The 70,990-nt window shown below is 39.9% G+C and overlaps 4 protein-coding genes across 7 annotated transcripts in view; 3 read left to right on the plus strand and 1 right to left on the minus strand.

The window, feature by feature from the left end:
• Window positions 1-1,832: 1,832 nt before the first annotated feature.
• DGCR8 (DGCR8 microprocessor complex subunit) lies at window positions 1,833-21,849 on the plus strand. Its single transcript, XM_057369069.1, has 14 exons — window positions 1,833-1,972; window positions 7,783-8,781; window positions 9,198-9,360; window positions 10,522-10,664; window positions 11,357-11,639; window positions 13,221-13,418; window positions 13,940-14,041; window positions 14,610-14,708; window positions 15,111-15,193; window positions 16,255-16,355; window positions 16,799-16,905; window positions 17,108-17,235; window positions 17,561-17,674; window positions 18,016-21,849. The coding sequence occupies exons 2-14, from the start codon at window positions 8,059-8,061 to the stop codon at window positions 18,097-18,099; spliced, it is 2,328 nt and encodes a 775-aa protein (XP_057225052.1). The 5' UTR covers window positions 1,833-1,972; window positions 7,783-8,058; the 3' UTR covers window positions 18,100-21,849.
• Window positions 21,850-22,596: 747 nt separating this feature from the next.
• TRMT2A (tRNA methyltransferase 2 homolog A) lies at window positions 22,597-30,091 on the minus strand. Its single transcript, XM_057369071.1, has 11 exons — window positions 29,088-30,091; window positions 28,263-28,371; window positions 27,610-27,791; window positions 26,666-26,780; window positions 26,313-26,428; window positions 25,637-25,748; window positions 25,066-25,188; window positions 24,708-24,783; window positions 24,101-24,217; window positions 23,780-23,876; window positions 22,597-23,450 (listed from the first exon to the last, which is right to left on the minus strand). The coding sequence occupies exons 1-11, from the start codon at window positions 29,666-29,668 to the stop codon at window positions 23,162-23,164; spliced, it is 1,917 nt and encodes a 638-aa protein (XP_057225054.1). The 5' UTR covers window positions 29,669-30,091; the 3' UTR covers window positions 22,597-23,161.
• Window positions 30,092-30,181: 90 nt separating this feature from the next.
• On the plus strand, window positions 30,182-38,333 carry RANBP1 (RAN binding protein 1). The gene is made up of 6 exons (XM_057369070.1): window positions 30,182-30,265; window positions 32,064-32,200; window positions 33,153-33,310; window positions 35,114-35,242; window positions 37,183-37,248; window positions 38,178-38,333. The coding sequence occupies exons 1-6, from the start codon at window positions 30,251-30,253 to the stop codon at window positions 38,300-38,302; spliced, it is 630 nt and encodes a 209-aa protein (XP_057225053.1). The 5' UTR covers window positions 30,182-30,250; the 3' UTR covers window positions 38,303-38,333.
• Window positions 38,334-46,672: 8,339 nt separating this feature from the next.
• Window positions 46,673-70,990, plus strand: part of ZDHHC8 (zinc finger DHHC-type palmitoyltransferase 8) — a 108,995-nt gene continuing 84,677 nt past the window's right edge. For all 4 annotated transcript variants that reach the window (XR_008965535.1, XR_008965536.1, XR_008965539.1 and 1 more), the window contains exon 1: window positions 46,673-46,916. Coding sequence is in view for 1 of the 4 variants with exons in the window: in XM_057369072.1 (XP_057225055.1) it covers window positions 46,813-46,916 (104 nt within the window). In the remaining 3 variants the exon portion in view is untranslated. The remainder of the gene's footprint in view (window positions 46,917-70,990) is intronic.

Raw genomic sequence — 70,990 nt, forward strand, 5'->3', positions numbered from 1 at the left:
ATGCAGGTGGATCTGGACACTTCTAATTCAAAAGTGGAAGATTTTTCTGCATGTTTGACAAGTCTTTCATTGGAATTCCAGGTGATGCAAATTTTCAGGTGAATTTGCACCTCATTAAACACAGCGGATCAGATTTACTTCTCCACAGGTCATATCAACCATCTGGATTAAAAATTTAACCTCAATTTGAGCACTGTTTTGATGAAAACATTGTTTTGTTAATAGATTATTATTTTGTTTATAAAAAGTTAAAAGTCTACTTCCCTGTAGTGTCAGTTTCTCAAAGAATCAGCTGTTGCACCATTTTAGTCATAGTATTATGGTTCTCTGATATCAGATGCACAATGGAAAAGCTAAAAATGGTTATTCTTYTCATTTTTAAAGCTGTACAGGCATTTTAATTCCCCAACTCTGTGCAACAATCTGTGTGTGTGCGCCTCATCTGATCTAACTGAAGCATTACTGTTCACATACAAAAAACAAATGGAACTTATTTTCTGAAGTATGTGATCTTACTGCGATAGTTCAGTTACACAGTCTCATAAATGGGATGCCAATGAGTCACAATACTTGTATTTTCATAGGCCCTTTGAAAAGGACTATCTTCTGTCCCAGTGTTATTAGCAATTTGAGGTGACCTGACCCAGCAAATGCCAACATCARCGCAAGCTCTTTACTTAATTGTGAGGTTTTTTTTTCCCTCAGCTTTGACAGTTGAAGTGTGATGTGAGTGGTTGTTGTGCAAACCGTGGGTGTTTATTAAATGCGCGTTCTGAAGTGGTTTGTTTTAACATTAATAAAAGCAGTCATAATTTTAAAATCACTRAAATAATGGCTTGAATGCAGAAGCCTATTATGAGGAATTAAAAATTAGAAGCTGCTTTTAGTTGAAACTGCGTTAGGTTTTTGAAGGCAGCTTGCAAAGATTTAAAGCAGTTTCAGTAACCTGATTGTTGTGTGTTCACATTGTACTGTAACATTATGACCACATTATCACTCTGTCATTAGATGTGTTGGTCCATCGAGGAAGAGATGGAAAGGCCTAACGGGTCTTCTGTGTAAATTCTAAGTGTTTTATTAAAATATTACTTATTATCTTTCTAGCAGTATTTGGGGACCTCAAAGACATGAGATCAGTGAAATGTTAGAAAAAGATTTTTCTAATATTTCAYTGACATTACATATGAAACAAACATAAACATACTTTTGATGACAAACCCAGGATACATTATCACACTATTTTGTGTCTGATGTTAATTTCAAACCAGAGTAACAGTGAAGGGCAAAAGAAGCAGCCGTCTGTGTATCAATAAAAGCTCTATATTGCTCGCAAATTATAAAGTRAGAGAGCAAATTAAAGCGGCAAATGTTAACACTTTAGAAGTGATTTTCATAAAYTGTGTAAGGTGTTTTCAATAATTATTTAAGAATTGTGTCTAAACACTACGGTCAGATTCAGACTTGTTCTGTAAACTGCTTGGTGCAGAGCATGAAAAATGGCCCTACTTGGATATATCCTTTTCAGGTAAATCAAGTCTTGAAGCAGTAATGCTGTAGTTTTGTTGCTTAAAGGYACAAAACAGCGTTCGCAAGGAAAAGTGCCCGTTTTTTGTAGCGGGTCCGTACAGTGGGAAAAGCCCCCAGTGGCGCCCGGGCCACACAAAGGATCCGCCCGCCGCGCCATGCCCGGGCTGTGAGGGCGGGCGCCTCTCGCGTYYCTATTGGCGGAGCGGGGTGAYGGACACRGGAATCCACCAATGGCAGCCGGCATTTCGAATCGCTGAGCGCAGACGCCRTGAGCGCCATTGGCTGGGCGCGCGCGGGATCCCGCCCCCACGGAGCGGAGGGGCCCAGCGCAGGCGTTTAAAGATGGCGGCGGCGCSGAGTGCGGGACGGCGATCGTGAGGCGGCTGGACTCGCCCCCACCCGCAGCCCCGGCAAAGGAGCGGCGGGACCGCCGGGGATGGCCCAGGTGGGTGCGGACCCCGCGGGGCGACGGGCRGGGCGGGCCTGCGCGGGCACCAACCCCTCCGCCCCACAGGCCGCGGCGCCAGCGGGCCCGCCACGCTCGTGCCGCCTGACGGCGCGGCCCCCGGGCGCGGAGCCCAGAGGAGCCTCTCCCCGAGCATCGACATCCCAGCGCTGGAGCTGGAAGGGGCTGCCTGCCCGACCAGTGTTGCCATGCGGCGCTTCCCCTGCGCCCGGCCTGAGCGGCCTCTGCTCAGAGCTGCTGTTGTGTTTTGTTTTGTTCAGGGTTTTCCTTCGGTTGCTTTGGTTTTGTGGTTTTGGGTTCGATTTTTTTTTTTTTTTTTTTTTTCGCCCACCCCCAGCCCCGTCCCTATTCGCCTCGCCGTGGGGTTGTGTTCAGGATGGTGGAAGGGAAGGAAGCGCCATGTCTGTACCCTCTCCTCGTCGGGGGTGATGGGAAGTTACCGACTCCGGCGGTTCCTTCMCCGTGTCTCCTGTTCGTGTGTGTCTGGGTGAACGGAGGCACGGGAGGGTTTCGCCGGACGCAACCCTTTGTACGGGGGACAGGAGCGTGTCGCGGCTCCTGAGCAAAGTTAGGAAGGAAAGGCACCAGCGTGTGTGCGGGCGCACAGCGACTTTTTTAGTTCTGGTACTGTGTCTGTAACTCAGGATTCTTCCTCGTGTGTTGTTTCTGCTAGTAGCGAATGATGTCGTTCAACCTCTGAAAGATTGATTGTCCCAGCTTTCTTCACCTTTTTTTTTTTTTTTTTTTTTTTTTTTTTTTTTTTTTTTTTTTTTTTTTTTTTTTGGAAACAGTTGGTTCTTTTGCACCTCCTTTCCTTACGCTTTGGGTTTGTCTGCAAAGTTTGTTTGCCTGCTGAGACCTGAAAATCCAGGCGTTGCTCGCCCATAAACTGGATTTTGGTGAACACATTAAATTTCTTTATTCTGTTAGGTTGCGAGTTAGAGGTCTTGGAATTCGGTCTCTTATTTTTCTTCTGTGATTTGAGCAGTTGTTATCTCTGTTTAGGTAATTAAACCTAACAGTTCTTGATTTTAATTCGAGCGACGCAACTCCTCATCCAGTTTTTGGGCATCTCCTTTTGATTATCAGGATTGTTTTGCTTTTTTAGAGAAAGGGAAGGGAATTTGGTTCCTTATCTGTTTTGGTTTTCTTTACAAGTAAGAAGCTTGCCTGTGATGTGAAAGAATAGTTTTTCTCCTTCCGAGGCTTTGATTTTCACCTTTTTTTTTTTTTTTTGTAAATCACTTTCTTGTCTTGCAGAATTAATCAAACTGTCTAAACCCTGCCAGAAAACTGGTCAAGCTCTAAAAGCCTCTGTTGTTTTGCCATTTCTGAGGGTGCCTTTCCAAAATTATGTCCTCTGTTTGTTCTGAAATGGGATGAAGTGTTAGAAGTTATTGAGTCTTGTTAGAAGCAAGAAGTTATTGAGTCTTGTCTGTATTTGCCACTAACGTTATTGTTGAGCCCTGGCTGCATTTTCTTAAACTTCCTTGAAGACTGATTTACACAAAGTGGTTGTTTCATTCCRAATCAATTTTAACTCTAAAGCTGATAATGGGGAGAGAAACATGTTCTTACATGTAATAGTTATCTTAAAGAATATTTTCTTTTGTCACTTCCTGTTCTGGTTTAAAGAAAATAAATTCAGTCTCTTTAAGTTTTGTTTTGGGGTTTTTTTTTTGAGCAGTGGTAATAAATAGGATGAACTTATTTCTAGAGCAGTATGTATTGAAAAGACACACTAGGTATAATAAAAAGAAGGTAGATGACTCTGAGTGGGGAATCACTTTGACAGGGGTTAATGGCTCTTGAATCAAGATCAGTGCCTCATAAATTCAGATCTGAGTTGCCATTGGGGGTTGAAGGGTGAAGAGGAGGTCTTTGTATTTGGTGTAGTAAATGAGGAGAGTTTTGCTGTTCTTTTGGAGGTCCAGTGAATATGAAGTAAGCGTTTCTGACACAGTGACATTAAAAAGTCATAAAAGTGGCATTTTGAAGAGAGAGTGCATGGTATGCTGTTGCTAACTGCACCTACAGGTATTTGTAAAGAAAAAAAAGTTTTTTATTAAACTAATTTCTGCACTGCTGAAGCAAAGAGAATTTTTCCTTGAGTTTGGGCAACACTGGTTACAAATTTTAAGATTCTGTTTTTTTTCTGCCTTGAAAAATCATACCCTTTTCTCTATGAATGTCTCTCCTATCCTTTTCCTGTCTAATTGTGGGAATGGGCAGTGGTACTTACTAAACAGAGAAGGAGTTTTTTTTTCCTTTCTGCTTTCAAAGGACATCTGTAAGACAACTAGGCTAAGATTACTCTGCTTTTTTTAGGAGTTGTATAGTTTGCTATGTTATATTTGTATGGCACCCCTGTATCTGTATTGTTGAGTGTACTTTGTGACAGGAAACTTTTAAAAATGATCAGCTAAAATAGGAGTAAGGAGTTAAAAATGTGGAAGTCCCATGTATTGGTGATCTGCAGAACATGAGCTGTGCACTTATGTTTTCAGTGTTTTGTACTGCCTGGTGCAGCTGCCAATGGTGTTCTGTCTCTTTGGAAGGAATCCTTATGGAAAATGTTAATGGAGCTTGGTGGAGCCTTTGGAGACTAAAATCTGTTATTTCAGGACAATTTAATTAAGGATGACAATAAGCAAACTGACGTAACCTGGTTTGCTGAGCCTGCTTGTGTGTGGCAGTTATGTTCCCTTATCTAAGGCCTGTATGGCWGTTTGTACCCTGCAGGCTCATCTAACTCATCCTTTTGCATTTCCTCCCTTCTATCAGGCTTTTGAAATACCTGATAGCTCAGTGGTTTTGTTCATTCTGGTTTTTTTCCCAGCCCCTGATATAAAAGGCATATTGTAATTTCAGCTGGCAGAGRAGTAGCTGGGAATTGGACCCCTGTTCCTCTGCCTGGCTTTTTGTGGCTTATAGGCAGGTATTGTAGCCCAGTGTAATGGTAGAGCTGCTGTTGTCTACAATCAAAAGAGAAAAAAAACCCTTGCAACAGTGTTAGAATGGTAACAAACACACTTTATTTGAAAGCTTCAGAGTGTCATGGTGGTGATGGGCACACCTAGTACGATATGGTTAATTAATTAGGAAATCTAACAGGTACATCCAGTAGGAGATTCMGTTTCCCCAGTAACCCACCCTTGGAGTTGGTCCAAGGGTTCTAATCCCCACTTCTYACTATGTCTTATTGTAGGTCCCCTGCTTAAAATGAGATTAAACAATATTTCAGGAATGTGTTTAGAAGGTCTGCTTATTGTTCTGAAATCTAAGAGAAAGGGTAGGAAAAGTACTAGCATTAGTTAAGGAGCTGTATAACTATATTGTAATAGTCTACAGAGTTATGAATATATGAAACATGTATACAAAGAAAAAATCTTTTTGGCATCACTGCAGACTGTTATCTTACCCAAGGATGTGGCAAGTTCATGGCTAGAAATGGCTCCTTTCAACCCATCTTGGTCTAGTACTTTCCTGACCACAATGTGTGTCCTGAGGAGCAGACAATCACTGGCAGGGATTTGCTATTCATCGTTCAGCTATTCATTGCTTCATGGCCAGCAGGAAAGGGAGGACAACAAGAATTTAATTGTTAGCAGTGCTTGAATGGAAAAACAAGACATCTTTCCTGTAAAGAGCAGAGGTGTTGAATCAGTGAACTACCAAATCTGGGCAGGTAAAGGTTAAATTCCTATGTTTTGACATTGGTGGTGTCAAAATATGCTGTAGTATAGGATCAGGATGTGTATCAGGGATCTGAAAATGGCATTCACGATCGTGTCTTATGCCTTGTCAAAAGAAAGTGTCTAGTTGGACCAGGTAGCTCCTTGAACACAAGACAGTGTTTTGCTCTTTCRAATTCTAGAATGCAGATTTCAGTATTTCATTTCTGTGTGAATTACTTATGCTTGCTCTTTTCAGGAGTCTTTAGAAGACTCTTTAGGATGGAAAAATTAAATGAGTTAGGCATTTAGTTTCCAGGAGTTGCTGAATTCATGCTGTGACTTTTGATCCTTTTGTTCCGAATTAAGACRCTAATGATTCACTTCAAAGAACTTAATAATTTGTCATTCACTTTTTTTCTTTTTTCATCTGAAGATGAGAAAGTGTATTAGACAAATAYATTTCTAGGGGTGTTCTTTGCAAGATTTTGTGTTTCAGAATCYGTTGAAAGATGAAGGAATTGTTCATTGCTGAGATCAATGCATGGTCATCCTGTAGATGGAATGGAATGGAATGGATTTAAGTACATAGAAGTGCTTGTCTTAGTGGTGAATTAGCCATTTTTTAATCTGAAATTTAATGTGTTGGTATCAGAGAGGATGGGATTGTTTCAGAATTCTTATCAGTCTTTTTCCTTAGTGATTTGATAATGCATATCAAACTCTGCATGTTGGATATGTCGCAATTTTGAATATGTTTTAAAAARCCCTAGACATCAAAGAGCCATCACAAAACATGAACTCCTCTGCTGCCCCAGCAAAACTTGCTTTGTTGCCAAATTGGAGTTTGCTCTATTACTTATTATGCTTTCTTCCAGCTTCCAGGTAGGTAACTTCTGTATGTTGTTGAATTTTAATTGATCCCAATAWAACTTCTGATTCCCAGCTTCCTGCCTTGCCCCATTTGATGTTTGGATATAGCTGTTGGTTTGTTCTGCGTGGGCTGGTGTAGAGATGCGTGGAAGGATTAAACTTGGTTTCTCTAAGTCCCTCATGACAGCCCAGACTTTTTGCTCTGCTGCCTTCAAAGTTACACAGTAACAGAAAGATCTAGGAGTTTGCCTTTCCAGAATACTTGGGTGGACCTTTTCTGCCACCTAGGAGTGCTTTGAACAGTAGATTAAGCCGGCTCACTGTCTGGGGCAGAGCAGCAGTGCTTCATTTCTAGCTTGTAGGGAGCCTAGTTCAGGCTGGCGTGGAGGGACTTGGAGAAACCAAAATAAACAGGTAAGAAATTATGCTTCTTTTCCCTGGGTGCTTATGGTCCTGCCAGATGACAAAAGTATGATTGACAAAGCCATCATAGACAGGGCAGAAAGAACCCCCTAGTGTGAAAAATGAACCCTGAACAAACACTGCCCATCCCCTGTAAAATTCCCAGGCTAAATTCCTAAACCTTTGGCTTCTAAATACCTTCCAAAATTAATTTGGGCWTTAATGCTAAGCTTTGATGCTGTGTATGTGGACCTGTGTTCCTCGGACATAATGAATAAATAGTTCCATAACAGTGCAAAATGCAAGATCAAATGTCTAATATCAGGTTATCTAGAGAGTAGTTTCCTGTGAGATTGTAGTAAAATGTGAGATTTCAAAAATAGCTGATTACTTAAACTTTGAAAAGTTGTGACSATAGTCTTTAAAATCTTGTTGGTTTTACAGATTGTTTTAAACTGTAAGTTAATTATCCTTTCTGATGTATGGGTAAGTATGGCTTGAATACCAGGTTGTTTCAAATTTTGGGAGACCCTCCCCAGAATGCAGTTTTTAGTCTGTCATGCTCAATGCCTTGCCTGCTAACCAAGCAGAGATAGTCAACTAAACATAAGGGCAGCTGTGTTTGCAAATTCTTGTGCTGGTGTACAGTTCGAGCAGTGAAACCACTATAGKTTCAGCCTCATTCAAAATGGTATCTGGGTACTCTGCTTCTCTTTCTGTAAAAGTGTCACTTTTCTGCTTGAAATTTATGCTGGAAGGAGTGACATATTTTCTTTCTGCCTGGGATACTATTTCCATTTTTTTCCAGTGACAATTTTTTCGTTTTGTTTCCTCTTGTAGGTTGAAAGAAGAAAAGGAGACCAGCTTGCCCAGTGAAGATGCAGTCTTAGTCTTCAGCTATTTAAGCTGAATGCATTGTGATTTCCAATAATTGAGACAGTGATTCTGAAAGCTGTCTACATTAATGAAAAGAACAATGTAGTCAGCTTAACTGAATCATCAGTGTTGCATATTGAATAGAACATGATAAACCAATCCTGATGGACTTATGCATGTTAGGAATATAGASAAACATTTATTAAAGCATTGTTTTTTTTTAAAACAGTAGTTTTAAAAATGGAGAACTATGAAAATGTACCACCCCTCCCTAAAGAACCTGCAAGAGAAATGAATGTGGAGAATCACACTTGTCCCCCACCTCTGCCGCCCAACGAACAGCCTCCACCACCTCCCCTGCAAACGTCCAGTGACGCAGAGGTAATGGACGTTGGCTCTGGTGGTGATGGACAGTCAGATACCCCTGCTGGGGACACGCACAGTCTCTGCAGAACACAGCTGCTCACAAAGGGATCTGCCTGCTACAAAAGTCGTCTTATCATAGACCCCAACAGTAGTGACCAAAGCCCRAGAACTGCTCGTCATGCACCGTCAGTTCGAAAGTTCACCCCAGATCTTAAGTTACTGAAGGATGTGAAGATTAGTGTTAGCTTTACAGAAAGCTGCAAAAGCAAAGATAGGAAAGTTCTGTACACTGGAGTTGAGCAGGATTATAAGGCAGATACAGAGTTTGGTATTAATAATGTCAATGGGGATTTGCATGTTTGTCCTTTCGGTGGTAGTAATGGTAAAGCTGTAGGGATAGGGGGTGAAAGTGATGACAAGAAGGATGATGAAAATGATATTGATCAGGAAAAGAGAGTGGAATTTGCAGTTCTGGATGAGCTAGAAGACTTTACCGACAATTTGATGGAAATAGATGAAGAAGGAGGAGGGTTCACATCTAAAGCAATCGTTCAAAGAGATAAAGTGGATGAAGARACCTTGAATTTCTCATATGAGGTAAGTAAATCCATGGGTTTTTKCTGGGTCAGAGATTTCCAAGTGGCTAGAAAAAATATGCAAAGAATCTCTTCTAGAAGTTTGCAGTACATGGGCAGAATTTTCAGAGACCCAGCTTTGTCTGAGAACTTCGGTAAACTGTTTTGGTCAAACTTAGGAATTGTGTGGCAGCTTCTACAGTTTTCTGTAAAAATGGCATTTGAAGTCTTATCACACAATTGCAGTTCATTTTATTATGAAGATTCTAAGTTCTCACAAACTTATTTTCTTATTTTTCAGTCCTTTTTACTGGAATCATTGGAAGTTGCTAGTTTGTCTGTATGGAAGTGCATATTAAAAATGTCTGCTTTCTCTTTGCAAGGGAAAAGGGAGGTTGGTAGACCCACAAGGATAGTGTCTGATGAAGTCTCTTTCAGGATGACTTTGATAATGATGTGGATGCTCTGCTGGAAGAGGGTCTTCGAGCACCCAAAACAAGGAGACTAGATAATGAGAAATATGGTGGTGAAAGTGATCACCAGTCTGATGGAGAGACAAGTGTGCAGCCAATGATGACCAAAATTAAAACTGTACTGAAGAGTAAGTTCATGTGCATTTAATAACCGTAGATCTGTGTATGGCTTCTGTCTGTAGACCAAAAGTATATCAACAAGCAAGGTTGATAGCAGTGCAAGTGAAATCATTAATATGTTGSAGAATTTTATAGTTTGGTGGCTTCTTCCTGTGGAATATGATTTTTCACATTTCTAAACAGTAGCATTGATTTTTGGTTTTGATCAGTTGTATGTAAKAAGAATGTATTTTAGTGTGTGGATTTGTGAAAAATAATGAAGAAAGTTACCTCAGTGGTGGGGAGATGAACAAGGGTGATCTGGGGCTTTGTTTCTGGTCATTCTGGTCTTTTTCCTGCTTCAGTTACATAACTTCTGCTGTTGAAATTACCCCATGTGAGGACTCTATGCATGCAATCTAGGTTAAAAATAATAACTAAAAAAGTCAGTGGCTTACGTATATCCAGTTTCATTGTATAAATGTTAGAAACTACTAATAAAGAAGAGCTGAGAACACAAACCCATCCWGAAGAACGTAACTGAAAATATTCAGAATTAAAATTGAAACTCGTACTAGAGGAGTATTTTACAGCTTTACTATATTCTGAAATAGAAAACCAAATAACTTTTCACTCAAAAATTATATAGTAACAGAGGCTTTCTGAAAAGRTGCCAGGAGGCTTTCAGAAAAGATGAATGGTCTCTGATTTGTGATTTAGAGAGACATGAGACCTTGGCTTAGAGATGGGCTCTTTGCTGGCTGTTTGGGTCTGTGAGTCTGGTGATGTCTCGATGCAAATTTATTCCTCAGTGTCAAGTGAAAAAACTTTAATAGAAAAAGAAGCTGTTTCTGGAGCAAGTATGACTTTTCCACTAATTACAGTRGTGCTTGCGATAAGTACAAAAAGACTAAAGAGAGTTCAGTGATGAAACAAAAAATGAATCTATATAAAAATTATTGCTACTATTGTCTTTCGTTGAGAACATCATGGATTTTGTAATTTTGCAGGATTTAGTCTGGATAGAAGCAGGTACCTTGATATTAAAACAATATCTCTCTACAGAGGTTTTTAATCTTGTTGCAGTGCCTTTTTATTCTTTGGGACAGAAAAAGCAATAAATAAAAACCTGGCTTCTATTTCTCTTCTAAGCAGTCTATCCAAGTTTAAAGCCATTATTTGCTTTAAAGGTCGTGGCCGCCCTCCTACAGAGCCTTTGCCAGATGGATGGATCATGACATTCCATAACTCGGGCATTCCTGTATATCTGCACAGAGAATCTAGAGTTGTTACCTGGTCTAGACCTTATTTTTTGGGAACAGGAAGCATAAGGGTGAGAGCTGTCAATTACTTAAATACTTACTAAGATTAAAAAATTAGTTGTGTTCCTGCAAGCCGCTGAATATTTTCCTACTTTGGCAGGCTTGTTTCCAGTGTTTGAATTAAGATCCTTGAAAAATAAGCTTTTGTTTCTGAAAATCTGATATTTTTCTTAGGTGCTTTGTTTTTCTGTTTGGGCAGTTCAAGTGAATGAGATGGTCTTGTTTGGTGCCTTCAGTTTTCTAGTATGGCTGCAAAATCTGGGTTTTATTCCACCATGAAATATATGTAGGGACCATTTATTTGTGGCTATAAACCAGTCTGAGCTGTGGTTTATGGTCCACATTTGAAGAAGTAAGGATATTGCATTCGTGAACCCAAGAAATCTGTAGAAATTGGATTTAATGCCATGGGCTTATATCCCAAGAAAGCCCAATGGATGTTATGAAAGCATGTAGTATTTGCATATAGCTGAACAGATTGTAGTTTGGGTCTGAACCAGCAGGTTTGTGTCAGTGTTACAGTGTGAAGATCCCACAGGAGTGACCCTGCTCAGCTCTTGATAGAATGGGTTTGCTGACTGATGAGGAGCTTGAGCCTAGACTGAATAGAAGTAGCTTCCATCTTGGTTGCATTTTGGGGTTTGAATTTTGCTTTTGGTGACCTTGAGATACTGAAATGTTCTGTATTATTTTGTATTTACAGAAACATGATCCTCCCCTTAGTAGCATTCCCTGCTTTCATTACAAAAAAATGAAGGAAAATGAGGAAAGGGAACAAAACAATGACATAACCCCAAATGGGGAAGTATCACCTGTAAAGCACCTAGATAAATCCTCAGAACTGGACTGCCAAACAGAAGAACCAGATTCCACTGCTGCTGATTCTGGGCCTTTAGATGACAAGGACTCCTCGGGGGGAGATGCAGCACAAGGAGCTTTGGGACAAGTTAAGGCCAAAGTTGAAGTATGTAAAGATGAATCTGTAGGTATGTATGGAAAGTGGAATCTTTTCTTGAGTTGAGTAATGGCATTTGGGAAGTTTTATTTCAGACTTGGCCTACTGAATTGTAGTCTTGTGTGAGACCAAATGGTCAGTTATTAGATCCAGTATTAGAAATCAATTCTGATTTCAACAGGAAGAGAAACATAACAATGAATAATTTTGCTGAAGTCCTGAGACGCTACATGGAAAAATTTTACTCAAAAAAGTGAACATTTTGGTAATTTAGTCCTGTAGACTTTATCTCAGCATATGAATCTATTACATCAATTTGTAAGTTTGCTGTTGTCACATGTGTTTGTGTGTCTTCTTCAAATAGGCTTTTCAATGCAGTCTCTGTATTGGCTGAATTACATCTATTTTTCAGGATGATCTCTTAAGATAAATGATGTAGTTTAAACTATATTTCTGTATTTGCACAAGTCTGATAGACAAAGTCATGCAAATATAATTGTGCTCATACAAAGGGGTGTGATTTATGCAAATCTGATAGCTTTTACACAAAAAGTTGTCTGAAGATGTCATGCCAAAGTCACCACCTAACAGAGAGGAACTTGGAGAGAAAGCTCATTTGTTACTAATCACATCTGCATACCTGAGTCCCATCCATRTACATTTCTGCTGCTCAGAATATTGATATGGATCATCAGCTGCCATTTGTCTTTGTAGTGCTCAGACATAAAACTTGTCCTTGTCATTACATGTGTCACGTCCAGTCCAAAAACCCTGCCAAAAGTTGTTAAAAAAAMCCCAAATCATTAATATTTAGCAGCAAAATTAAATCCAGTAARCACTTATTTTTCTACATGCAGTTCACCTGTTTATCTCTCTCTTTAAATAGGATCTGTTCTATATTACTGAAAAAAAGATACTGAGTGATCAAGTATAAGCGTGGCTTGCATTTGGAATTCCTTGTGGAAGGAAACAGTTCCAGCAGCTTGCTTTTGTTTGTTTACATCTGTGGATGCTACTCTTAATTCTGCAGATATAATCAGCAAAAATATCCTATAAAGGAGAAGCAACTGTACTACAAGGGGGCAATCTTAGTGTATGTGAATGTAATGTGTTAAATTCTGCATAGAGGCAGCAGATACTCATGGAGTTCATGGAACATCACTGCACAGTGTTTCATGGTACACTGCATAATAAATAGGCCACAACAGTTGGGTTTGGCTTCAGGGAGCTGAGGCTGAAAGAATAACAACTGTACTCAGTATGTACCTTGCTTCAGGTAAAGGGAAGGTGCAGTGATGTTGAAGCAGAACAGTTACTGGTGTTTTGTTACAAATTGTGTTGGGCATTAATGCTGGCTAGGGATTAGTAAAATTGTCAAGTGACAGAGTAAAATGGTGTTTTGTTTTATTTTGTTTTCTGGTTCACACAGATGTTTTGCATTTGATCTTATAAAAGGAAAACTTAAAATTACTTCTGTTCGTCCAATACAAGATCTTAACCTTTTGCTCTTAGTCTAAGGAAATAATTATAGCACGTTTAAATCAGTGGAAATAGAGAACTTAATGCTTGTTTCGTGGTAGAGCAGGGAGAGTAACATGATTGTGTCTCTCAGATCTGGAAGATTTTAGACGCTATCTTGAAAAGCGTTTTGACTTCGAACAAGTGACSGTAAAAAAATTCCGGACCTGGGCCGAGCGACGCCAGTTCAACCGGGAGATGAAGCGCAAGCAGGCCGAGTCCGAGCGGCCCATCCTGCCTGCCAACCAGAAACTCATCACCCTGTCTGTGCAGGATGCACCTATAAAGAAAGGTTGGCTGATTACCTGTAGTTCAAATAGTCTCTGTCAAACTAATTGAAGTTCTAAGCTTGACTGAAATTTTTTTAAATCCTGGAATAAGTCCACTTTATTGCTGAGTGATTCTGATTTGCACGTTTAAGGTCTGCGTGCCCGTTGTTTTGTCTCTCCTAACATGTGTTTAGGAGTAAATTAGAGGATTTGTAATTGATGTTAGCTGCCAAAAATGCTGTGTGTGGAGGTCCAGAGGCTGTGAGACTGCAAACATTGAACACAGAATGTTTGATTTAGCTCATAATTGGTGCACTTACAGTTGTTGATASAAATTTTTCAGACTTGCATATCAATACCTTTTCAGTGAAGTTGGACTTGGAGGTCCTAATTACCTGTGCCTGATTCAACAGCAGTGCATTTAATTTGATCAAGCACTTATCCCTTGAAGTTGTCATTTATTTATTGGTTTRTTTGTAACAGAAATCATCTTTCAAAGACTGGAACTAATTAGCTTSTTCCCTTCCTCCTGTCTTTTTTGTAGAGTTTGTCATTAATCCCAATGGGAAGTCTGAAGTTTGCATCTTGCATGAATATATGCAACGAGTCCTWAAGGTTCGCCCTGTTTACAATTTCTTTGAATGTGGTAAGTCTGTTTTCTTWAACAACTTTATCCTGGTTTTGGTGCTTAATCAAGAATCCAGAAATGTTGCATAAATGATGCATATATGGAAAATATAACTGGAATCAAGTTGATATGGGGTTTTTATCCCAAAGTGGTATAATGTATGTTTCATTAATTCTTGCTTTTGCTGTTTGGTTTGGGKTTTTTTTGAGGGTATCTTATAATTATTCAGAATTATASTATTTCTGTATATGTGTTACATAATGCAACTGAATTTTCAGTATTAGAATSTGTAGCTCTTGTATTCACACCATGATGCAAAAACTTTGGAATTAATGTTTGAATTCTGGCAGATTACCAGTGATCTCTTGAAATCTGTAAGTTCTTTATTTGGAAGAATGAAGTATATGGTGYTAAGTCTGTTAATGGAAAACTCTGTTAGTTAAACAGTTTTTCCATCTGCATTAAGAATAAACAATTKTCATCCCTCTTAAGTTGAAATGAAGAAGAAAACAGATCTTCATAGTGGTGATATTTCATGTACATTGGGGAGTTCCGAAAAGCTTTCTTTTCTTTCCTCCATTTTCAGAGAACCCAAGTGAACCTTTTGGAGCCTCAGTGATTATTGATGGAGTAACTTATGGGGCAGGAACTGCCAGCAGTAAAAAACTTGCCAAGAATAAAGCTGGTAATGTTTTTTCTTTCTTACTACCAACTGCTGAATTGTTTATCTGTTTGCTTTTTGTACCATTCTGGGCTTCTGAGGGCCACASTGATACATTGCAAGGGTTTGGCTGTAAACTGCGGGGTGATGACAACTCTTCAGTTTTAGGTCTTAAAGGCTCTGTGTAATTTTTAAAATGAGACAGAAATATTTGGGTTTTTTCCTTTTGTAGTCACTTGTAAAAAGTAGTTTCTTCTTACTGTAGTAAGTTATGAGACTTAAATGATCAAGTTGAACAAGTAGAACTTTCTTTYCCTTGAAAAGTGTAAGTGAATAAATTTCTTACCAGAAGAAAATGCCTCTCAGTTTCTAGAGAAATTTTTGTTTGAAATAAACCTAATCAAGATGTTTAATCACTTTCTGCAGCTCGAGCTACACTGGAAATCCTTATTCCCGACTTTGTTAAACAGACCTCTGAGGAGAAGCCCAAAGACAGTCAAGAACTTGAGGTACTTTGCTCATCCTTCCTGGCTGTTGTTCATTTGAGTTTGTTTTTAAAATCTTGCACAATTAATACCTACTGAAAATAATGAAGATTGTTTCCTCAGTCAAATGGAAATGCAAAATTCTTCATTTAGAGCAGAATCCTATGGCATTTTCTCATTGGAATAGATCAGAAAATTTCCTCTGATGCAGAGAACTATTGTTCTTTATTGAACTTACTGGAGACCTGAGATGTTCCAAGGCACCAGACTGCACCATCCTGCCTTCCAGAGTCCCCTGGTTGATGGCAGGAAAAGTTCAGAGCTAAATGCTGTTGGGTTTTGTGTGATTATCTTAGGATGCTAAGTAAGAGGTGTTCAGRCTTCTGAGATGTTTTTATTACCATGTAGTGAAATCTCATTGTTTAGGCAGTGACATTTGAGAATATCTAAGGACAAATTTCTTTAAGAAAAGATTGGTTCTATATTCTCAGGTAGTGGGAGAAATAAATAGCTCGTTGATCAGTCCTGCCATTAGTAAGGATTAAAAGAAAACTCAGTGATCAGACTGAAAGGAATGTTTTCTAAAATTAATTGATATACAGAATGAGTTCTTTGCACCTTGCTTTAACTTAGAACTRTATTATACTGCCCTGCACTACTGAAATGGTCATTCAGAAAATGCAGAYGATTTTTTTCCATTCTTTTAAAATAAAATACAAAATGTACCTATAGCTGTGCTGTTTTCTTWTATTAAATTGCATCATTTTGGTAAATAGAATTTCATAATTAGTTAAATAAAATAACCTTGTCCTGAGGGAGAAATTATGATAAAGAATTTATAAGATTGTCATTTTTATGTACATATTGAATAATGTAAGATTGGTTAAAATTTGTTTGCAAATGTATGATTACGTGTGACAGTTTTAATGATGTTGCTTTTGATCCATTATGGATTTAAAAACATTTCTACTGTACTAAGTACAGAGCAACAGAAGTTGTTTAATGTAGCAGAGGTGAAATTAGGGCTTAAGGACAGCAAGTTTTACTTGTACAAAGCACAATAACCCTTTCCAATTCCTTTGTAGTATTTTAACCATATCAGTATTGAGGACTCACGGGTATATGAACTCACCAGTAAAGCTGGACTGTTGTCTCCATATCAGATTCTCCATGAGTGCCTTAAAAGGTGAGGCTGCAGCACGAGGCCCAGTGTGTGGTGTGCAGGTGTGTGGTGTGCAGGTGTTGGCTCAGGACACGTTGTTTGCTTGGTTGCAGGTGTTTGTCAGTGCCCTGGGGTGTTTGTGGGCTGGCTGAGCTGCTGTGTTCTCTGAGAGATGTGGAGGGGACTAACCTGGTTAATGCTGAGTTCTCTTGAATTCCTRTTTGCTGTTTATGCCTCTTTGGAGATCAGGATGTAGTTGTTGGACAAATGTATTTTGTTTTCTTTCATACAGGCTTTTTTTTGTTCAATTCAAGTTACTGATCTAAAAAACACTCTTTGTTAATTAATATCTTGACATTTATTATTAATAGATTTAACTTTGCTGCAGTGACTGTCARAGATAACTAACCACTTCAGTTGTTTGTAGTTTTACTTGGTGTGTGATCTTGATTGTGTTTGTGCTTAAGAAACCACGGAATGGGTGATACATCCATAAAATTTGAAGTGATTCCTGGGAAAAATCAGAAGAGTGAATATGTCATGACTTGTGGCAAGCACACAGTGCGAGGCTGGTGTAAGTACAATTGTTGTGACATCTGAATCTCTTCCCTTTCTCCTTTGCTGTCCATTCTCGGGCTGTTTGTTCAGCCAGTGAGCTCATTTGCTTATTCTGCTCCTCTCAGGTATTTCAGTTTTCACTAACACAAGTGAATATTTGTGGCTGTCTCATTATGTAATGTGCTGATATTGACACACTTCCATGGTTATTTTTACAGGCAAAAATAAAAGAGTGGGGAAGCAATTGGCTTCTCAGAAAATCCTTCAGCTCCTGCATCCACATGTGAAAAATTGGGGCTCTCTCTTGCGAATGTATGGCAGAGAGAATAGCAAGCTGGTTAAACAGGTGAGCATGCTTTTGTTTGATTAGAACATACTCTGTGATTGGAGTTTTGCTTTTGGATTTTTCTGAATTTGTAAATTTAGTTGAAACAAAGCTTTAAGGTACCAAGATTTCATTGACAGTAAAAATTGTGTTGATCTGGCATCTTCCAGGTCAAAATTTAAGAACCTATTTAATACTTAACATTTAACTTACTCATTGAAACAGATGTTACTTCTTAACTGCAACTATCTACAGACTAAACTACAGACTACACCTTGCTCCATGTATATTAATTTTTTTTCATTAAACAAGTTGATCAGTTGTTGCTTATGGTTCTGCTGAATAGGAAACTTCTGATAGAAGTGTGATAGAACTTCAGCAGTATGCCAAAAAGAACAAGCCAAATCTGCACATCCTGAACAAGTTACAGGAAGAAATGAAAAAACTGGCACAGGAAAGAGTAAGTATATGTTCATATGTATTTACAAACAGCATGAATGTCATGGGTCACATGTACCAATGGTTTTTTTTTGCTTATTTTACACAGTATTTTAAGTAAGGAGAGGTCTTCAAAGCTTGACTGAAAGTTTACTTGTAGAGAGATTTTCATTCTCTCTTTTAAACTAGCTTATAACTTGATTGTACCTAGTTCTGTATTTATTTCAACATTAGCCCCAATTAGCCTTTTGCAACAATTGACACAAGTTTGGCTAAAATTGTTCCAAATTTTAACTGAACTAATTTATGATTATATTCTCTTTATGACTGTGTGGTGGGGGTTGTTTCATGTTTTTTTTTTAGGAGGAAACCCGAAAGAAACCCAAGATGACAGTAGTGGAATCAGCTCARCCTGGTAGTGAACCTCTCTGTACTGTTGATGTGTAATGAGAAAACATGCAAGTGGGGAGCAATAACACAAATGGAGGAACTAGATTTTCAACAATTATTTAAAAATTGTTTGCTGCAGAATGCAAGATAACTTGTAAAATCCAAGCTGCTTCAGTTATGCATTGTTCTTTTTGCATCATCAGGGCAATATTACTTTTTCCTAGTTTCTTTTTCGTTGGTTTTTTTTCCTTGTTTAATACCTCTGAGATATGTACGTTTAAAGAATTGATCATAAAGATCTCTACTGGGGCAAATGCACAGATGAYAGGCATGTTCACACAGGATAAAACCAATCAAGCACTTTTTCCTGGAAAGCCATCCATGTTGTTTGAAATGGATGTATTTTAAGTAAGAAATTCAGAATATCTATGTACAGGTTGAAGCTGATATTATATATATACACATTCATATATATGTATATATAAAAGAAATATATGTACATCTTCTTGTATGAACATGCCTAAAACTATTTTTGTGAAAAGTTTTGTTGCATTTCAGCACATAATAATATGCACTGATAAGACACTTTGGTGACAAATACAGGAAAGTGATGAGCAATGTTTCTAATGCCATAGGATTAGGCCAGTAATGCTGTTTCTTTTTGTTTTGTTTCTTGTCTCCTGCCAGGCTTAGTTATTTGAGATTACAGGACGCAGACTTTGTTATTACTTGAAAAGAACAAGAATACCTGGTAGTGTTAAGAGTAACAGGTTGGATAWCCAGAATTACAGGGGTTTATTTTARATGAAAAAGCCTGTGTTAGTTTACAGACCAGTTGAACAGGGAAAAAAGGCCCCACTCATATGATTAAAATAAAAACTGTAATTTGAAAGGCTGTTTTCAAAGCTTGGAGCCAAAATGCAGCTGATGATGGTTGATAGTCTGAATATATTTTGCCAATGACTTTCCACTCCCTTTTCCCAGCAATAAAACAATTTCTCATTTGTTTGGTGTCAGATTGCATCTGACTTGRTCAATTAAGTCTTAATTAATTTGCACCATAAAAGCAAAGAATTTAGGAAAAAATCAACATAACCCTTAAGTCTGACTGCAGCAATTCAGGTTTTTTTATGAAGTTTTGTTTTTACTTTTTTAATTCCATTTTTAATTTTTAAAGAAAATGTGTAACTTCTGCAATGAAAGTTAGAATGTAGATTTGSAATATGACATAGAGTAATAAGTAGAATGAGACCATAACCAGTTATACTCAGAAAATCACAAATATGCAACTACTCTAATACAATCCTGGCAAACAGGCAGTACTCACTGTGTCATCTGAGGCTTTGTTAAGCCAAACACAGAAATCGTGTGGCTGTAGGAAAGCACTRCTTTGTGGGTTTTGTTCTTCATATGGGGGCCACTGGGGGACTGCAGGAAGTCTTCTCTTGGAACCATTTTTTGRTTTGGTCTTAAAGAGAGTGAAAACCAAGCTGGTGGCAGGGCTGCAATGATTTATCCAGGGGCTGCACTGCTCCATTTTTACACTCCTCCTCTTCCTCCTGCTGGGAATGAAAGGTCAGTTCCCTGCACCTGCTGGAGCTCCTGGTACTTACTTTGACAGAGACCAGGGAGCTTGAGGGGTTTTTTTTTAGTTTTGTTTTTATTATGATTTTGGTGTGGTTTTGTTTTTTAATTTACCATRTTACATAGAGAGTGCTGCAGTATATTGAATTTAGTGCCTAATGGATTTAAAAAATGTTGGCATCAGTATTGTAAGACCTCCTTTTAACATCTTATTACTTTGGAAATATGTTGATTTTAATTTATATTTCAAACTAATGGTCTCTAATGTGTTGCATATAATGTTTGTGGTTAAACAGGAGGAGTCATGGAGTCTACCTGTTTCTGTGTTTAAATTGTATGCTTGGAGGTCTCTGCAAATATGAATCCACCCATTTTTTATTATTATATTTAGCTTTTTAGTTCCATGAGCTGTAATCCTGTTACAACAGGATACGGGTAGTTGGAAGATGATATATAAACTATTATTTAAAGAAGTGGCCTGTCTAAAAGAAAAAGGAAAAAAAAGACAAAAAAACACTGCCTCTGCTTTTTTTTTGTATAGCTTTAATAAATCTCCATCTTTTGAAGGGTATATAATATTGGTGCAGTAGTGACAAGCAGTGATTGCTGTTTGTCTCTTTTTGTTGTTTTTATTGGGACTTTTCAGTTTGTTTTCATAAAGAYAGGGCTTGTATCTTCTATGCCTAAATGTATTACTCTTAGATAGGTTTTATTTCCGCTTGTGTTTTCAGCAGAAAAATCTGTACTTGGATGGCACTGTAAAAGACAAATCACCCTTGTAGACCTTTTTATTTTTCTGAAACCAGAATGTCAATGCATTTGCAGGTCACCTGCAGAATATCCACAGATGCCTCACTTACCAATTTGTTTTCATTAATTTTAAGAGGATTGCTGTATTACCTCAGTCTGCCACTATCAGAATCACAAGGTGACCATTGCCCTTAATGAAAACATCCAGAGATTTCATTGTGAACCAAAGCCTAGAACGTATATTATGCATTCTAAACAAAAACAAACAGAAAAAGATGGTATTAGACCTTGCTGCAGCCTTTAACTGGAGAGATGTCCAGAAAATAGCGCAATAACTGCTGGAACAAACAACGTAACTGCTGTTTATGTCATTGTGAAGTATTCTTGTGTTTTAATGTTTACTATTGTTTGGAGTGTAAYAGTCTTGCATTTGCACATAAGCACGAGCTGCTGTGATAGAGGATAGATCATTGCATTAACTTCAGCTTCTGCATGAACACTTACAGTGTGATTCAAGATGTATGCTAAACTTGTCTTGTAACTCTTGTGTGTTTTCTAGGTAATYGGCTGTAAAGGTTTAGATCTGATTGTATGAATGCATAAAACTGCTGCTTTTGTCACTKATACTTGTTATTTATCCCTTCTATATCCAGGGGAAGATGGGTATTTTTATAGGGATGGAGTGTATTTTTAAGAACTGTTCCATCCTTTGGGGATTAGACAGTTTTTGCTTTGCATATTATGTGCTTCTCGACAAAAGTGTGGTATATTGACTTCAAGGATTAAATTCGTGTGCATTCAAATCTTCATGGTACTGACGGAGAATTTACTGTGACTTCCAGTTACTAGTCAGATGCTACCTACTGAAACACCAGTCATCAGCTTTTTTTGACATATTTATTAGACAAAAACTGATTAATTAGTTGGGTACTCAGAAGTTTGGAAAGACTATTATGCATAAACTTAACTGTTGTATGTAAACTTCCATTCTCCTGTGATGCTGTTAGGCTTTATACAAATATATTTGTAACGTCCAAGTATTTAAAAGCATCATGATTATCTTACTAATTCCCTAAGCTGTACTTTGGTTCTGGAGTGAAATTCAGGAAGTGATAGCCTCCTAACTTTCTATGGGAAGAAATATGAAGTGCAAGAAGCCATGCTGTTATTAACCAAATAAAATTATCAATGACAGTATTTCAACGTGTTTCTGAGAAAGTGGGAAAACAACACAAAATTCATCCTTCTTGCCCCAGCAGGTAACAATGGTTGCTGTTTGAGTTGTGTTGGGTGCAGTTGCTTGGTGCCAGTGCTAAATTGGTACAACTATAAAGCCTCATTTTCACTGAGCCTCTGCTTGCTTTTTTTCTGCACAATCATGTAATCCTCTGTGTTCGGTCTTTGAGTACTACATGTGTATTTTTCAGACAATTAGTTTGGAGCAATAAAGTTTGATATTATAAAATGTGCCAGTGTGATCAGTATTGTCACATAGCTTAAGCATATCTAGAGACAGGAACTCTTATTCCTCAAATCCTGTAGGTATTTTTAAAGAGAAATCAGATCAGTGSAGGCTCATTGCTTAGGGAAATATTGAATCACTTTTTTGGTGAGGAATTGAATGTTTMTATGGTTTAACATAGGAATCAAATTTTTTTTTAACTGGGATTTGTATTTTTACTTAAATTATGTCAAGGTTGGGAATGTTCCGTTGGAAATGTTCCAACTGAACATTTGGCACCTGTTGTCACTGGAAAGGTGGGGTATCAGCACAACTGTGGGCTGTAGTAGAATTGTTTTGTTGTTAGGTCATATGAAATAGGTATTAGATGTACGTTCAGTAAYTTGAGATTTCAGATGTTATTCCTGCTACCAGTATGACTGTGTGTTCTGTAAGCATGGAACAGTCATTAATGAGAGCTGCTGAGTATCTGCAGTGTGAATCCTGACTGGAGAGCACTTTGTGTAAGGGTGGTGATCTTAGCCAGGGGTTTGTCTTCACTCTCTGTAGATGCATGGGCAGAGCAGTGTGAGGTGCTGGTGTCTGTACAGTTAATTTCTGGCTGTCATTTTTTGAGCAGTCACCTCTCCTGTAGTAGTGTGTTGTAGGAAAATTAATAAAGGCTTGTCTTGTCAGTCTGAGAATAGGACTGACTTCAACTGTGGAAAGTAAATAAAACTGTGGAAAAATAATAATTTTTATTATTTTATTAAACTGAGTTTTTAACTTCCTAGTGAAGGTGTAGCAAGTCAATGATTTATGGAAGGGTTAAGGYTGCTACACCTTTACTTGTTTACTGAAAAAACACGGCACAGTTTGGACACGGGGCAGACCTGAATGACATACTGACAGGTCCCTTTAACAAGTTGACCTGCTCTAGGAATTGTGTGTGTGTGTGTGTAGATATATATATGTGTATATATTCATATATATGTACAGAGGCAGGAAGAGCAAAGCAGGATTTGGCCTAATCATATGTAATTATCCTGTCCGTGGAAATGTTCAAGCCCAGGTTCGATGGGGCTCTGAGCAACCTGGTTGAGTGGAAGGTGTCCCTGCCCATGGCAGAGGGGTGATTATGAGATGATCATTAAGGTCTCTTCCACCACACCCCCTTCTGCAATTCTTTGATAATAAAAKTTAACTCAAACTAGGATGATGAAATAACTTGGAAGCCTTGGAACTATTCTGTTGTTCAGAGATTTATTACCTGGATGTTACAGAGATGATATTACTGATGCAATTAACAAGCAGAAGTCGTTTCTGCAAAGTGTCTCTCAGGAGTTAAGGTGACCCCCTCTCTTGGACTGCAGTGTCCCCAGGKCCAGCAGCTGCCTGGCTCCCATCCCTGTCCGAGGGGCTGATGCCATCCATGCCCTCAGAGCCACACGTTGCTGCTGTGCCCTCGYTTGCAGCAGGTGCTGCTGCTGCAGAGCTGCCGTTGGCGTACTCCACCCTCTCAAAGAAGATCAGTAACTCACAGTGCCTGGTCTGAGGGAACAGATCCACAGCCATGGCTCTAACGGGGCGGAAAGAGGCTCCTTTCACCCTGTTGGAAGGGGCCCGGCACAGGCTTGACACGAAAGGGAAAGAAGGGGATGAAGAAATGTATTAGTATTTTAGTACACTCATCATCACTGCTACTCAGCGAGGTTTTCCTTCCCCAAGCCTTAATTCCTTCATAGGGTTATTCACTACCCCCAGAATATCCATTATGACTTGTGTATTTGGCARTACCATTCCAAACCAGCTGCAGCAGCTCCCAGCTGTTTCTGGTGAAAGGTAAGCCTCAAGGAACATGGCTTACAAATAAAAATCCAGCAATGGTCCCCCCTYTTCAAAAAATAAATATTTTTCTTCTTACCACGTCTACTCAGTCAACTTAATTCAAGAAACACTTACTCCACAAAGTTATTCATTGCTGCTCTGGGATTACAGGAGACATAGATGAGCTTCTTCARATGTTCAGCTCTTCTAAGGGCAAGAATTACCTTAGAGTCTGGGTGATCAAAAACAAGACAGCTGTTCACTGGTTCTGTGTGCAGCAAGAGCCTCACAGAAAAATGCCAGGTTATACTCCAGCATGAACAAGACTGCTGCAAWGTGCAGTTGCTTCACGCTACACCTGAAGCATCCACATAATTTATCACAATGGTGTTTTCTTAKGTTTCCCACCCAACACCCATTAAGAGAACAGACTTAAACCTTAATTGGTGAACTTACGCAGCCCTGCTCGCGGTGGATCTACAATCGTGATCAGGTTCTGAGGAGCTAAACTGTTCATTAGGGAAGGAACAATATCTTCTGCCTTCCCACAATAAAATTCAATATTACTCAGTTCTGTAAGTAAAAAGAAAATATGAGAATACCTGTTTAGTCAAAACATCTTTAAGTTCTTCACCTTAGATATTAAGTTCTAACACCTCAGAAAMTACAAATTATTTAGTCTACCCCGAAATCTGTGTAATTTAAACAATCACTGTTAACTTCACTTAAACAACAGTACTTTGAGCATCTTCTATTAACTGGACTAAAGCAAAAATCCCACAAAAACTGACTATGTTAATATTTTCTTTAGAAGAGTTAACTGCAGTTKCATCTCAATTTTACACTGAAATAAATGTTTTACTTTTCAAGAAAAAAAAGCTGTTCAACTGGAAAATTGATCTGGTAGGCTACAGAGGTATTTGTTTTCAAGAGCGATTAAGTGTTTAAACCGGACAAGATCACTATCAACAACATGTAATTCCAGGCTGCTTAGATAAGGTAAAGAACAACTGGCTSTACAACTACTCCTTAACAAAGGCCTTAGCATTTCAGCTTAACTCACCATTTATCTGGGCATTTGCCTTGGCATCCTGCACAGCTTCTTGGCAGAGCTCAATTCCAATTACCTTCTTCACTTTCTGTAGAATCAAAGGAAAAAGATCCCTCTGTGGTATGTATGTGTGAATTTAACCATCATTCATAGCATAACGGGGACTTTGACTGGTACCTAGGCTGCTGAACACAAGGATGAGCTTTCATAATGATGTGGTAAAGTAGCTGCAGGTGGTTCAATTAGAAATTAATTAAAAAAATTACGATATAATCTGTTGCATTTCACATACATCAGATATTTTCCTTCCCTGTACCCACAACTAAAAATAGGTATAAAGTGGCTTCTATCCAGAAGAGAAATTGCTGACCTTTGCCAAAGAAATCCCAATGGTTCCTGTCCCACAACAGATGTCCAGCACAGTGCTCTCTTGGCTCAGTTGTGCCCATTCCCCGATGGCAGTGTACAAAACTTCTGCAGCTTGTGTGTTCACCTGGGAAATTAAGTTTCCAATAGATCTACTTCTTCATAAACAGTAAACATGTTTTAATGAGTCTTAGTAAAGCCAGTTTTCCTGTTTCAAAAAATCAAATCATTGTAAGTTACAAACATATTTAAAGTGTTGGAAGGGCAGAAATAAGTTTTGGAAAAGCAAACAATCAGTGCTACACAACCCCTGAACTATACTGTTGCATGTTCAGTGTCACAAAAAGGCTGCCATGAAACAGGAGGAAAAGAATAATGAACTTCTAAATAGAAAGGGTTGTCTTCCATGTGCCCCCATCAAATTTACAGTTATTCACTGCTTTTACAGCCGAACATAATACTCACTGGTTTTTAATCACACCTAATATATAAAAGGCTAGGTATCAAATATCTTGTTCCACAGCATTAGTCAAGCTCAAGGGTTAAATAAGCAGTTTCGTGTCATCCTTACTTACTTGGAAAAATGCATGAGGAGAAATTCTAAATTTTAGGCCAAGGAGTTCTTCRTATATGTACTTATCACCAGCCACATGCTCCAAAGGCAAGTCTTCCAAATTGGGAGATTTCCTAGGGGTACAGRAGGAATGGGGAGACAACAAACATGTTTGTTACAACATYTACCAAAGCTAGTCATCCTAAAAATTGYAGTGCTATATTCTAAGCAATAACATTTATCATCTGCTCTTATAGACTCTTCTTGGCCATTTATATCTCACAGTCTGCAAATACTCCACTCATGTCCGCAGTACGACCTACACTGGCTCTGGATGAGGATGGTATGAGCCTTGTGCTCTATGAAGGATAGAGAGATTAAAAATTCGCATACTTAGGGAAGAAAGAAAGCAGAAGTTACTGGCTAATAGTAAATACTCATCTACTGCAGCAAACACTTCCACAGCTTGACAGCCAGCAGTGACTAACCACTAAAATGCTACCTGCCTTTTATCCAGAGAATGGGAAATTTCAGGACTCTCTTGTGGAAAAGGTAAATAACTTCAACAAATTAGTAGCAACTGCTGCTGCTTCTATGAAATGGATAAAACAATGCTGTGAAAGTGCTAACTGCATTTTTGCAAACACCAAAAATCCWGCCACCAYCAAAATCCCCCAAAGAAAAGTTAARGCMCTCACCTCTGTCCTTCCTCCACAAAGTACAGAGAAGTAACACCACTGCTCTTTCCCATCCCTTCTGTGAARTATTTTGCCAGAGAGATTTTCAGGTTGGCTAGCTCTTCTTTACTCAGTTTCTAAAGGTTTCATTTGAAAGAAAAGAGAATAATTATTTTAGTAACTTCAAGATACGATTTAGTGAATTCCTTGTTCATTTCCATGTATCGTATTAGTCTAAATAGAATTAGTGATSCAAGGTAAACTGCACCAAGGAATTCTTCTATTTCTCTTTTGCATGCACAATTCATAAAATCAACTTTAAGTCATTCTAAAGCTGTAAGTCTGGGCTGCACTTTACGTATCAAGTGAAATACCTGAGGATTGAAATAAGCAATTGCCATGATGTGGCCGCTGCGGCTGGTCCGGACCGTGAGCTGTTTCCAGTGACCTTCATAGGTTTCGGGGCTGTACACSGAGTAAGGAGTTGACCTGCAATGTGCAGAAGCTCAGTTACTTATACAGGACATTATTTTTTTGCATAACATTAAACAGTTTATTGAAATAAAAGATCACTGTGCAAAGTGATGGGGAAAAATGTTAAGTACAGAGACTACAGTGATTTGTCAAGAAAAGAATGAYTTCCACATCTCAACTAAGAAAGCCTAATGGGTAGTATCTCCCAAAGCAAAATCTGCCCTCTTTCCCATTTTAACCCATGCAAAATCACAGAGAGGCAAGAGGCAGCCTCACACTGCACTGAGAGAATGACATAACTTTCCATAATGCTTGAATTAGCTTCTCTGCTTCATACCAAGTTCAGACCTTCCATCTTCATGATTCTTCTGAGGTTTCCATTTCTGACGATTTAACTACTTATTAAAGAAATCATCCCTTTTTCTAAAAAAATACTCTTCCTTAAATGTACAACTTTTGGTTTATTCCTTGCTGTAGGATGATTGTTCTCCTCATCCAAGGAAGCAATGGACCTTGGTTATTCAATTCTTCAAGTGTTATTTCTGAGTATTTCTCTACAACTAGTGGAAGAAGCWCCTGAGTAACACACACCTTTTCACTGCAGACCTACACATCCCACTGCTTGCAATAAAGTTGTGTTCAGCTGGTACCTGTCCCCCCATCTCTGAGCAGCTGAGCAGGAGCAAGGGAAAAACACCCCATGATCCAGGCACAAGGTGGAAACAAAGAATCACTAAAATTTGAGACCGGTATATCTTAGGTCTTAAAGCTCAGAACAAACACTATAAATATTTTTGATTAAGATATCAAAACCTTTATGATAACTCACTTTACTTATGCTCACCTTATGTAGTCTTGGAAAGCTTTTACTACTTTTTTGGCAATAGCAGGAATGTGAATAGTATCAAATGGCTCCACTACAGCACATGTACCACCCTTATATTTGCCAAGACGACAACCCACAGTTTTGTCTTCTTGATTTACACCAATCCCAATCAAGAACTCACATTTGTTGCGATATTCAGTCTAGATTTAAAATAAAGTTATGTAAGATATTTACACAGCATTTATTTGTACATGCCAAGTTTCTCCTGAAACAAAATCTCATGTGGTTAAGTGCAWTTGAAAATGGAAACAGAATATTTAGCTCATATGGAAGATATTCATGGATTCTGATGTGTGTGAACTAACAGTAACAATGAAATCAAGTATTAGTAAACCTTATTTAAAAAGAAAAATAGTGCCTCTGTTAAGGAATGTATTAATTTACAAGACAAGCTTGCAGGGACAGCATATTCTAAAGAAAATCCAGTTATCAATTTATCTGTTTCCTGTAAATATTTCCATACAGCATTTACATGAAACGCAACAGCATCTAAAATTCATCATTTATTACAAGATGAATACTCAGTTTATCCACTCTCTCCCAAGACCAAATAATAAACATAACCCTCAGCTCATTAACTCTGTTCCACACTTTACCTGAGATTACGTTACCTGTAAGGGCGATGCTTTCACTCCCTCCACTGGGCAACATAATTTATTAAACTTCTGCTTCTGCAGGAACAACCAGGGTAATAAAGCTCTGTTGTTATTTCCTATTTCCCTGCCAAAATCAGAAACAAAAAATGTAAAGCACACATTTAGAAAAATTGAGGTCAAGAGGTGCACAAGACTTCTTTTTTGTCTTGCTCTTTTTTGTATAGGGCACCAAAAAGCATCAGATTATCACATGGAAGAGTGTTTCTTCCAGAACTTTTTAACAGGCAATCCCTCTCCCCTTATGTAAGAGCTGTAACCTGAAAAAATWAAGGTTAAAGGTAGTTATAATGGTTATGCACTGGATTTATCCATGTACCCATGCATGTTAAAGAATAACAGTTTTATCCAAGGCTAGAGACAGAAGTGATACTTTGATCTACAAAGACCAGGCATAAAATTTTGAGGGGATTTTAAAAGAGAAACTCCTTGGAGTAATTTGTCATCTCTACAGATTGATTCTCTCTTACACCATTTGACAATGCCCTTTTTTTTAAGGRCACAAACATCCTTCTGCTTATGGAACAACAAATTTGAAAACCAATTCCCCTTAATTCAGCAATCTTTTGAACGTGACCAAGAACATCAGAAGCACGTTTTGTCAGAAGGAACAGCTTTTAGGCTGTAGCATYGCGGGATTATCTTGTAATTACTTTGACAGGGGATCTGAGTTTTCACCTACCTCTAACTCACTTCAGTTTAGAGGTATCAATTGTTGTGAATTTAGCTACATCCCATCATAAGGCCAAGTCTTGCACACATTACGTTACAAACAGGAATTACTTTGTCAGCTTCTGCAGCACTTGCTCGCACTCCTGCTTCTTTTGGGCCAGCTGCTCCTCGTAGGGCACRTTCCACAGCGGGGTCACCACATCCGCGATCCGCTTGCTCAGAGGTTCCTCTTCGGAGGGAGCCGGCCGCTTCGCCTCTCCCTGCTCCGAATCCTCTCCTTGCTTCCTTTTCTTGGCGATGGGGTCGGCTTTGGGCTTGGCCAGGCGCACGCTGAGGTGGCGGCTCTTCCAGAGCGCGCCGTGCAGCACCCGCATGGCCTTGTCCCGCTCCTCCTCGCTCTTGAACGTTACGAAGGCGAACGTCTGCTTCCCGAAGAGTTTTATCTTGTGAGGATTGAGCCCGTACTTGGCAAGGAACTTTTTCACGTCATTAAACCCGATGTATTTGGGCAGGTTCTGTATCTCTACTTTATAGATCTCGGAGGTGAACAGGTCTCCTTTRATGTATCTGTACACGTCGGGGCTCTCCGCGGAATCTTCCCCGGCCTGGCTGTCCGGCTCAGCCCCATCTCCAGCCTCCGGCRCAGGAGCCGAGTCACAGTCGGGCTCGCAGCACTCGCGTCCCTCCGCCATGGTCCCGCCAGCCCTCAGCCACCCCGCGCACCTCCCGGGGCGGGGCCGTGGCGTCACGGACGTACCGCTGCGACGAGAACCACGGCACAGGAACGATCTGGTTGTTATTTAAGCACTGTTCCTCAGCGCTGCCGCTCCGCGAGCCCGGGGACACCTGCGGCCCTTAAGTATAATAAAAACAGCAGCTCACACATCGCCCCTTCCCGCACGCAGTCGCCATCTTGGGCCGAGAAGCGCGCGCTCGCCGCCATGGCGCGGGGGCTGATGGGAAAAGCGTCTGGGAAACAGGACAACAAAAACGTTTCTGAGGGGGCGGGAGGGGCTGTGCTGGCGATCGGTCCCGGGGGTCGGTGACAGGGCCGGTCCCGGGGCCGGTTCCGAAGGCCTGTGCGGGATCGGTGTGACGGGGCCGGGGCGGGCGGCTCTCTGCCGGTGCCGGGGGCGGGGCGCGAGCGCGGGGCTGAGGGRGAGCGGGCGTTTCCCATCGTGCCTTGCGGCGGCGCGGCGCGGGCTGCGGGAATGAGGTAAAGGCGGGCGGGGCGCGCGGCAGGAAGCGGCGAGCGGAGCGCGGCGACCGGGCCCATGGCGGACACCGTGGTGAGGGGCGGCCGCGGGCCCACGGCCGGGCTGGGAACGGCGCGGGGGAGCGGGCGGCAGCGGGGACCGGGGCGGGAGAGTAACGGAAACAGGTGGGGCCCGGGCGGGGGGGCTGAGGCGGGCGGGGGGAGCCGAGGTCGGGCAGGGCCCAGTGGGGATGGACGCTGGGCCTCACTGGGGGCTGGAGCGGCCGCCTCCGCGGGGCCGGGGGTTTGCGGCCGCTCCCGGCACGTGTGGCCGCTCGGGCCGGCCCCTCCGCCCGCCTCGGCAGTTCCCCTGTRTGAGGGAGCCCGAGCGACCCGGACTCTTTCGGGTGGTCCTTTTCCCCCTTTGCCTCCTTTCTTCTTGTGCTCCCTCTTTCCGCCCCTCCCCCGGCCCTGGTGGCCGGATCCCTCCTGCCCCGGCAGTTCCCCACGTGCTTTGTATCGCGGCTGGGCGGGATCGTATCGTGATAACGGGATCCACGTTCTCGCATGTGGCTGCTGTGAATCGTGCATTTCTCAAGGTCTCTGTAATTAATTGCTCAGGCGCAGAACGCATGATGAGTTACCAGGCGGGATGTGCTACTTACACAGGAGGAGACAATGTATAAAAGTTTGGCTAACATTTCTTTTCCTATTTTTTTTTGGAAACAGATGTGACGTAACACCTTTCTTGCTTTTTTTTTTCCATGCTGGAACACCGTGGACATAAAACTAGGGATAGCTTGCGTTTTGATACAATTGGATTTTTTTTTTTTTTGCAACATTTTAAACCTAATCTTCCCTTGCTTCCTTTTTTTTCTCTTGTTTACTATTTAGTAAAAATAGACTGCTTTATTCCAGTTGCTTTATGCACACATGGTGTATACCTGCTCCGTAAAGGACATTGTGAATAGAACCTGTAAGAGTGAGCTCTTCCATTTGTAAAGTAAAAATATTATTTAAAGAACTTCCATGTATAGACGGTTTTTCCTTTCTATTACTCAAGTAGCAACAAAAATCCCAAACCCGACTCAATTCCTTTGACCTGAGATAGCAGTTTTGTGGCTTTGTTAAACTTGCATATGAATCTCCCTCCTAGGCTTGTATGCTTAGTGCTTCTTAGCAGTCCATATGTATAAAGTACTAGAGATGTTTATCATTTACCTACTAGTCACCTCGTAAAAAAACATTCTTAAGCTTAACAAATGCTCTGACAGGTTCCTAAAGAACTTAAATAAGAAGTGTTGTTTTGTGCATTTACCTGTGACCTAGAGTTYCTTGAGGAATCTTAAAGCAAGAAACCTGAATTATTTCATTGGTGTTACAGCTGTGCCTCAAAATAYYTTTGACTGTGCTGACTGTGGGTGATTCTAATCTRTAAGACAGAATGATGAGCTTGGGATGTAATGTGTCCCTTAAGCTGGGTTAGGCGGTKGCTTTGATGTTGTGTGGGTTTTCTGTTTTTCCCATTAACAATGGGTCATTAGGCACTAAGAAACAGTAGGGCTTTAGTAGCATAAAACACATCATGTTTGAAAAATTGTTGAAGAAATTATTTTTCCATAACCAGGAGCTATTGCCCCAAGGCCAAGCCTCTGCACAATTCATGAATGGTAGGATTAAAATATTTAATAGTTCATGAGCACCTTTTTGTTTCTTAGTGTAACTGTATGTTGATGTGCAAGTCACTTGTTTTCAGCTATGATAATTATTTGTTACTGTTACAGGGTTACTAAGATCTAGTTACTGAAAAGTCATAAATGTTTTAATTTTAAACACAGRTAAGAGTTCTTCACTGTTTGGGTACATAGCAAGTTTGTATTTTCTCTTTTCAGGAAGCTCATGAGGAGCATGATAATTCTACTGAAAATGCAGATGATTCTAACCACGACCCTCAGTTTGAGCCCATAGTTTCCCTTCCAGAGCAAGAAATTAAAACTCTGGAAGAGGATGAGGAAGAGCTTTTTAAGATGTAAGTAGAATATTTCTCTTTATTATCTGAATGCTCATTAGGCTTAAACTTGACAGTGTTTATAAAAAGCTGAGTAACTTGTTAGCAATCCAACTTGGTTGGTCTTGACTCTGATGTCAGAGTGGGAGGTGATTGATAATGCCCCAGGAAAATGAAGTCTTGAACCACAGAAGGGAATTGATAGTACAAATCTGACTTTAGCACTGTTTAGCATAAAAGAAAATAGCAACTTAGGTAATAATTATTGAAATTGTGACCACAGAATGTAAAACAATTGTCTTGGGAAGAAAGAAATGAGATGTATATGGTGTGGCTGCCATGCATTCCTGGATAAAGGGTGATGTACCAGATACTGAAATAATATTGGAGCATTAGTGGCAGTTCTTGTCTGTTGTCTTCAACAGAATTATATCCTTAGGTTGTCAGATCAGGATAGCTGGATCTGCCTAAGAAAAATGTAGTGTAAAGGGTTAAGAAGTAYTTTGAATTTGATACCTGGTGTGCTTGCTTTAAACAGGTTTAAAAAAATCTGCTTTTACTTAATCACAGARTGTTATTGCTCATCTGGAAGAGAGATTTGAGTTCTGCTTATACAGATTCTGGTAATAACTGAAGTGATGGTCAGTTTTTGAYRGGTAGCRTGATGAGCTCTGGCTRAAGCAAAAGCTCTTAATTAACTTCCTGAATTTAAAAGGTTGCCTATGCCAAATAAGTTTATCATCCCCTAAGAGTGTCCAGAACTTGTTGAAATTACATAATTCCTAATATTTAATTACTTGATTCTAATTTATCATACCGGTTTCTAAATGCGTATGTTGAAGTAGAACAAGGAATCTTATAAAAGGAATAGTTCTTGTGTATGGCTTTTAAAAATAACTGTGCTGTTCAGTCAGGTGGGGTGTTTTAATAAATATTTTGACATGCAGGCTAATGAAATTTTCTGTTCTCTAAGGCGAGCAAAGCTCTTCAGGTTTGCATCTGAGAATGACCTTCCAGAATGGAAAGAACGAGGAACTGGTGATGTGAAACTCCTGAAACACAAGGAGAAGGGAACAATTCGCCTCCTTATGCGAAGGGATAAAACCCTAAAAATCTGTGCAAACCATTACAGTATGTTATACATCGTTATACTTATTCTTGTTTGAAAAAAATAAGCATGTAGAATTTAAGTATGGTTGTCTTTTGCTCATCCTACAAGGCTTCAGGCATCAAAAACTATGAGGGGTTATTTTTTATTAATGGAAGGAAGCTGGAGACTTTTTCCTGCAGAGTCTGATAGACGAAAGTCACTTTAAAATTTAGCTGTGATAGACAGGTATTTATGTGATTGCTTCCTCTGTGTGTGTGTGTGTGTGTGTGTGTGTGTGTGTGTGTGTTTTAATGATGAATGGAGTGTAGAAAACGTGGGATTTAATACTGTTGGGATAAGAATTTAACGTATGCTGGCTTGCTTTTGTAAAAGAGTGAAAAAAAACATGATGTAATAAAATGTACTACTTTGAGCTAAATGTTTGAGTTGCTAGGACCAATCCCTTAACCATTAGAAAACAGAAACTGGGTGCTGAGCTAATCTATGTCTGCCTTTCTCTGCTTGTGAAATAAACTGAAATGAATGTGTTATATTGGGCTGACTCATTCAAAAAAGAATCCTCTTTGAATTAAAAAAGCATTAAAGAGCAAGGCAGACTTGAAAGTCAGCACRACTTGGAACAAGTAGGCTAATTTGGTGATGCTTTGCTTGCTTTGGTGATACTCAGATTTCTATATGAAGAGTATATAGTGCTCTGTGGAGTTAAACTACATTTAGGTAACTTTAAATAAGAAGTAGCTTAATGGAAGCCTCAGTAATGCTTGTTTCCTTGGGCAGATAGATCCTACCAAAAATCAGACTGTTCAGAGGACACAAATGTTTAGTAAATGGAATGGCAAACATGAAAGCAGTGTAGTCACCAGCCAGCAGGAATAAATCTTTTGTTTAGGGAAATAAATATTGCACAAATGCAAGACAGAATTGATGAATTTATAGTATTCATGTCAAAAGTTGTTTCGTTTCTTTTCCTGGGAAAGCTGCTCTTGATACAGATTTGTTTATTGAATTTATGCTGACTCACACTCAGACAAAAGGACTCCTTATTTTTGCAAAGCATTAAATGGAGCAAAATGTATTTTGATCCCTTGGTTTTAAAATGCAAGGAACAGAGTCAACTCTTCAGATTTCTCCTGAACTAAACAGGACCCAAGGAGAAAAAAGGCCCTGCTTACACTTTGCATGTCTGTAATGTACCAAGTTGTAAGGTACTGTGGGAAGTAACATTTCAACTTCTCCAGTTAGTCAGGTGAAATAATTGCAGTGTCTTAGAGGGAAAGGGCCCCCTTTACTGGGGGGAACATGCAGATTGAGAACATACTKTGTACACTTGGAAGCACTGCATTATTCTGTAATATCTTGTAGAGTTTTAAACTGATGGGAGAGATACCTTCAATTAGTCATCGAGTTATAGTTCTTTTTAAGATTAATTTTTGGTAGTCGTTTCGGTATGCAAAAGCAAAATGAATGTTGTCTGTCTGTCTGGATGCCTTTTTCTCCTTAATCATTTGCCTGTGCTCAGTGACATTCTGCCAACAACTGCATCTCTTAGTATCACAGTTTTAAACAAAAATTGAATGCAAATCTCTCTCCTAACAGTAGTGAATCCAGTATCCTCTCACTCAGTAATGGTCTTGCATCATTTTATTTGACAATGTAAGGAAAAATATATATGGGCACCTTTGTCTTGTATTTATCCCAGAATAATTCTGTTACTTCTGTCCTTTATGTAACCATCACAGCTCATTGTCACTGAGATTTATGGAGGCTGGTGTAGAAAACAAATACTGTTGTGGTCTGTACATCTTTTATTGCTTTCCTTTCAGTCACACCGTTGATGGAGCTGAAGCCTAATGCTGGGAGTGACAGGGCATGGGTCTGGAACACACACGCTGACTTTGCAGATGAATGCCCCAAGCCCGAACTTCTGGCAATCCGATTTCTAAATGCAGAGAGTGAGTGGACTGGCATTGTACTTACACTGATTGTAAACTGTTGTTATCCTGCTTGTCTCAACACTGCTCTCARCCATTATTGAGCACATGCTGTATCTCATCCCTGCATGGTAGTGCTAGCTAATKAATTCTTTATCTGAGAAAAGTCTGGTAATCACTTAACTGTATCTGTTGACAMACTCTGTAGTAATTAGGTCTGCAGTAATATTTGTTTGGTTTCTGCCCTRGGCACTTATTCTAACCTAAGCCATTTCATCTAAGTGCAATGCCAATTAGAATAAAACTAAAGGCAGTTAAGAGACTCACCTGCAGCTTACTTTCATTTAATTCAGATGCTTAATTGTAGTTAAGATTAGATTTTTGCACTAGAAACAAGTACATCCTGACCTGATATTTCTGATCCATCTGCATTAGCAGAACATCTGAGTTGGTTTTTTTTTTAATGAAGTATGTAGTATCTTTTGTTTTGATTAAATGGAACTCTCAGTGAAAAGTGCTAGTCAGACCCATCAAACTAGTTGGKGGGTTTTTCTGGAATACCATTTAGTACCAGACCAGTAACTCTAGTTAGGGATCAGCTAGGATTAAATCAAAAAAGTGTTTGGGGGCAGAGGGGGTTTATGTTGTTCTGTTTTGTTGTTGGTCTGGGGATTTTTTTTTAAAGAAGCAAAATGAAAAGTGTTGCATTTCTTGCTTTACCATTTGCCCCACAAGTTTTGTGTGTTGGCCTCCTTTTCTCTCTACATGCTAGGAGGATCATAAAGTAGTGGTGTATGTTAAAATTTAATGGATTTGACTACATTTGGAYGAACTTAGTGTATCTTGCAATTTTCCTTTGCCTTAGGTCTCCAATGTCATGTTATTTAGCCAGACAAACCTTTCTGGTCCATCTGCTTAGTGCTTGTTTCATAATCAAATAGGAAATTAAAGGGTAATTATTTGCTCATTTCTGAAAAGTCTTTTCCCCCTTTCTGGTAGAGGCTGTTCAGCTTATTGAATGTTCTGTCTTGAGGGAGTAGTCCTTTCTTCCTGTTTGCCCTTTGCAGTACTGACTAAGCAGATGACAGGTGAACAGACATCAGTTTGTCCTTCAGGTGTCTCTCCTGTTTGAGATGCTTGAAAAAGAATCAATACACAGGCTTCCCTCTAGCTGCAAATGCCTTCAGAATTCCTGTGGGGCAACAGTGACCTCCAGTGGTCAGCCAGACCAGACTGGGATACCAGGCTAGTAGCTCCTTGGTCGTTCTGGTGTCCTTGCCTAATCTCTTGTTACTTGTATTACTTATGTAGAGCAKTATTGGAATTCAGTCAGCACTTGGAATGGTTATTGAACCAAGTGGTGGCTTAGACCAAAACATAATGAAGATTATGCATTGTTGGCTCTTGTAGTGAAGAATAGCCCTTGGGTAGAGAATCTGAGTGCTGTACTGGTGAAACAGGCATTATYRAATCTGAATGTTGTACTGGTGAAACAGGCATTATCTTCCTTTGCTGCTGCCAAGAACCCCAGTTATGGTCAGGCTGTAGAAGACTCTTAGGGTATAACATAACTGGAAAGGATGGTAGTTCAAAGCTAATCTTCTGTCTTTTGCATACWGATAGTTGTATTAGCAGTCTCTGACATCATATTCCTATTCCTTTAGGCTACAGACAGCTGGGAGTTGCAATAACACTACAAAACACCTCCTGCTGGCATTACAGTTGAATATTTTGCAAAATAAGCTGCTTTTGTAAACTTGCTGAAGAAGATAAATTGCTTTTGCACAGACATGTGATTGAAAAATTTTGCATCTTGTGTGATTTACTAGATTACTTCATAAGTCCCTCCCAATTTTGTTTACACAAAGCTTCTCCTCGAGTATCTTTAGTCAAGATTAGAAGTATTCAATGTTGTGAGGTGGTAAAAGTAATGAAAATATTTTTTATCTTCACTGAAACAGATGCACAGAAATTCAAGGCAAAATTTGAAGAATGCAGGAATGAAGTAGGCAAGACAGTAAAGAAAGGTAAGGTAGTCTTGGTGTAACTCGGTACCACATTTCCTGTATGAGTGGTTACAGCACTCTGGAGTGCTGTGTTCCAGCAGACTCACTCTGTGCTGAACTGCTGCCTTCAGTTCAGGTGCTTTTCTGTCTGCAAGAGTAAGAGCTCACAGGAGCGACGATGGCCTTCTTTCCMATAGAGGGCTGTTACAGTTGCTGTTGGGACATCCCTGCTTTGGAAAGGCTACCAGGGAAKTATTTATGGCATATAGTGCACAGATGAACTGTAGACTCTGCAGTCACAGTGCTCTTTGTTCCTTCTTCCTTCCAGGTCTCTTTCACAAATTCCACAAATTATATGCAAGTATAATATTTAATGTTTTCTATAGTTGTTAATCTGTATGAAGTTGTTCACAAGTCTCTATTTAATAGATTATTGCATCACCTTGTAGAATTTCCTGTGTGCCAAGGTATCTCACCAGATTAAATAAACACTTCTRTCTTGCTTAAGTACAGACTGCCAGTGGTCTGCAGTGTTCTTCAAGATACCTAGATTGGAATTTTCCAGTTTTAAGAATTCCTATCCCTCCATTTCAAACTGGGAAATTTGACTTGGCCTTTTTGGTTACGATGACAAGGAGCTAAGGACGTGTGTGGATGCTTTATTGGTAGCAGCACAGCTGGCCAGATACTACACATTCCTCAGTCCCTGTGATTAAGCCCTCATGTTGTGATTAACATACGAGTGGTATTTCTTGAATTCTGACATCTGAAGTAGTTACCAGAGGAAGAGAAATGAAATGAGTCACTCCAGTGGTCAGTGAAGAATGTCTTTATTTTTGTCCAACACCAGCTGTCTCTCCTCATTCCCCTTACYCTCTACTTCTTTACTCTTTCTAACAGGAAAATCCATTACTGCCTGTATGTAACACTTTTCCTAATCAATCTTTTAGCAGGCACAGACAAAAATGATAGTGCTGATAAAGTTGCTGAGAAACTAGAAGAGCTTTCTGTAAAGGAAGAGAGCAGAGAATCTGAGAAGAAAGAGACCAAGGAAAAAACTGAAGAAAAGCAATAAAATCATCCTGGGCCTTGCAGTTTTTCCTTTACTTTTTTTTCTTTTTTTCTTTTCCTTTTTTTGGGGTTTTTTTTTTGGTTGGTTATATTTTTTTTTCATTTTTACAAGGGACTTTATATGGAACTGAATTCAACATTCACGTTGTTTTTTCTAAGCTTTTGCCCTTTGGAAGGTGTCTTCAGAAAAATCCACTCCCCAGTCATGAAAATGTACTGTGCTAACTTTCTTTTCCATAGTGGAAACACTTATTTATAGTCATCCAAAAGAGTGAATAAAACAGACTTGAAAACAGCATCAGGGGACAGAACTGAGTTTTCTGTAAAGGCTTATGAATACACTTGTTTAATTGAGCTACATATCATCATTCCTGTGGATTAAGTAGGTTAACAGACTTTACCAGCGAGGAAGATAAGGATTGCATTTRTGTTTCTTACATGGTTACTAAACTGTAATATAACAGACCTTTAACACCTGCTGCTGTGTGTACCTGAGCAGGGAATGTGCCTGTGCTTCTTGAAACGCAGCAGACTTCTGGAATCAGGCAATAAGAGCATTCCTGGCACACTGCTGCTGATGATCCATCAGACAGTGGAAARAAAGGTGGGGGACAAAATGTATTATGTCAGATTTGAGAAGCATTTCAAAATCTGTGCTTCCCCCCCTTTCCCTAATTTGTTGATAGTGCAAAGGCTTGATTCAAGCAGAAGGTTCCTGCTGTTGTCCCAGATCTTCCATGGTGTGCTGCTTGCTGACTGAAGCAGCAGCAGCACCCTGTTACGCTGAGGTGTATGCAAAGGAATCTGAGTACCTTCCTGCGAGATTCCCCTTGCAGCATATTGTTGTAGAGTCAAGAACATATAGATCTAAAATGTATAAGTTTTTTCCCAGGGTTTTGAAGCTCATGTTTTTAAAAACTGGAGGAGTTTTGAACTTCTCAGATGCTTGGTAGGGTGGCTGTCCCTCTTGGAGAGCAGCAGTCTGGAATTCACGTTGTAACAGTTAATCATGTTGTACATGCTTGAGGGACACTGTCCTTGCCAGAATGGGCAAATTGGTCAGTTTTTTTCCCTGCAAATGTTTTTTGTTTATCCAATTTCAAATTAGTGCTAGAGAGTAAGAAAATAAACTATAGTAAGCAATAAAAATGAACACAATTAAGTCTGGTAGATACATTGAATTTTGTTAAACACTAATACAAAGATTGTGCTAGGATAGAGATGAAATTTTAYAATAGTTTCCAAAATAATTATGAAAACTGGACAAAACTTGCAAAAATGTAAGACTGAATGATGTTAACACTGAATAGCAAGACCTTTTTATCTTCATAAAGAGGCTTTTAACTCAGGTTTTGCAGTCTACCTGAGGAAAATAGATTTAAAAAAAAGTCTTAGCACGGCCTTTTGATGCTACAGTGAACGAATCTTAAATCTGGATCTGTAATTAAGGTACTCGCTTCCTTCAAACAAAGTAATTCCTTTGGTGTTTTGCACGTTCCCCTTCAACTACAGCAGATATCAAAAGTCTGTTAATTAACAAAGATGGTTGAAAGGCAAAATAAAATGCTTTTTAGTGTTTCTGGTTTGGAAATAACAAGAGAAAGCTATTCTGAAGTATTTAACATTTGAATGTAAAAGCCAAATCTTTATCCATGAATCACTGTAAATGACCTGATAATGTCAAACTGTGTCTAAATTGATAGAAATGACATTTTAAAGTTTCCAAATAAACTTAAATTTTCATTTAAAGGATTTGCTTTTTATTTTGAGAACTCTTACTGACAATKCATTTTTAGTCTGCAGGGGCAAAGTGATGAAGCAGCAAAATGGGTGAGTTGCATTTCACTGTCAAATATTGTACAGAAGATGGGGGGCAGCACCTGAATGACTTAATTGTCTTAATAYTAGTTTTTGATGACTGCAGCTTAATGTTATTACYATCTCYTCTTCCCCTCTTACTTCAGCAAGACATTTCCATTCCTTTTTAGGTTAACTGATTTGTGTTTACAGTTGATTGATTCCAACCATCCTTGCAAGTCTGCAGTCTTAAAGAGCAAAGTTAGGAGAGACCACTCAGTAAAATAATTTCTCTGGGTAGCATTTGGCTGAAGAATGTTTTAGTCCTAAACTAAAGGATGGTCAGTCAATGTTCTGGTCMCTTTAGAAGCCATAGGTGTGCTGTTCTACATATTAAAAAGCAGTAAGTATTTTTAAAATAATCTCAGTGAAATAAGATTTTTTTTTTGTGCAAGTCGTTCCAACAATGAAACTTCCCTATAGATAAAGTAGACTGCCATATGAAGATTTTTTTAAAAACTAATCCATTTTTGATAAGACAAATAGAACACGATTAGTAAAGGTGTCAGGTCCAAAAATCTGCAATTTGTACAAATTTTTTGCTTGCTTCAGGTTTAGAAATATGCTCAATAGCCAGGCTTAGYGACCCAGCCTTTGGTGGTACTAAAGATTTTGTGTGTATATGCTGGATGGATGAGTGTCTGAGAACTGAGTAATGAATTCAACTTAGAAATTGTTGCTATTTTGATACTTGTCAAAATTTATCTGAACAAGTAGTTCAGGTCTTAAAGTCTACTTACTACAGAAATTAATTTAAAATAGTTCTCTCTAAATCCCACGTTAACTCTTTTGAARAATACGCTAATGTGTTGGGGTTTTTTTTCTCCAGGAACAAGTTCTATTAGTGATACTAAATGTCTCATTCACAAGTTGTAAACACCCCAATTTTTTGTGCTTTAATACTGTAAATGACAGTTTTTCTTATTCCTGTGCGATAAGATAGCTCATATGAAAAACAAGTTCTTGGTGATACCAAAAACTCAGAAAATTAAAATTCTTCTCAACAGTATGCAGATATGAGAATGTTGTATATCTTCATTCTTGATGCAACATGCTCAAGGAATACCTGTATGTAAAGGGAAACAATACAAGTCGGAGTAGTTCTTTGGATTTTGCTGCTAAGTGCTGTTAGCAGTTTGAGTGTTGTCCTGTGGATGCTGTTTGTGGCTCATGATGACTTATGCTGAACTCTGACATGCCTCAGCAGTGCTGCTCCATCTCAGTGTATTCCTTCACATCCAGAGAAACCCTTTAATGTTACTAGAAACCTTACTCTAAAGAAAAGACTGTGAATCAGAGTCCAGAAAACTCAGCTTGGCACCTTATTGATACTTAATTGCACCTATTTGTGTAGGAATGGACACAACGGTGCAGATTACACTATAAATTGCCCTATTGTTTTTTGATCTGTACAAATTGCCATCCGTTTTCAATGCTGAGTCCTTTTAACAACCCCAAATCTCTCTGGTTAACTTCCCGTTTCTGTCTTTATTTATACCCTCCAGTTCCCAGGACACCCCTCTATCCTGGTTGCTCCAGGTTGTTTCTAGCCAGCTGTATTTTCTGAGGTGTTTGTAGCAAGMCAGTGTCTTAATTTTGATTAGCCAAACTAATTTCAAAGTGTTTTCACGTTGCTGATGTCTTGTTTATGTGTAAATTTCCATTAGTTCAGTGAAGTGAGGCGTGTTTAAAGGATTTTATTTTAGGATGGTTTATTTAGGATCCACTTTAAAGGWTTTCCTAATTAGATTTAGCTAGAATTAGTCTTTAAAATACAATGAAGAATTACCAATTTTTTACCAACCTTAACTAAATCTTTGACAATGTATCATTTTCAGTCTAAGGAGCGAAGAAAAACTTTACTGCAATGGATCAGAATTATTTTGCTTGATGCAGAAATGTTTGAAGTAATTAGCTGTAGAGTGGAAGCTACGTGTAAGTGATTTCTCAGACTCTAGTTCATGTGAAAACAAGGTGCTCCCCCAAGTAAGCAGCTTGTGCAAGTAAGAATAAGGAAATAAATCTTGAGGTTGTGAAAACAGATTGTAGATTTGTACTCTGTTGCAGATGAGAACTGTTTCAAGATGTTCAATTTACTTACGGCCTAACCGAGAAGCTCATAGTGTCATGAGCTCTCACCTATTCATGCTGTGCTGGCTGCCCTCATTTCAAGTAGTTTAAATTCCATCATTTTCTAATGCTATTTTTCCATATAAGCAATTACAGCTACTGTAAACATCAACAAAGATGGATTGGGYATTAAAATGACTGAATATTTTGTATTTTTGGAGGATATTTCTCAAGCCTATTCTAACAGGTATAATTAAAATTACATTGCTTCATATAAATAGTGCTTACCAGTTTTAACATCTTATTTGCTGCTTTATGAACACTGTTGGCTTTCAGGATTTCAGCAGCATCATTTAGAGTAATATTTCATTCTAGAGGAGGAGAATTTAGGAATCAATCTGCAAAGTCTTGTAAATACAATTTGATGTACCCTATCACTGCTGTTGGGAAATACACCAGTTCTGTTCCAAGCAAATGCCATCCCATGAAAAATATCTATTGGAATAATTAGAAAAAAATGTGGTATATCTGGTAAACCTACTGAAAAGTAATTATTAGGCAATAATTTCTTGATTTATCTGGTGAGAAACGAACAACTAAATGAAAATTGTCATATTAAAATTCCAGTGGGTAACTTACCAGACCTGGCTTGTACCCAGAACTGTCTGGCCCTTGCTTGGACTTTTTGGCAGCTCTGTGTAGCACAAGATGATCCAGATGTCCTCTGTTCTGAGCACTGTAAATTTTGAGGGGGAAACCAGCTTTTACTAMATGAATTGGGGATCCTTGAGGGTTCTCCCAGTGACCTGGAACAGTTTGTAGGTTGTCAGTACTATGTGGGCTGGCAACTACAAAATCCAGTTAAGAAAAGTAGAATTATTTATTGTGGTCACTGTTTAATGGCAGCAGCAAATACGAGCTAGGAGCTGAATTGCATAGTGACCAATAAAATATTCCAGGGATTTTTAGTACTTTCAAGTGTGCTAAATAAAAGAATTTTCTGAATCACGTAGCTAAGATTCCCAGCTAAAATTAGTGCCACAAGTTGATATGAAAATTGCATGGCTTGGTTCTTGTTCTGTTGTGAGTTGCCTTTCATCTTACCAGCTCTGAGAGGGGTACCCTGCCATGTGGCTCCAACACAGCTTCTGTGGTTGGCCCTTCCTCCTTTGGGGTAAAACCTCAGGGTAAAATCTTGCAAGAAGACAAGCAATTACTGGCCACGCTCTGCCAGATTATTTTTAGATTGTTCTTTGTAGCTGTGTTTGTTCTTTGTCATTAAATCTTTCCCTAACTCATGCTGCCATTGCTGTTTACCTCAGTGCTGCCAAAATCTTCTGGCACGCCAGTTAGGTAGTGTGAATCCAGAAACTGCAGTCCTTGAAATAAAGGTGTTCCAGGAGAGCAATTCTGAGACACGCCTGTTCTGCTTTAGTCAAGTCCTCCTCAGACATCCTCAGTGACAGGTAAAGTCATCTGACTGCTTTAAATATACTTGGCTTGTAATAACGAGATTGAGCGTTGCTCAGCAGTGCTTTGTGCTGCCTTGAAAACAGAGCGTTCTTGAGAACTGGAGTGTTAGTGGGAAGGAAATGAGGTGAACTGTGGGAACTGTTGGACACCAAATTGCAGAAAATTGCTGCTTTCTGATAGGAAATSTACAATGTGCACCAGAAAAAAGTAATCCCAAAGACTAATTCAGCATAGCACTGTAGCCTTTTAACATGGAATGTCAAAGGCCTCTTTTGGAAATGCTGGGTCTGCATGACTGCACAGCACAAGCGTCGTGATCCACAGGAGGATTGTGCAACCCAAAACAGGSTGGCACAGTGATCTTTAAGATTATTAAGATTTGGAGATGTACCTCTTCTTGTTGCCATGAAAGGTACAATTCTTTGTGTCCTGATCACTGAGTTATCTTTAGGTTCTGTCTATAGAAGCATTGTATGGTTGGGGTATKGAAAAAGAAAAAAAAAAGCCAAAGTTGCTTGCTGCTGAGAGCCGCCTTACAGAACAGAAATAGTTTGAAAGATTGGCCCTACAAATTGGGGCTGATACAATGAGACTGGATCAGCATCAATGTGTGAGAGTGATGAAGGGAAAACCACTCTGAAGGGTGGAAKGAGCAGAAGTGCTGAATCCTCCCCACTTGCAAAGCTGTCTTTSACAAGCAGACTTTCTAGAGAGGGAAAAATCCTTAGGGGAAAATACAATTGAAAGTAATGAGGTGCAGAGGAGGCATAGTCTCCTTAAAAATAACTCCTGTATTCACATGAAGGAATGTTACTATCCCWGAAAGGCTTCATCTTTAAAAATAATAAAATTTAAATAAATCATCAAACTCCAGATACATATCTTAAAATGAACTTGTACCTATTGCTTTCCAGCTCATGCTAGAAACTTGACAGGATGCTTCTGTGGCTCATCTAGAAAGGAAACTTGCAGATCCCTGCTAAAAATGTAGACATGACTGTCACTTGGGAGAGAACTTTACTATTTTTCAAGACGTAAGAAATGCATTTTAGGAATTCTTACACTGTCCATTACAGGATGCTGACCAAACCTCCTAAACAATCTATAATGCTGCTTAGGATAGCACTTTCCAGATTAATATAAAAATATCACTGGAAAATTAATCTGAGCTCTGTTTGCAACTAAAATTATTCACYCAGACTTTTGCTTGAGGAAGGAGGAAGATGATTAAAGTGATGTAAGCGATGAAGTCTCTGCTTTTGTCACATAAAGGGTGCTAAACAAACTTCTGGCCCAGTGCATTAGGTGTGCTCSTGAAATGCATCTTCCAGCCCAGTTTTATTGAAAAGGGACCCAGCTGGCTACTTGGAGACCACTCAGCAATACAAATCAAGCCTGGTAAGTGATGRTGAGGGAGAGATTTGCTTCCCAGGTGTGCCTTTGATCTGATTTAACATGCTTGTGTAGCTRCACCTGAAGGCTTTCAGCTTAGTATGCAGAGCCTGGTTCTGTGTAAAATTGTTGACCTTTTAATTAGTTTCAAGGGGTTTGAGAATAATTAATTCCAATAAGCTGGCACAACAAGGAGTAGTGAAGCATGGGAAGCATTCAGTCCCCCAAGCATTCAAAACCAAGTAACTTTAGGTAGATGTTGTCCGTCCCTTTCCTCAAAAATTTAAGCCTGGAGATCATTTTAAGTTTCCTTCTGGCTTTAGTCCCTTTTGGATAAAGCTTTTTTTKTTTTTTTTTTTTTCTAAGCAGGGCAGTTGTTAGCAAAAGCTGAGATTTCACATAGCCATATGTCCTCAGGTTGGAACTTGCTGGCTTTGCTTTTGTTAAAGCTGATGCTCACAATTTGGTTTTTTGTTTGGTTTTTTTTAAATCAAACTGCAAATTTGAGGACCCTTACAGATTGAGATTTACTTGTTCATTTCTTAAGACTTCTAGGAGCGTGGAACTAATCAAGTCTCTTAAAACAAAAAATGTGCCATGATAAATGTCCTTTCAGAACAGCACTGCAGTGTATGCCTTCTAGGGCAAGCTTACTTTTAACAACACCCAGCAGATGCTGCAAATGTGGCTTTTGTRTTAGGCAGGGGTTACTTTATCTGCATGTTGGCAGCTGCAAAAGGGGGATTAGCCGAGAAAGAAAACAGGAGGGAGGGAGCAAGATGCATGCAGCTCCTGGTCTTGATTTCTAAATTTCCAAATGGCCTTGAACCCTTCCCATCGGARGGTTTCCTTGTGGCTAAGGCGAGCTGCTGGGTGGTGCCCCCGAGTGTGAACAGAGGAGCCATTCACACACTGCGCTTGGGAAGGCTGGTTCTGTGAACTTTCAGTTGTTACCTTAAATTACCTCTTCTGTCTGCCTCTYGATGCTAATGGATAGATCTTAAAAGAACAGAGTATAGTGTAATTTCAGTTATGTTTGCACTCAGTTATAGATCTTGGAATCAGTTAATTTTGGCAGAGTGCAGCAGTTCCCTTMATACTGTGGCTCCGGGTGTAGCAGMATTAAAAATAAGGTTTATCCCCTGAGCTAGCAAGGCAGGATTCGTGTGAGCTGGCCCTGCTCGACAGGGCCCCGCTCGGAGCCGCTCCCTACGCGGACCCCGCCGCTCTCCGAGGCTGCTGCGGCGGTGCCGTGTCCGCAACCCCCTCTAGAGCCCCGCTGAACAGGGAGCTTCTACAGGAGCTTCAGCGTCCCAAAGAGCGCCCTGTGGAGCTCAGTGCATTGCCATATTTCTTTTCGGGGGCTTTCTTGTAGAAAGAATAGAGCTGCACCCCGCCGGTGTGCAGGCGCTACCCCGCTGCGGGAGGCCCGAGCGGCGGTGGCTCGGCCCCCTCAGGGCCCGGGCCGCCCTTCGGCGGGGCCGCGCTGCCTGCGCGCCCCGCTCCCGTCTCCCCGCAGCGCTACCTTAAGGGGCTGGTTGACATCAGCCGAGTGGGCTGGGCGGTGTGGGTGGGATTTCCTGTGCTGGAGGTCAGCTGCTCCCGTCCCTCTGCCGTCCCTCCCAGCCGCCCGGGTCCCGCTCTCCCTGCGCCGGAGGGACCCGCATCCTCCAGGCTCCCTCCTCTCGGGTTGGATTTACATAGTGATGTGTAAACTACAGGATGCCCAGCAGCACTGGAAAGAGGTTTAAACCTACTAAATACATCCCGGTCTCCACAGCAGCTGCCTTATTAGTGGGTTCGACTACTTTATTTTTTGTTTTCACGTAAGTACCGCTCTGGCGGAGGGGGGGCCCGGGCTGGGGCCGCCCGGCCCGGCGGGGGGAGGCGGCTGGGCTTGACAGTCCTGCAGGCCCTGCCGCTGCTGGTCCCGCTCCCCGCCTGCCTCCCGCTATCCCTGCCCGGCTTTGGTTTGCAGAGGCTCACGATCTCTCCCTATCATAAAATGTGCCTGACAGTCAGATCCACCATTTCATGGCACGTAAAACCCCATCRGCCTCCCGCAGCTGCCGGCTGTTTGTATCAGAGATGCCCGAGCCCCTGTGCCCGTCGGTGCGAGCAGGGCTGGTGTACGGGAGAGAAATGCAGCCCCAGCCGCCCCGGTGCCGGCAGGCGTGGATCCAGCCTGTGTCTCAGCTGGCCGGAGTCTCTGTGCTTCAGGAGGGAGAGCTGGCCTCTCYTGTCGATCTCTCCCGCGTCTCAGGGTTTATCCGGCAGAGCCTTTTGRAGTGAAAGGAATCCTATTCTAAGCATTACCGATTTTACATATTTTTATGTAACTGTTCCTGAAAGCTTGAGGAGCTAATGAACAAATTTACATTTGCTTGAAGGAAGGACGAGGAAACTTTTCCCCTGTTTCCTCTTCTCTCATTCCCTTCTCCCTTAAATGCAGAATGGAGCTGTGGCTGTCGGCTTGCAGCTCTCCTGTAGTTATATTAATATGTGAGTGCTGTAGTGCTTCGGCTGTTTCCTCTCCCTTCCCATACACGCGGGTTCTGTAGCTCGCTAACCCTTCCCGTGCGGGGGTAGCGGCACCCTCCCTGCAGAGGTGTCGGTGTTTCCAGAGATGCTGGAAAYTGTGCTCTGAAAGGAGCTTTGACTAAGCTGCCTTTGGGGAAGGTGAAAAGATGGCTATTGCATGTTAAGATTTATTGTTCCACTTATTTTGGAACTCTGTTTTCCTTGTTTTGCYATTGCTATTTTTTAACCGAGCTCGCTGAAGCTGTTGGAAGCAGAAGGCTCTGTAAGAGTGGGAGTATGTGTCTGTGTCATTATCTTTCGTGGTTTGGCTGTGATATGATTTTTGATGTTTCAAAATGCTCGTCACTGGTATGGTAATCTCAATGTAGGATTTCGGAATAAAATTTAAATGTTGTTTTGTCTAACAGTTTCTTAAATCGGAACAGATTTTGACACTGAGTTTTGCTCTTGACTTAATGTGCCTTGATTTTTCATTGCTTTTTTTCAATGCATTTGATACGAAGTATGGGTAAATCCTTTCAGGATATTMCACTGTTCCAAGACTTGGTCAAACCTCAAGAGCTAGTACAAGTATCAGCTATCGTTCATCATTTGGGCATCTAATTATAGCTTGGTGCTCACAGGCAAACACAGGACAAAAGTTGGCTTTTGTGATGAACTTGGTTGACACTGGAGTGGTGAATATTAAATGGTAAAAAAAAARGGGGGCCTTAATGCCAGCATTTATTTTTCCGGCTGCTTGAGAAATGGATGTATGCTAAAGTTGTGTTGGAAGCTGTATGTTTGTTTTCATATGATACTTCCAGTGTAGAGCTACAAATTGCTTAGTGATGTAAGACTTTCCTGGTAACACAGTTGTTGTTGAAACATCCTTTTGGCAGCAGGACATCAACTGAGATGTTAGTTTTATAATTTGTACGGAAGAATCAATTGGCTTTAATCTGTTACCGAATCTGAAACTTCACTCTGCTCCCTCTGTTATCAGTGAATAATTACATGCAAAATGAAGTATTTTGAGGATCTCTCCATATTGTAACTTGGCCTGTGTATCTTGAAGTGTTAGTAAATTTTCTGAGGATTGTCCCAGACATACGTTCTCTGCTGCTGCCAAGTCTTGTGTGTAATAAAAGTAACACATAATTGAGCAACTGTTGTCAGGCAGAATCTGAAGTCCTGTCCATTCAAAAATACTCGGATGAATTTGTATGGGATTGGTGTTGTTTTTCATGCTGAGCAGTTTTAGTAAAATTTATCTCTGTTGTGGAATCAAAGCAAGCCATATGCATGAGATTAGTTTCTYTTGTGTGGAGGTGGGTTTTTTCCCTTTCCTGAGAATTTCCGTTTTTTATCTTTTTCCACATGCAATGTTTTGTTGTGAAATTTTATTAATGGCTGAATTTTTTATTAAAGACCTGAATTTTCAGGTAYGTTGATTTGCACAACTTGTTTGATGTTGTATAGGTCTCTGATAAGCAGCAGTTGAAACACTGGCCTAAAATTCTTTGAAGCAGTGCTTTTGATACAATCCATGCTTGCATGTCATAGCACAAGAACTTAATCAGATAAGATTTACGTGTGTGTTTATTAATTCCTTATTTGTGTTATCAAGCTCTAAGGCTGCTGTATCTGCTAATGAAGTAACCTGTGTATAAATACATGAAACTGAAGATGGATGGAACTCATTCCWAATTTTGGGTGCAGATCATCTCAATGGGATATCAGGGATTTGAGCAACTTCAGTGCAGTGGAATTGAATCATAGAGGATAATATATGTGGAAAAACTGAATAATAACAACTATTTTTAAACCACTTACTGAATAGAAAAAATAATCTTTTTAGGGCACTGGAAACATTTCTGAGTAACACATATGAAAACAGAGGCTCTGATTTGGCTTTTTCCCTAGACACGTTTGTGGGCTCATGCCACACATTATGAGTGTCTTCTGCTGGATGAAAGGCTCTTTGAACTTGAAGGCCAGGGTTAGCTTTTTAGCAATGCGGTCTTTATTTTTAGCTTTTTTTCCCAAACACCTTTGCTAAAAAGCAGCACATAGTGTCTGAAATACACCATGTCTGCTATTAGCTCATCGTGGTGCTGATCAATGGTACTGTTACACTTCAGGAAAATTCCATTTTAGTTTTGCCTTATCCTCAGCTAAGCATTTAGGATTCTCTGTATTGCTGCTGTATTTCTTCTGGTTTTATGAGAGGGAACTAAACTATTTAGTTATCAAGATTATTGCCTGGAAAGGCAACTAAAATTGCAGTTGTATTATCATAGGCTTTTAGCACTCCATGTGTGTTCCTTCAGTAATAAATACAGTGTCTGAGTAGGTGGTCTAATTTGTCACAGTGGGAGAGCAAACAAGCATTAACTCTAGGCATTATGAAGGAATGTATCAATAACGTTGTATAGAATGATTAAGTTAATTTACTTATATGAGCAAATCAAATGGTGTAATGAAGGAAGAATCAATTTTTCCTAACATTGCACAAATCCAGTGATTCAGTTCTWGCAAACCTGAATTTATTCCTACCAAAATAATTTTTTTCTTCACATTTCTCATAAAGCTTTTTGTTGGAGATAACAATTTAACCTATTTCAGTGAAGTCTGTGCTCTGATGCCTTGGACCACAACTGCTGTAATGTAAACCTAATTGTGTCCATTCAAACCTAATTGTGTCCTTTCAAAGACCTGAGTTGCAAGAACTCCCCCCTTTATTTTAAGTTGTATAACTTCAGTATTAGTTGTGGTTCTATAATTATTCTGAATGATTCTATAATTATTCTGGAGCTTTAGGTCTCTTCACCTGCTTAAATTGRCTGCTTACTGTAGGTGTGAGTGCTGAGAACTTCTGAGTTAGTTCAGCAGCTGCAGTGCCTGTGTCTGTAGATGACACAGCCAGCTGAAAGCACTTGGTTTTAAGGGGAAACTGTGGCTAGTGAGKCTAATTTTAGTAAGGAGAAAAAAGCTCATCATTCTCTCACTGAATTCTGTAGGCCTGTTTCGATAAAATACCCATTTTCACACTATTTTCAGTAGCATGCAGCCTCACGAGCATTTTTGAAATACAGTAGAAACATGTAATTCATAACAAGGGTCTAGGTGCCGCTACTTCTTTGATATAATGGTAGTAACACTGCTGTGTATTATTTCTTTAAATGGGAGCATAAAATGGGTAATTTTCTGGGTGAAGTGAAAGCACAAATAAGGTGAAAACTCAGTCGCTGCTGAAAATGYGAACAACTTTGTTCTTAAGAGTCATAATGGAAGATAATCATAGATATACACCACAGACATCTGCAATTGGCACTCTAATGCAATCTGTGGCACAGGGAGTCTAATACCAGTACCTTCAGGAAACAATTGAGGAGTGATAAATTGGTGTAGAGGAGCAACTGAAGTTGAAATCGCAGTAGGGATGGAAAGAAAATAGAGAAACAGCCTAAACCTGTGCTGTTGAGATAGCAGAAGGAGAAAGAATGGCTGMTAGACTGTGCTCCATAGCAGGGCTGCAGGATTTACCTTAACAGGAAGGAAAGCTTGGCTTCAGTTAAGGAACATGTAAAGAAAAATTGGTGCTTGCTCACATTTTTGTATCATGTTACTGTATTTCATGAACTAGAAAGACTCAGCATTTCTGTAGTTAGACAGATATGAATTCAGATACACTTAGGGTACATTCACCTCTTCCTTCARTCACCACCCCCTTCCTGCAGTTGTCTGATCCTGCATTGGATCAGCCTTAAAATAAACAGGTMATAACACTTTAAAGTTCAAAACTATAGTAACCATTCTGGGTGGTAGTTAATGAAAATATAATTGTATGTGTACCTAGGGTTCTTGAACTATCTGTTAGATCTTTTCCTCCCATGACTTGCATATGTTCACAGATCAAAAAGGGAAAAATACTGTCTGCTGTTTTGAATTGGGTTTGTTTAGTCACTAGCAAAGGTCAAGCTAATAGAAGATCATCTTTGCTTTAGTGAATTTGATTTGTATCCAGAGATGTTTTCCTTGCCTAAAATATTTGGTTCCAGATGTTCACATGTTCACTTCTGCCAGTTCAGTGTTCTGATTTCAGTTAGAACAAATGATAAAATGTGATTTAAAATGTATATTACAGATGTTATGGAACTGCATCTGTAACACAGGTGTGTTTTATACCAGCCYAGAGGAAATAGAAATGAATGCTGATAAATAGATGCACAACAAAGAAAAGAAAGATAAAATTGTAGCTCAGATTGTTTTATCTTGATATGCTGCTGGACTGCATGAATTCTGCCTTAGAGTGTGTGGTCTTACATCCTTCTTATGGTTTTGCTTCTGCCTAATAACTTGCTGAAGTTTGCTTGTGGATTAGGGAGAGCTCTGGTGGCAGTTGCTTGTGATATGTGATGCCAGAAGTTCCAGGTGTGCTGTAGTGTGCTTGAAAGCTCATGGAAACACTGCCCACTTCACAAATCTGATTCCCCCTCATCCTAACCAGATGGTTGTATCAGATATCCTTGGCCTTCTGAAAACTTTGGAGCACAAAACTCTTCTACTTTGACTGATTCTAGCCATGCTAGATGTCTATTTGATAGTGGTAATGCTAATTATGAAAAAGAACAAATTCCCCCCCTTCTTGAACTTTCTTTTCACATCATACCTCACTACTTGGAGTATTACTGTATTTCTGAGTTTCCTTTTATTCTTTTTCTTTCCATGTTTCTTTCAAACCAAGAAATCTTTGGAACTGGTAGGCAGCAGCTTCACTGACAGCCATGCAGGTGACACTATACAGGGGAAAAAAAGTGTGTGCAAAAAGCATGCATCAGTTTAATCAGGTGAATTTTAAAACTGACTTCACAGCCACCTACTGATTTCAAGCAGTGCAGTGTGGCCTCCTGAGATACCTTAACATTTTCCATGTTAAATGCATCTTTAATGGCAGGTTTTTCCTGTCCACTCTACCTGCAATCCAAAAGAGGTAACACTTGCCTGGTTGACCTGAGTCATCTCAGCTGTCATGTCTCTAAGCTTCTGAAAATTATTTACTTTTGTTATGACAAAGAAATGTCCTTTTAAGCGTGGCAATTTCATCTTGCTATAAATTTTTTGGAAATAGAATCTAGACAGTCTTGTCATGCCAGATAAGATGGGCAGTCTCAATAGGAAACTATATTTAACTGAAGTGTGGAAAGTTTTTAGGTTTTTTTTTCTTGTTTTAATGCTCTAGAAAGCCTCAGTTTTACTGCTTTTAACTAGTTGATTTTATGATCTTTGCTTCCAAGGGGAATTGCAAAGTTGGCAATACAGGACATTTCTGAAAGCTATTAAAATTCATTCCTATAGGAAAAAAACCCTGATATTTATTATCAATGGGATTTTTTTTCTTCCTGTAGCTTGAGAAAGTAAAAAGGAAAATCATCTTTGAGGGCAGTAACTGGYTACATGTTGAGCTGTGGATGCAGAGCTTTCTGCAGTCACTGCAGTGGCATTTCAGAGCTCACTRTAGATCCAGTTTTAAAAAGGAAGAAGAGCTACTGTAATGGAAGTTATCCCTGTACATGGGCTACAGCTATAGTCAGTGTGTGATTTATGCCAGTAGCAACCTCCTTTCTATTTTTCCTAATAAGCTGAGATTAAGGTCATATGGAAAATAGCAATGAGCATGTCTCAATTAGATCAGGGTGGGCCTCAGCCTTTGTATGTGAATATACAAGCAATTTTTCTTTTTTTTGTCTAAAGTGCCTTTTCAAGATGCTAATTGAAATACTGTCCTTGTTTGTCCAAGTATGCCACATGTGTATCCTTTTATAAATAGAAACAATCTCTACAAGATTGTTCAAGCTCAATTKGTTTGTTAGTAATGTAAACTAAGGAACGTTATTGCCGGAAACACAAAACTTAAATTGAGAGATACATGTGGTGACCTTGGAGATCTGATTTTTGAGGTTCATTACCTGGGATAGTTGCTAATTATACACATAATATTATTGTGTAAACTTACTCTGCTACTGCTGAAATCAGCTGTAGGACCCTGTGGTATGGGGATCTCTGTGGGACCTGTGAGCAGTGACCTGGAACAGCTTTTCTGTGCTTATTTAATGTATAAGCTACAAGGAAACTTTTCAAGGCCAACACAGGGAACCCATGAGTTTTGTTCAGTTTGCACTAAAGATGTCTGGAACACAGCAATGAAGTGGTATCAGCCAATTTAGAGCATGAAGGAGATGCACATTGGAGCGGGGAGAAGTATTGTAAGAGCTACATGAACTACACTTGTGTAATCAGTGCAGAAGTGGAGCACTGATTCACTGTCCTTTGATTTGAGCCAGTAGATACAACACTTATTTCTCTATAATCCAAGAGTAACATTCAATTTGGCTGTACTGTTACAGAGCTACTATTAGTTGATCATTTATCATTGGGAGCAGCYAATGAAATTGAGAGCAAGAGGCATGGGGATTGAGACAGAAATGCTGCAGTTTTTAATGGAAATTCTGTATTGTTCTCTTGCAAAGAATACCACAGATTGGAAAAACCTACTCAGCCTTGATCTTATTTTTCCATGGAGAGGTGATTTTGAGGATCCTTGCTTGGTGATTGCAAAAATTAATTCCAATGAGTACGCCACAGTGTCTACTACATAAATCTTCAGCCAGTAATCTGTATCCAGAAAGAGGATTTAATTAGTCTCTGATTGGTTTTTTGCAATTACTAATGCAATTTAGCTTGACTTGCTTCAAAGCTGTCCAAAGTGCCTAAAATTCTGCTCTCTAAACCTATTATGCAAACATTAGTGGGTACTTGATTCTTTGTTTTTCTCAGGATGTATATTATGGAATAAACTGTACAGTAACCCATATTTAGATATTGCAGTGGTTACCATGGTTCTCTCTGAAAGTGTAAACACAGAATTTGTGCACTTCAAATATGAAATCCTTATGAAATACCTGCACTCTGCTGCTGTGTGTTGAGATTATCCAGCAACAAAGGACAGTAGAGCCAGGTGCAGGAAAAATATCTSTTGAATTTGAAATTTAAACAGTGAAGCAGCTGCTTCCAGTGTATGTGTGCACCATGAAATGACTACTCTCCACAAMACCTTGGTACACACTCCRACTAAACTAACTGCAGAATATTCTTAAATGAACAAATTACTTTTTAAGTTTGAGCCCAACAAAGYAAACTTGAGACTGCTTAAATATATAAGGGCTTTCATAAATAAAGCCAGACAAAGCATTACTCTCCCAGGATTCTTAAAACTAAATTGGCATTTACATTAGCTCTTATTCATGTCTTCAGGGAAATAATGTAATGTAATATCTATATCAACACAATTTAAGTACRGTTCTGGGAATAAGGAAAGCTTGGACATTTCTATAAACAAGCATCATTTTAATTTAAACTTGGGTCAATCACAGAAATGCTTCAAAATGGAAAAGTTCAGCTTAAAACTTTTCCGCTTACTCTGATCCCAGTCGGTTAGGGGAGGCAGGTAATTTCTTAYGGAAAAACACTTCCTCTCCCCCTTTTCAGCCAGTTCAGTTTCAAAAGTTATTTAGGATTATTTTCATTGTGTATAACCTCCCTTTCAGCTCTTTCTCATGAGTGAGATCCCATTTTGCATGTTTAGCTTTCTCTGAAGATTAATGTTTGCCCCAGCAATAAGACTCTCCAGATGTGTTATGATCTAATAATGCTGTGGTTAACCCTTGTCTGCTGTCAGCAGCTTGCTGTGTTTTACCAAGCCCYGGCATTTGATGATGTCGTTTCCTGGCTCCAAGCAGTGGGAGCTGTTTGTTGTGTACGTGGGAGAGGTGGGCAGCTCTCCCTCCGTGGGCTTTGTGTCTGGAACTGGGCTCAGGAGCCACTGCCTTGAGACTTTACTGTTAACTTGGCTTATCCTCCAGCATTCCAGGGCACAGCAATGGAGCAGRGTCTTGAGGATGTCTGTATGGTTCATCTTCATGTAGTTAAACCTGTGACTTTGACCATTAACTGTAGGTCTCATTTTTGGAATTACTGTCTCATTCCTCCATTGTGTGGTGCATAAGTCTCTCGTGTTTCTTTTCTCTTTGAAGCTGGCTTTGCACATRCTGCCCCTTGTGTAAATGGCAGTAYGCATCTTGCCTTTGTGRCAAGAACAATAAGAGCATCAACAGGCGCTATATGTTTTTTATGAGCAAATTTTGAGAATTCTGTAGAAAGAGAAATAYAAAATGGCTGCCTTCTGATACACAGTACACATCAAAAAGAAGGAGATATGAAGCCACTGAATCTGATAAGGTGACTTCTAAATCGTATGGAAGTTGTAGTATCTGCAGCAACAAAGGGAATTAATATCTGCTACAGAAATTTCAGTGCAAGGACAATGTAGGATTAAAATAACAGGACTTGTTGGGTGTGGCCATTGAATCAATATGTTTTTTTCTTTTTTGGTTGTGAAGCAAAACTTCTACTCCATGTCTAGATAATTATGTATCAGGAATAAAATGTAAGGWCCACCTCAGCTCCTCTTGGCAGAGCTCCGCTGAGAGTGTTCCCTCATCTTACATAACCTATTAATTTTGAAATCAAAACCTGTCTGTGTGAGCAGTGTTCTCAAGAATCTGGGGGACAATGGAGGAGGACAGGCAGATAGAGGTCTTTTATAACATTTTATAGGATTGGTTCCTTGAAATGAAATGCTTCTGGTTGTGTCATCTTTGTGTATTTTTAGAAAATGGCATTTGRCAAATAGATTGCAATGATAATAAGATACAAGGTCTTACATGTGGCATTGAATTTGGCCTGCTGATGATAATGAACAGGTTGGAAAATGTCTGCTTTCCTTCTCTAYTGCTTGAGTGGAGAAGACTTTGCTGGGGCAAAGTTGTGCTACTTCTTACGAAGTCTCCATCCCTTCTGGTCTCCAGTAGCATAACTTGTGAATAAGGTCATCAGTGCTACAATCCCTGTTTAAGGAGTAAGCTGAGGCAGAGAGGCACTGTGCAACCAGAGTAATTGTGCTCAGGAAGTTTTGCACAAACTCCAGGCTGAAGCCCTGTCAGCCCAGGACTCARTGGAAATCATTCTTTCACAAAGGGCTTCTGGAGATTTACTTCATTCTGCAGTTTCTACTCCATCTAATGTCATTTTGGGCCATCTGTCATGCAGCAAGACTCTTGTTTCTTGAAACTGCCTGAATGTACAAATATAGAGATACGTATACTAAAGCTTTGTTGTCTCTCTTTAAAAATTTAATGGTAACATTGTAGTCTTTAAACTTTTATTTGTATGTGATTCCACRATGACTAAGTTACTTTTGGGAGTAATTTTTCTTGCATTGTGTTACAAAGACTAGTGGGATAAAGCTAAACATGATATCTGTGGTTCAAGAACTRAAAAATTAATGATCCCTTCTCTATCTAGCCTGTTGTGTTTGATTTATAATTCATATCTGATAAGAGACATGCTCTTCTGAGCCAGCTATCATGTCTCCTTTACATCTAGGCAGGGGGTTTTTAATTCTTCCTGTGGTGAGTGCTGGGGGTTGTGAATTTTGGGCCCTAGAGTGCTCCTGAAGAAGGTTTCCAGAGCCACGTTTTCTCCACTTCTCATTTCCCACAGACTCTTTATCCTCTGTAGGATCTGGCCCCAGGACCTGCACTGACCCCAGACGTCACAGATGCTGTCACAGCCCATTGCYATGACCTTTGACTTTTAGCACAACCCAAGAATATGGTTTACCTTTCAGAGACACTTGACAGCAGGAGGAAATGGAGAACTATGGGGGTTTTAAGTGTCCTGAGTAGCTGCTTCCAGCTACTCTACCTTTCAGGAGTCACATGGCTATGGACTAAGCTGTAAGYCCTTCACAGGATACATCTCTCACTTCCTATGTTTGGTCTTTTCAGTCACTCTGGATCTTCCTGAGCTTATCTGGCTGCATCTTCTTTGGCTCTTGTACTGSTTTTTTTACTGTTCTCTGTCTCTCTGAACAGGTGATCTCCAGGTCAGTCTGTTCAGGTGGATAAGGCCTTTTGCCCAATACACACACAAAGGGTGTTCCATTGCTTGTTTACCTTCTGAAATGCCAGAGCAGAGGCCTTACAAGATACAATTMAAAATCTAATCCCATCTGTTAAATTGGGGTGGCTTTTAGGGGTTGATGTAACAACTCTTCTGTATTGGAATAGTAAATGTTCTCAGTGGGCCTCTGTCTTTATTATCACATATTTGGCACCCTCTCCAAAGAAGCTGACTGACATTTCTACTTGCCAGCAAAGAAATTCTGTATTCTTAGTCTGTGATTTTATTTACTCCAGAACAGTAAGCTGAGTCGCTGGCTGCTCAAAAGGGAAAGAGATGTGTAGCAATTTGCCAGTTGCATTGTCCTCTTCTGGACTCAAGAGAGCTCTGTTTAAGTGGAGTGAGGCACTGATCCTTCATTTTTGTGATTAATATGTTTTGTGCTCTTGTTTGYGTCTTTGAGAGTGACGTTATTTATTTTTGTTGCCTCAACTGTTTTGGAAACGTGAAAAAAGCTATGCTGAGTGTAATATCGACTTGGCATCATTTAAAAAGTGTTTCTTTTTGCCAGTATTTTTCTTGATTCCCCTCGAAATAGATTTCTTTTGGGCTGCTTCTGCCATTGTGTACATTGTGATATGTCTCCAAAGCAGCATACTGTGCATGTGTGATGGATGGATGCTTCCCTGTCTGATGAGTGATTGATTCCCTTGGGAATGTGAGTCCTGCCAACTCCTCAGTTAGAAAACTTGAGGTTTTAATATACATTCTGTCTTTTAGTCCCGTTTGGCCTCTTCTTTTGGAAGGCATTTCTTTTATTTTTTAATAAAAAAAGCTTACAGTTATATTGAGCTAGTTAATTAAACAGTCTGCATCTAATTCAGATCTCTCCCCCTAGTTTCCTTCACTCTTTCTTGATTGTACCTGCTTAAATAACCTGATGAAGCTGTGTAAGAATTAGTGAGATGGGATGAAGCCCATCTAAAGTAGAACCTGGTTTTGATCTCCTGACCTGCCCATTAAAATCTCACAGTAAAGTGATTTCTCCAAGGTATCCAAGGGACTGCATGTTTGGTTTAGATCCCTTTGGAGGGCTCGTGGTCCTCCTGGCTTGGCTGATTGTGTTCCTTCAGCTGYTTTCATCATGCACATGTCCTGGGCCTTACCCTTCTGAAAGACAACTGTATGTGGCCCAAGGACGGGATCCTGTTCTGTAACTCTGAAGTGATGAGCTTTCAACAGAAAAAAAGAATAACATTTTCAGCTTCCTCTTGGAAACGTCTGAATCATTTTGGTTAAAGCCTTAATTAGGACAAATACTTTGCTTGAAGGGCAGAGGTAGCAGAAAGATTGCAGCCTAACAGTTAATTTGGCAAAGTGATTCAGAGTGGAAAATATGCAATATTGTTTACCTGTGCCTTCTTAGTGTCATCAACAGATATCTGAACACATTCCCATCAGCTTTTCCAATGGCTGCCAGTCTTCAGATGCTTCTCTTTACTCCTTAGTTTTCTAGTTGGTCTTTCAAAAATTCAGGAAATGCTGAGCTCTCCGTTTGAAAATCAGTCCTCTTAAATCCGCTTCTTCCAAAGGGTGACAGTCTTAAAAATGTATTGTTTGCTCTTTTTGTTCTTCTGAGTTCAGAAAACGGTCATTTAAGCTAAATTACGTCTTTTAGAAGACATTTCAGTCAATTTACTGTCTGCACCCATTTAAGTGGTAGGGGGCAGGATGGAAAGACAAGAGAAYATAAAATACTGCTATTATGAATTATTGTGCAGTAGTCAAGGATTTATTTCATTCCCCCCATCTTACGTATCGAAGGAAGACGTTGCAAGGTGAGAAGGAATATTCTGATTTCCAAGTCAGTAACACAGAAGGAATTTTATATTTTCTCCAAGAATACACAAACACTTCACTTTCCTGACATTACCTGTGATATTCTGAAGGCTATTGAAGAGAAGGTACATCAAGGGAGGCTTAGACTYCTGATTCTTACTCTGCATTTGCCTTGACTGGGTCCATGTTCACAAAGCAGAAACCTGTCAAAAGTCTATACATAAACACTGAATTTCCAAATTATTATTAGTATTCTACATGAAGATTAGCTTTCTTTTTGTGCTTATCTAACTTCTGAAAATATTAGCAGTAAATAAATAMAGGATGAATGCTGCACTAGGCACACTTAAAATGTTCTAATATATTTGAAATCTAAAATTCTTTATTTCAAACTAAAGAAAAGAGAAAGGAAAAAAGTCAGAACCCCTAAGGGGAAAGTACTGCATGTTCAGGTCTCTTGTCATGGCCTATTTGATTTATAAATATAAAAAAGTGTTTGTGTTCTAGAACTGCAGCTTGTCCAGTGTTCTTTGTTGTTCTCTCACAACGTGACAATCATTCAAAAAGCCTCTTTCCATGCGGATACCACGGAGTTTTAGGTGCATTATGGTATAAAKGTATATCTGGATATAAACTGTCAATCTCTATTTTTGGGTGAGCCTTAAAGGAAGGTTCAGGCACAATAAAATAGACTTGTTTAGTGACAATTCAGCATCACTTCACTTGCCACATATGATCACCCTATCAAGAACTGCATCCTGCTGTGATGACAGTTTGCTGGAAACTCTCCACAGATTCATTGGAAGTTGGCTGAGCCCCAGCTCCACAAATTACTGGTCAGAAGAGACTGTTTGTAGGGCACAAATCTATCCAATTTGTAGTGTTGATTTGCTTCTTTTTTTAATTAACACTTTAAGAAGTGTGTCAGCAGAGTGCCAARAAGACAAGAAATGATCAGCTAAAACATTTTAGTGCAGCATATGATGCTGTTCCATATTATCATGGAAACATGGCACTTAGATTTGGCAATATTTTTTTTTCCTGTTACTTTTGTTCATTTTATGGTCAGCTGCAATTTTAAACAAACAGTCTTCAAAACAAATGCTGGGGTTTTGTCCTTTTCTTCTTTTTTACTACTTCTCCTCGATTCTTATCTCCTTTCCCTGAATTCTCATTAAGTCCAGTATCTCATTGAATCTAAAGCTAATAAGTTAAATTTTCTTCTCCTTTTACATTATTTTTCTGTAAGACTGCTTTCTGTCTGGTGTTTCTGGCTCAGAGAGGTGATTGGCAGCAATTACATAAGGATACACTAGTCTGTGGTCCTTTGGAGATCCTGCAAGTACAGTCAGGATTAATAAAATCTGGCTGGCTGATTTTTGATGAAATCATCTTTCTCTTTTTTTTTTTTTTTTTTTTTTTTTTTGAAGAATAGTTTTTTTTTTTTTTTTAGGTGTTGCTCTGTGTGAGACCTGTCACTCCTCCATCCATTCCTTGGGTCTTGGATTGCAAGGGTAGTGAATGTCAGGATGAAAGATCAGAGCTAGTGTTGACAGCAGTTTAAATGCACCCTTGCTTATGTTTCCTATAGMGTCGCTGGTTTATAGCTTCAGTTTCTGGAAATATTCCGTGCAGGGAGGCTGTTGCAGGTGCTGGAGCCATCGCTACAAAGCAGAGTTAGTGCTGTGTAAGGGCTTCACGCTGCTCGCAGYCCAGCATGGAGCAGCCTGGGCGAATTCCCACTCACAGCTCTCCCTCTGTCCTGCCCTTCCYGAGTGACCTCGGCTGGCTCCATGCCCACCCAGCCGCTCTGGACAGGGGAGAAGATGCCATGAAAAACCTCCTGGGTTGAGATGAAGATGAACATCGCTTACCAGTGACCATCAGAGACAAAACAAGCTCCACTCAGGGAAAATTTATTTATTGCCAATTAAAATACATTTGGATACATTTACCAAAATTACATTGGGTAAAAAGCAAGGATAAAACCTAAACCACCTTCCCCCCATACACCATTTTTTGCAAGCTCAGCTTCATTCCTCTATTCCCACCTCCTGCAGCTCTTGCTGCCCCCTGAGCAGGGCGGAAGGATGGAATTTGGGCTGTGGTCAGTCCATTGCAGCCCTTTGCTGTTGCTCCAGCGCGGGCTCTCCATGGGCTGCGGTTCCTCCACAGAACTCCCAGACTCCCTCAGGAAGTGCCCCCTGCTCCAGCATGGGCTCCTCCACAGGCTGCAGTGTGGATTTGCTCCATGATGGCGGCCAGGGAATCCAGCACAGCCACTCCCGAGGACATTCCTCACACTTTTCCCCTCACTCCATGCAGGTTTTGCCCTTTCCTGAGGTGCTGTGGCCTGGCTGAGGGCTCCCCTCACGGAGCCCCTGCAGGCCCCAGTGCCTGGGCGCCAGCACTCAAACCCCCCAAAATAAACACTTCTACATAGGTGTTCCGAAAGTTCTATATCTACGTGAGTCTTTATACAGGAGAAGGAAACTGTGACCAAAAAAATGCGGTTTTGACCTTCATCATCCCCACCCGCACCACAAGGTCAGTCAATCAAGTTGGGAGGAAGATGGGTTTGGTTATTCTTTTCTGCATATGAAATACTTGKTTTTTAGTAGCGCTTAACAGTCTCTTTTCAGGAAAATTGCTGAATGTCAGAGTGCAGCAATGGCTCACTCTGATTTATGAAATTCCTCAGAATTTCCATTGTGATTCTGTGAGTCACGTTAATGTGGCTTCTTCAGCTGTGACTCGAGGATCCTCCATTTGCATGTTCTTCTGCAGCCTCTCTGTCATTGTTTGGGGGTTATTGGAGGCTGAGTTGGGGGTTTTATTCAAGCTGGGGGTTTTATTCAAGCACAGGACACCAAGTCCATCAGTTCTCGTGCTCTGCAAGCTGCTGATGAAGAGAGTTCAGTGGTGGGAGGCTGTGGGTGAAAATATCCCCTCAGGAGGGGCTGGCAGCAGGTAATTCTGTAATCTAATCTCACCAGCCAACTGCATTGCTGCAGAAAAGCCTTGTCACTCCTGCTAACCCCACAGAAAACTTGATGGGATTGATTTAACCTGTTTTAAACACTGGGGTGTGGTTACAGGGTTGAGATTTTCAGAAGAAATTTGCCAGAGATTAGTTTCCCCTCCCCCGGGGACTAGAAAAGGTTTAAAGATGTGGAAACTGCCCGCGATAACATCCATGTAGTAGAAGGACAAAATGTGAAACATTTACCACAGTTTTACAGGGATTTATTTGGGTAACTTTGRCAGCTGTACCCTATTATTGGAGAGTACATAGGAAGAGACAAGGAGAAATAATAATCTGTCAGTGTCAAGAAAAGTGACTAGGTCAGAAGCTCTGTGAGAAATGAAGTTTCCAGAGCAGAAACACTAAAGCTTCAGCCCAGTTCGCAGTTTTCTTTTTCCCAGTCCTGAAGCACTCCATCATAATTGCCTTTGCTCATACTAYACCTGTCAAGAGATGACACTTTTATGTATTAAACTTGGTAGTGTGACAGCAGTGTGTTTTGCCCTGCCACAATGGAGGTGRCTTGTGTCCATCTTCTAGAACTTCCTCAGGTCTACCAGCTTTCTTTTTCCCCTAATTTAGAAATAATTCCAAACAGTAACACATTATGTGTWAACCAAATTGACTGTCCTTCCTGGGCCCCTTTAAAATTACTGCAGAACTGCTTTTAATGCCTCTGTTTATTTTGGTACTGTATCCAGACTGCTGGAAGTATGTTTATAGCACAGTCTAACAAGCTGAGGCTCCTCTCTAAGATTTCAGTGCCTTGTGGCTGGATAGAAAAAGCTGATGCTCTCTGAATATGTATTTATATCAGACTCTGGCTTGCAGTAATAGTTAATGCCACCTAAGCTAAGTTTGAGCAGCAGTTTTTCCTGAGCACATGATATGGTGATCCTTGTTACTGTGGTGTTCATTAGTCAGACTTATCAACACCTGTGCTTGTGAACATCACCAGTTGCAGTTGTAGGTYATCTGTATTTAAGCTTGATGGCTTGAGAAACCATTTTAATTTGCAGTCTACCTGTGCAGCACGAATTTCAGGTTAACTTTGAAATCTGGTTAATGTTTTAGATGCAAGAAATACAAATATATGAAAATAGTGTTACTTACATTGAACTGAAGTTACCACTCTGCTGTGAGTGCCTGGAGCAAATATAAGTGAGATATAAGCAGCTCTTAAGTATGCTGATGGCCTTTCAATCCGCTTTAATGCAGTGGGTTTAATCTCCTTCACACTTTCTTTCCAAAGGGAAGTGCCTTTTGCTTGATGCACAAAGACTTCATTAAGTGAAAGACAGTTTTGCAAATGTTTTGTTTTTGATAGAAATATCTTCCACACAGGGAGAAAAATTGAAACATAAAATAAATTAAAAGTTTGTTTTGAAACACAATAATTATTCTAAACATTGAAAGATTGGAGTTGTTTAAATGAAACTGGCTGCTTGAAGTCACAATTTGCTTCCAAATRGTTTTAAGAGACAGTTTGCCACATCTGCTCACACTGCCCATGTGAATATCCCCGTGCCCCAGTTATTCATGGCTTGCAAGGAGTTCATGTTCTCTCCCTTTTTTCTCCAGGCTCAGACCACTGAACTTGTTAACTCTTTCTCATGGAAATTGAATGATACAGAAAAGTGGTCATCTTTTTGTCTTGCCCTCCCAAATCTTAAAACCACTGCAAAAGCTTTACTGTGGTTGATAGTTTGCTGACGTAGAGTATGGAGAATTTTGCTTGAGTGCGTGTTGGAAGGAAGTGAACGGAAGTGTTTTCCAGTGTGCCTCTGAAAAGTGCCTCTCTTGTGTTCACTTTTAAAATTTCATGCAGTCCCAAAGCTAATATTAGCAATGAGCTGTTAAGGCTGACTGGAGAAGAGAATTGATTTGGGATATAGAATAGTTTTTCTGGCAGTATTTTCTGGCTCAATATTTTGAGCATATTGCCCAATATATGGGCAGTAGTTAAACCTTCCTGAATTTCAAAAGAATGTAGGCATTTAAATGAATTACAGGTTATTAAAAACATTGTTATCATACCATGACAGCGTTTTAATGAATTACTTTTTAAAATTACAACTGGAATTAATATCTGCTGGAGTAGGCGCTCCTTCGATACATAGCAGAGTTGTTGCCAGGAATATATTGAATATTGGAAGTCCARATTGGATGTAATGAGTCTAGTTGGCTCATTCAGTAAGTTGTTAGCAAAGCATAAAAATCCTCTTGTAGTAAACTCATCCTGTGTGCTTTCGAAGAACATTCCTATTCTTTGTTGACYGAGTGAAGATCGTTTAAGCAGTTTGGGGGTTTAGGGAGGAATGTCCTTGTGTGTGCTTTACCAGCCCACTGTCTGGTTGGGGCTTTACAGTGCTCAGCTGTGTGGTGCAAGGTGGTCTTCCTCACTGCACTCCTTCCCTCTTCCTGTGCTGGAATTGCTCAGAGAGCAGCAGCTCCTGTGAGGCACAGCCCTGGCTGGCACCTGCAGCACCTGCTAGAAGGAAGGACAGTATTGCTGAGGAATGACTCACAGGAACCTTCAATCTGCTCAGAAATTGCAGCTTCCTGAGGCAGCCAAACATGATCCCCGTGCACCAAGTTCCAGCTCAGGCTTCTGGCCTTTTCTGAGCACCTGGCAATGCCCAAGCCTGTTGTCTCATTCTGGGGTGCACTGGTAACTATCCCTGCTGCTCACCTGAGTGTTTTTTTGCTTGAGCAGGTGAGGCCCAAATGAATACTTTTTGGAGAAGAGTGACTGGGAGCTATGGGATATTTAATCTGTGCTCTTTCCACAGTGCTGTTCCTCACAGCAGTGGTTTTTGCTGGCTTACAGGACAAACCTGCAGAGCAGAGAGGASGAGTGAGAGGTAAAGTGAATCTGAGTGCTTTGGTCATTGTTCTGGGTTTTCATTTGGCACTGGCAGTTTCAGGAAGGTGCTCAGTGGGCTGGCAGGGAGATTTTGCTCCCCCAGGAAGGAGACATGAGAGACCTTCCTTTGAAGTTTCTGGGCAGGAAGAAAGCAAGTCTATGCTGCTGCCTCCTGTTTTGTTTCTGGGGTGAAATGTGATCCAGAGTGACCAGAGACAGGTGGGCAGTGTCAGAGGTCCAAAAGGAGASGCTAATAAAAAATCAGATCCTAAGGCTTAAATGTTTTTTTATACATGTGCCAAGCTTTATAAAAAGACTGTCCTTCATTAGCTATTTTAAAACACATTAGAAAAATGAAGTGACTCTCATGTACCAGTTGCTGACTTTAATTCTTTCTGTATACAAGCAATTACATTGATTTAAGGTAGTGCAAAGGAGTATTTGAGATTTTAGTGGAACTGATGTGTCTCTTTGTGTCGTATTGAAAGAATTATGAATACTTGAATGAGCAAATAATGCAAAGGACTGAAGTTGTCATAGTATTTAACACAAAAAAGAGACCTTGTTACAATATGATGTTTTTGCATAGCTGGTCTGTCACTGACCTGGAAATACGTGCAGAACACATTCATTTTTTTTTTTATATTTGGCTCATTTTCTTGCATCTGTGGTACAACAAAGAAAAAGTGACAAACGGCACTACAATGGTTATCAGATTCATTCCTGTGGCTGTGTGAAAAACTAATCTTCAGTGGATGCTATCATGGATGGAGGGCAGGACTGAGAATTCTGTGCTGTAATTTGCAGCTTCTTCGATCACTGGTGTGTACTGCATTGTTTTTATATTCTAGTTACAAAATTTGAAAATACACATTCTTAAAAAGTTATATTCTTAACGAAAAGTGCAGTTTACTTGCTGGAAGTTTGTCCTCTTACCTGTTCTGTGGTGAAAGGGAAAATGTACTTGGCCTTGATAAAGTCTTGTTCCAAGTGTTCCTTTGGAAACAAGAAAATATAATGGCCCATMGTTATTTTCAGCATAGCCTTGTTTGGAAAGCAAACAGAACTTCAAATTAAGTAATTGCTYTCCACAGATTGAAAACATGTGGGTTTTCTTCTCCGCTGTATATTGCCTACTTGTTCAGTGCTTCAGCTTATGCTAAACTCTTCAGAGCTAGGATGCTGTTGGGTTAATCAATAAAAATGGTTTTCATTGATTGCTGTGGAAAGAAAAGAACTAASTGGTTTAATTAACTCAAGACTATGCATATCTAGAAGAGTGGCTATTGATCTGCATGTGTTTAATTAAAATGAAGAATTTGCAATTTTTGCAGACTTTGCATCCTCTGGCTTGGGTAGGACTTCACAGTCCAGGTGTGCCCTTCACAGCAGCTCCATTTGCAGACCCTCAAACTGYAACACCTGGGGCTGGCAYCTGGGCATGAGGAAKTGGAGTAGGGAGATCCAGAGAAMTACAGGAGCATGAAGTGGCACTGTAATTTCGGCTCTTTGTCCTCCCATKTGAGCAGAAAGCTTGTCTGGAAATCTAGTGAGCTGTAGGTAGCCCACTATTTGTGCTATGTACTACTTTTCAAATAGACACTTTCAGATGGGGAAGCCTTCTGTCTGACATTCCCAGGTTTCTCATATGTTGATGAGACAGGAGCTCCAAGTATTATTAAAGGTCTCTTTTCACTGTTTTTTAGCCTCTGTATTGATTTAGCTCTGTCAGAGTAGAGCAGATCACTTCTCCAAATTGGAGCTTTCTGTGTTGCCTCCAAGGCTTGCATTGAGTTGAAAACTGCTCAGCTTTGTACTGCTGGAATAAAAATAATAGTTGTAATGTAGTCCTGTTAAAAGCAAGTACTTTCAGATGCTTCAGGCCCTTGGTCAGTCTTTCCTGTCTCTTGAACTTGCTTTCCTGGCTTCTGTCTGGAAAGCTTCCAAAATTKGGATACTAATGGGAGGGAAAACATGGCAAAGTGAGACTTCAAGCAGTGAAGGGTTTCTGACATGACTGCATGGAAGACAGAAGCAACCACTGGAATTACTAAAAGCTGTAATGGTTTGTGGGATGTTTTTCCTGATTGCAGAAGGTGACTTATCCTGTGCTGCTTCTGAAAAAGGTACCAGACTTTSTGCCCTACAGTGTCCCTTTATACCCATTGTGTGCCAGCACTGCTGGTGGCTTTCATCAGGTGTGCTGCTGTGATTCAGTTCCTGTGTAGCCAATAGCAAAGAGGGTCTTGGGCTGTCTCTGCAGTTGCCACTGTGGTTGGCATCAAGATTTCCTGAAACTGTGCCCTTAGCCTCCCTTGTGCATGAAATCACTGCTTTGAAATTTAAATTGCAGGTTGCAGTGCACCTTAATTGTAATTATCCCCAACACTTCCAGCATGAGACCTTAGGTTTAATTCAGTGAAATTTGTCACTTGGGTGAAGAAAAACGCTTCACACCAAGGCATTTTTGTGTGMTTAGGCTAAACCAGAATGATTTTATTTATGTTTTGCCTATCAGAATCTTCAAGTTCAGTGAGATTAAACCTTAGGGACCTGAAATGGGACAACAGGATTGTTCCTGTACTTGGACTTTTTCTGTCTGTACAAGAGCAGTGGGGTTTGTGTTCAKGGGCAGACTGTTACATTTTCTCAATGTTCACCCTCTCAGGGCATGATCTGCTGCCCAGGGCCTGTGCCCTGTTCTGAGGAGGCAGCTGTGCTCGCTGAGGAGGAGATGTGAGGATCTTTGCCCAGGCTTTGGATCTTGCAGCCAGCAGAAATGAGGGGAGAAGCAGCTATTTCAGAAACAGCAGTGTGTTTTCTCAGTGCTTCTAAGGTAGTCAGGGAGGAGGGAGGCAAAGAGTCTGCAAGTACCTCGGTGAGCTGGTTTCAGTCAGCTCACAGTGACTGCAGTCTTGGTTTGTTTGAAGAGCAGTGTCATCTTGGGACTTTTAGCTCTGAGCAATACCAAGTTCATGTTATGCTGGCAGTGTCCCTTCCACTGACTGCCAAATGCCAAGGTCCCTGAAAARTTCTGGGGGTAACACAACATTTTGGGCTCCCATCTGCAAAATCAGACCGAGATGGAGAGATGAWAACAACTCCTGGGTGTTAAAATGATAAATGCTGATGTTAGCAAAACATTCATATGAAGTTAATTATAACAGAACATCCCAGGAGGAGAACAATTCTATATTGAGTACAGAATGCGCACGGCATGCAGTGAGTATGGCCCGAGGCCACGTGTTGGCGGGGTACAGTGATCCTGAACAGTACCTGCTCAGCCAGCATGCAGAGCAGCAGCAGCCCTTTAGGGAATACAGGCAATAAAGAGATTAAATTTGGCCTTCTTGTTACATGCAAGTGACTTTAAAGATTCATGGACAGTTTTATTCCAGCAGTCCAATTTTCTGAGCACTTGCCTTTATCCCAGTGTTGTCACTTTTAACTATTTAAAAAATACGATGGTGAATATGAATTTGGGGTGACAAGTTGCAAAAAAAAGTGCTGGGCTTGGGCTGKTTTTTTTTCCTCACTCAATTATTGGTCTGAGGAAGGTAGGAAATCCAATATTGTATCTATAAAGTGAAAAAGCTTAAAGGTTATAAGCAACTTGGGTTCCCTTGGATTGATCTCGGTTGTTTCAATGCAGTTTTCTTCTTTACAGTCAAAGTCATCACAGCTGATCTTGGAGCAACTAAAAGCTATTACTGCATTTAGAAATATTTGGAAAAACACTTGCTTCCCCAGSAATTACAATAAAGTATTAATCTTAGTATACAGCCTATTTTTACAAAGAGAATTATGGGTTTCAGTTTGTTGTGGTCACATTTCTGCAAGACTGTTTTGGATAGTTCCATCTCTCACTTCTAAAAAGGGATCGTATGATATATTAAGTGGTACAATAAATTTAAGTCTTACATTTTAAGAGTAAAACCTTAGGCCTCCTTGCATTCTCCATGATGTTTAATATTTCACGAGTTTGACTCTTTCGTAATCCTTTTTGACTTTATAAGTTGTGGTTTTATGGATTAGAGTTCAAAAACTCGTGGGTTTTTTTATAACTTCAAATAGATTGGGGGAAAGTAATCATTATTCTTGAAATAATTACAAGCATGGCAACTATTTGAGGCAGAAGTAACTGGGATTTCAAATTCTTGCAGGCAAAGCTATTCMTCAATAAAATAAATCAGTCCCTGATGGAAAGGGGAGGAGTAATCACCATGTTTCTGTGGCACAATAAAAMAAGGAAGATAYTGTGTCCTAAAAGTCCTACTGCACAGATTTAAGATACCTTTTTTTCCTCTAATACTTCTAAGGATGGGAGGAAGCCAAACTGTATGTCTCTCAGGCTGTGAGATAAGGATAAACAATTTCTTATTTGAATGTAATTCCCTGCTTCCTCTAAAAATCTTCAGAATGGTTTTTAGAATGAAAAAATTTAGTGTGTATGAATAGACTAAACAGGTTAAAAATTTGGTAACATTTTGGTTTCCATGAAATTCCAATTTTTAAAGATGACYAAGAAAGGTACTTTCTTCCCACAGGAATCAAACTGGGGTTGGTAGCAACAGTGGGAAGGGTGGACAGCAGTAGAATGGGAGGACGTGCTGCTGGGAAAGTGGTTACCACTCCAATCTGGAATAGTATAATCAAAATTTCTTTRTTCTATAGCAAGGAAGAGCTTGGGRAAAAAAGAAATCAAATTGGTTTATATTTAGACTTCTGTARATCCTGATGTTTGTTGGTTTGCATTACGAGAATTGTGGGTTTCTGTCTGTATTGACAGCTGTCGCCTCCATGTCTCCTGGCTGCTTGAGCAACCAACCGTCTTCTTAAAASTTGTTCATTCCCCAGAGGGCAGGAGAAAATGTTTGGACCATTTATTTTGAAAGATAATTATTGCTGTAAGCAACCGCTTAAAATTGACACTATTACATTGATTCGAGTGTAAACATATGAAAAATGYTATGATACTGAAAAAGAACATTTAGACTGAGAACGTCTGTTGTGAAACAGTCACAAGTTTTAAATCATTCTTGCTCTTGTAGAAGTCCTGTTTCTTTTCTCTGTAGGAATATGGGTATAGAGTTCAAGTTTTGATTGTTAGAACTCRAGCTAGAGGAACAGTTCAGGGAAGGATGATTCTACCGTGGGRTGACTTTTCTTGGAAAGAAAACTTTCAGAAGGAAACACAATATTCGATAAGATGCCAAGCCACCCTTTCCATAGTGTGGGATTTTTCACTTCAGCTGYTGTGTGTCAGGAGTTTGCTGTTAATCTAAATTTCATACAAACTTCAAACCTGGTTTTGCTTTAGCAAAAAAAAAAAAAAAGCATAGCTAGCTTTGGTCAATGTCAAGATGATCTTCAATACCAAATTAAGCATTGCCTTGACTTCACGAGGGCTTGTAATAGTTTCTCATGTTTATTGCTTGTCCTCCTCCCTCTCATGTAATTTATTTGTTGAAATGTAAAAGCCCAGTAAGTGTTGAAYCATCTCACCAGAAAAAAAAGCTACTTAACCTCTTTTGACAGGGGGAAGAGGAGGAAAAGGGAAGAAAMAGTCTGCATATTCTGCACTTAGGAAAGGATTTTTTTTTACAAACTTTGCAAATGGAAAT

This window comes from Malurus melanocephalus, unplaced genomic scaffold, assembly GCF_030028575.1.
Source record: "Malurus melanocephalus ecotype Western Australia unplaced genomic scaffold, MMel_1.1 scaffold_102, whole genome shotgun sequence".
In the NCBI taxonomy this organism is placed as follows: Eukaryota; Metazoa; Chordata; class Aves; order Passeriformes; family Maluridae; genus Malurus; species Malurus melanocephalus.

Excerpts from the sequence above, each read along its gene's own strand:
- RANBP1 (XM_057369070.1), top strand. Across the intron at positions 32,201-33,152 it reads GAGGAAGAGCTTTTTAAGAT|GCGAGCAAAGCTCTTCAGGT; the intron begins GTAAGTAGAATA and ends CTGTTCTCTAAG. Across the intron at positions 37,249-38,177 it reads AGGCAAGACAGTAAAGAAAG|CAGGCACAGACAAAAATGAT; the intron begins GTAAGGTAGTCT and ends TCAATCTTTTAG.